The 72,089-nt window shown below is 46.5% G+C and overlaps 1 protein-coding gene across 1 annotated transcript; it reads left to right on the top strand.

The window, feature by feature from the left end:
- Positions 1–59,816: 59,816 nt before the first annotated feature.
- Positions 59,817–61,725, top strand: LOC144767338 (uncharacterized). The gene is made up of 4 exons (XM_078650821.1): positions 59,817–59,946; positions 60,031–60,625; positions 60,794–61,219; positions 61,552–61,725. Exons 1-4 carry the CDS (start codon positions 59,817–59,819, stop codon positions 61,664–61,666), a joined length of 1,266 nt encoding a protein of 421 aa, XP_078506947.1. The 3' UTR covers positions 61,667–61,725.
- Positions 61,726–72,089: the final 10,364 nt, after the last annotated feature.

Raw genomic sequence — 72,089 nt, 5'->3', positions numbered from 1 at the left:
GACCGCCCGCACTGTGTGGGCCAATTATAATTGCATATTGTGTACAATAACGGCCGTTGCCCGCCGCCGAATTTTATAAATTAATTTCGGAGACTGCCTGGCCGAGGGAGAGTGGAATGGACAGGGCGTTATGGAGTGAATCAGTGACTCACTAATCGTCACTGTTGGTAGCAGCTTCCGCCAGGACTCACTGAGGAATGAAATTATAATCATGGTGCCAGGCGGGGGCTCTTTCCAACTCCGTCCGCCGCGTGCTAGCTGCTGTTATTCCCACCCACCCACCCCCCTGAGAATTCAATATTTTACTGCGGCTGACGGAGAGGAGTCGTGACATAGGAGCTGTCAGGACAGTCTGTTACTGGGCGGCCTCGCCCGGAACTCGCAAGAGTGACAGGACAGTGCCCAGGCCTGGGCGAGCGACTATCACTGGAGGCAGGCCAGGGGGGCAAACTCTAATTGCCACGTCCCCCGCGGTGGCTGGCGGCCCGAGCCTGCTTGTAATTTAAGGTGCGCCAAAAAGTTCAAGGGCAGAATTGGTTGAGTGTTATGGGAGCCAGGCAACCAATCTGCTACCTCTGAAGTAGATTATCGTCAGCATGCACTTGACATGTACACCTGCCTCACCTGAATGACGGTAAGAGTGGCAATGTTTTCATAAACAGAAGATATTGTGACGTGGATACTCACTACTGATTTGTGCTAACCTCGAGCTTTGCGAGAGAAAAGTTGGTGTTTTTCCTGAATAGAGGTGGTCTCGAGTACAGTGACTGTTACCTAGATTTATTTAAAGCAATATTTGTATTATAGTTTATTAGCTTGTTGTGTGAGCCAAATACAAGATCCAAGCAAGGTAAGTGCAGGATAAAGAATTAATTCACTTCGCAGGGTAGAGAGCACAACATGGCTCTTCTGCTTTTGCATTCACACTCCTGAAGCACGGTAGCAATAAAAATCGCAACCTGCACTAGTGTCACTGAGCAATATAATTAGAAGAGTAATTGTTGCTAAATACGTGCGCAATAAACTATTTTAAACCGTGCACGTTATATTTTTATCGCCCAGGCAACAGCTATAGCCCGGCACCAGTCCACAGAACTCACTGTCTTTCGAGTGCAGCTCTCTTTTATTCTCTCTCTGTCTTTGATAGTCTCGCTGACGGCTCTTACCTGTTTATATGCTGCTACAGTGCATGTATAAAGTTTACTTCATGCTTACGACTACTCTTCAACGCGGTTACTAATGGGGAATGTCATTCAGGAATGGCCATGACATTTTCTATATTGTTACCATTCCTCTTTTTGACTGTAATGCTCCTTCCAGGCTTTTGTGTTTAGGATTATTGGGACATCATCCTGAGCTGGGAAACTGATAAATAAGTGCCCCTTCTCCCAAAATGTATGGTGTGTTAATAAAACAAATACAACTGCACACCCCTTTTGTTTCCTGTGTCAAACATTAACCGTTTCTCTTTTGGTGTGTGTCATCGTCTGCCATATATTTGGATTTTCCCGTAAGGGGACTTAAGCCCACATGCATCATTGTCAATTGCATTCGCAAACGGTGCGAATCGCAATTTTCGCCGTTTGCGAATGCAATTTACGAAATTGGGATGCATCATGTTTTTCGCAATTTTAGGAATCGCAATCATGTTGCGATTTCTAAAATTGCGATTGCATTTAAGAAATCGCAATTTTAGATTTCTTAAATGCAATGCATGAACATTTTCAATTTGCGAATTCGCAAATAGGGAGAGGTAAATTACCATGAAGTTGACCTTCATGGTAATTTGCGAAAAGTTACAAAAATGCACAAAAGTGCATTTTTTTGAAAGTTTCATTTTACACACACACATGCCCTTGGGGCATGTGTGTGTGAAAAATGCACTTAAAGTTATATTTCAGGGGTGCAGGGGGGGTCCTTTGGACCCCCCCTGCACTCTTGAAATTGCATTCTTAATTTGCGATTCGCAAATTGCTAATCACAAATTGAGAATGACTTCCCATTGATTCCTATGGGCCTCCAGGCCCATAGGAATCAATGGGAAGGGATTCCTTAATTGCGATTCGCAAATTGTGAATCGCAATTAAGGAAATTTAAGAAATCGCAAAACAAAATTGCGATTTCTTAATGCATAGCCTTTTGCGATTTCTTAATTGCGATTCCTTAATTTTCGCAATTAAGAAATCGCAAATGGCAACAATGATGCATGTGGCCGATACTGTTTTACACACAACAGCACCCTGGCTGGCTGTAACCTATATGTACCCCTCGTCTTCATTGCTTAATTTTACTCGGGAGAAAGTGTCACTCCTAGTCGTTGAAATGTCACTCATATTTACACAGAAATTATGAAAATGTCACACATAGCAATCTCAAACCTTGGCAGCTATGGGGAGGGGGGTGCTACTGATCAAACAGGCAGGTCTTGAGCATCCTCCTGAAGGTCAGCAGGTCTTGGGTCTGTCATAGGCTCAGTGGGAGGGTGTTCCATGTCTTGGTGGCGCGGTGGGAGAAGGATCTCGGTGGTTGTTCTTCAGATGCACGGGACAGTGGCGAGTGAGAGGTCGGCGGAGCGTAGCTGGCGGTAGGGGATGTAGAATGAGAGCCGTCTGTTGAGGTAGGCTGGGCCGGTCTTGTGGAGTGCCTTGTGTGCGTGGATGAGGAGCTTGAAGGATATCCTCCACTATGAGAAATCTGTGCACACTCTTTGCTCGGCTCTTGCTGTTAGTTTGTTGATTTGCCCACCTCTACCCCTCTGTCAGGGGCATGTCCCTCGGGCAATTGAACATCAATCTTTCCCTGCTGCCCCGTGCCCCTTTGCCCCTGTTTCCATATCTCAGTCTAGGTAAAACCTCAGTCATTGCAATAGTTTCCAGCCGCATAGGTTGGGTTATAGCAGTATCTGCTGCAGAGGTTGTGCGTCTGCTGCAGGGATTGTGTGTGTGCACTAACCTTGGGTCTGTCGGGTAGGAGGCCTTTCAAGCAGTGGAACATACATGTCTGTGTTTTTGATGTACCTCTGCAAGTTGGATGTATGTGTATCTGAACAGGGTAGAGTTGTCTTCGCAGGCTGTGTCTGTATGTATGTACGTGTGTGTGTGAGTGTGTATGAGGCACATCTACAGTGTGTCTTTTTCAAGTGTGTTTGTCTTAGCAGATGTTGGCGGGACTGTCAGTCACTCTTCTTGGCCTTTCCTCTCTGTAACGACATCTTTAGGATCATTTGCTGTAACAGGGTCTGCTCTGTGCAGAATAGTCAGGTACTACTCGGCACAAAGCAGATGTCTGAGCAAAGTCGCGTGTGAAGTTCTACTTCTTCCAGACAGTTTGGAAGAATTTGGCAAATTTGAGCACGACTTCCAAATATGTGAGTGCCCACAAGCACCCAGGGCTACTTGTATGTCAATGCTACAAGGGGTTGCTGCACTCTCATCAACGGTGTGTTGATGAGGATTATGCTATGATGTGAAGCCTACATGAAGGATTCCAAGAGACTTTTGAAGTCATTCTGCTCTAGTTGTCACTTCAGCAGGAAGGGGAGAACAAGATGAGCGAGCAGAAAAAGCAAGAAGAGGCCAGAGAAGAGAAATAAGAGTGATACAGAGAGAAAACACACGAAGGGTGGAGAAAAGTAATTAATAGATATCAGCCATAATATGAAAGAAAGAAATTTGTAGGGGAGGGAGCGAGAGTTCTAAAAGATGGCCAGGAAAAGAAATGAGCATTAATTATAACTTGCCAAAAGTTTAATTCTATTTTCTGAGCTAAAAATGTGTTTTAAGTGTGATGTGAATGTGAGTCTTGAAGACTTATAGGTGTAAGGTGCTGTTTAGTGGTACCAATATTTGAGCCAACGTTAGAGGTATGGATCTGAACTAAATGGAGGGATCAATGTATTTTCCTGTGGGTTACCAATTTCAGCTCTAGTGAGACAGTTAAGAGGTCCCAGGTTCCAACTGCCCTCCTTGATAAGTGGGTTTATGCACATACGGCAGAGATCTGTGTTACCTATGTAGCATACACATTAATCCCAGTAAGTGCTGTTGGGAATGTCCCTTTCTAGTGTTCTTTCAATCAACAATTTTTCTGCTTTTTTCCCTCCTGGTTTTCCGCTGATCTATGTGCTGGCCTAAAGACTTTGATCTCTTTTTACACTGCCATTGAGTGCCAATATGCTGTGCTTGTCATATACATACTGGTGATTAGTGTAGAGATGATTGGCTAAATTGAGTTTGCTGTCAGTCCATTGTCTAGAAGTCAGACATATACCTAGGGCATGTAACTCAACACCTTCTTCATGGGCCTGCAGAACTGGTTGTGCCACCCACGGAGGTAGTTGTTTAAATGTGCACAGATTTGCCATGACAGGGCCTGTATGTGCAGGTTACTGTTACTCGATTTGGTATTTCAGAAGCTTCTTGCCAATGTTTTGCATTTCTCTTGCTATATCTGAGTACTTCTGGGGACAGGGGTCGGTGTCGGGAAGAGGTAGGGCATGTACGTGTCTTCGCCACATACACTGGTAGTGAATGGAACCGAGTGGTGTGTTTGGTACGGTAGGTCCTGCTTCTCGTATTGGATTGGCATGAGGGACCAGTGGAAAGGCTATTGAGCTGGATTTCCTGCATGCCGAAGACTGGCAGTATAGTGTTCGATATAGATGATTTCTTAAAGCAGCGATCCCTGTCCTTGCTTGGTGGGTTGCCCCCCCGCTGCAGCTGCACCAGCCCTTGTGCCTGACCCTAGTTCCTGGTTCAGACATTCCTGCTGCCCATTCCTAGGTACTGTTTTTTCCCTCCCCCCCCCCTACCCGCAGTCTGCTTTCCAGCTGCTGCGGCCCCGCCCCAGCGCCCATTCGCTTAAACCTGCCTCCCACATCCCAGCTACTCCGCCCCCCCTGCTCCCTTTAATCTGGACACATTGCGCGGTGAGGAGAGCGACCCCCGACCTTGCCTGGTAGGTCGCTACCCCCCACCCCAGCTGCAGCTTCACCAGCCCTTGTGCCTGACCCTCGCTCCTGCCTCAGACATTCCTGCTGTCCAAGAATCTGCATGGGCTTCTCTAAGAATTCAGACGCCCCTGCAGATGTCTCAAGAAGAACAGGAGAAACAGCAAATCCTCCGAGGACTGCATCACCTACAAGATTACCATGACAGGATACCACCAACACTTCCAGATCCACAAAATGGACGTTCATCCAGAACAAGATCCTTGCCAACTCCAGCAGCTCAAAGGAACTCTTCAGCATCATCCAGGAATTCACCAAACCCCCCAACAAAACCACAGATATCACCCCCTCCTAGGACCTCTGCAACAAGCTCGGCTCCTACTTCCATCAGAAAATCAAGGGCCTCTACGACAACTTCAGTGACCAGACACCCTACTCCAAAACCACTCCCGCTTCCAGCAATGCCAGCCAGACCACCATCTCCTCCTGGACCCCAGTCACCACCAAAGACACCGCATCGACCATGAAAGCATCCACTCGGGAGTCCCCACTGACTCCTGTCCACGCACATTTTCCACAGAACCGCCACCACCATCGCTAAGGAACTATGACGCACAATCAACGCCACTTACATCTTTCCGGATGACTGGAAACGCGCAGAAGTTAGACCCCTTCTCAAGAAGACCTCAGCAGATCCATCAGACCTCAAGAACAGCAACCCATCTACCTCCTCCCCTTTGCAGCAAAGGTCACAGAAAAGATCGTCAACCTCCAACTAACAAAATTCATAGAAGAAAACTCCATCCTAGACCCTTCCCAATCCGGATTCCACAGCAACCACATCACTGAGACCGCTCTACTCACCACCACAGAAGACATCGGCACCCTGCTCGACCAAGGACATACTGCAGCCCTGATCGTACTCGACCTCTTTGAAGCCTTCAATACCATCTCCCCCCGCACACTCACCGCCAGACTCCGCAAAGATGGCATACAGGGAACCACTCTCGACAGGCTCTGCTCCTTACTCACAGGCAGACGCCAAAGAATCAGACTTCCACCCTTCTTCTCCCAACCCATGGAAATCAACTGCGGAGTACCCCAAGGATCATCGCTCAGCCCCACCCTTTAACATCTTCATAGCCACGCTCGCTGCCATCATCAGATAACACCGAGCTCATCCTCTCCCTCACCAAGGACCCAATAAACACCAGACTCAACTTCCAGTAAGGAATAAAGGATGTTGCATCCTGGATGAGCAGCAGCTGCCTGAAGCTCAACTCAGAGAAGACAGAGGTCCTCGACCCCTCCCCCTCTGCATGGGACAACACCTGGTGTTGGGCCATGCAGCCCCCCTACCCCCACAGACCATGCCCCAAACCTCTGCATCAAACTCGACTCTTCCCTCTCTGCGACCTGCCAGGCCAACGCTAACGCATCCACCTGCTTCGATAACCTCTGCATCCTCTGAAAGACCTTCAAATGGATCCCCACCGAATCAAGCAAGATTGTCACCCATGGACTCATAACCAGCAGACTGGACTAAGGAAACGCCATCTACGCCGGAATCAACAAGTCTCTGCTCCTCAAACTCCAAACCATACAGAACACCGCACCCAGACTCGTCCTCGGCATCCCTCGACACAAACACATCACGCAGCACCTTCGTAACCACCACTGGCTCCCACATCAAGAAAAGAGTAACTTTCAAGATACTCACCCACGCCTACAAATGCCGCCACAACACTGTCCCCGATATATCAATGACATAATCTACTTCCGCGTACCCAAAAGGAACCTCCGATCCGCCGACCTTGCCCTCACCGAAACCCCGCGCATCCACAGAGCAAGAACGGGGTGAAGAACCTTCTCCTACATCACGGCCAAGACTTAGAACGAGCTGCCGATCAACCTCAGACGCGCCCCAACCCTGCACATCTTCAGGCAGACCCTCAAGATCTGCCTCTTTGACTGACCGGAGCTGCTCCCTTCCTCCCCCAGAGCCTTGAGATCCTCAAGCGTGGGAAGCGCGCTTTAAACTTCCTGGCCTGACCTCGTCAGTGCAGGATCGCTCTACCCGCCGCGCGGCCCCTTCGACCCGCCGCCCTGACTGTGACCCGCTGCACGTTAGTATAGCCTCTGCTCTGCCGCCATTTTAGTGCTGCCCCCTGTTGCCGTTGTGTCCCACCTGCATTTGTGCCTTGTACTGTCGCTGCCATTTTTCCCATCTAGTGCTGCCCCCTGTTGCTGTTGTGTCCCACCTGCATTTGTGCCTTGTACTGTCGCTGCTTGCCCCACTTGGATTGTTTCTGCTGTTGCTGCCGTTTTTCCTCACCTGATTGTTGCCCCATTGTTTGCTTGCTCTGCCCCCTGTTGCCTGCTGCCCTGCCCCCTGTCGCCCTAGCGCTTTGGACCCGCTGTCCATCCCGCTCCCTGCCGCTGCTCCCCCGCGGCCCCGCCCCCACTCCTGCTGCTAGCCTCGACCCTCTCCCTTTCGCCACCCCGCTCCCACCTCCCAGCTGCTCCTCCCTCGCTCTGCCCCCCCCCACTCTCCATATATGGCAGAGTGCCTGTGTACGCGCAGCGTTGATGCGCAGCGGGCGCGCCGATTGTGCGCCAAAGGCGCGCCAAAGGCAAGCCCGTCTGCGCCTGGACCGCGCCCAGCGCCAGACCCCCTGGCCCCCGCAGATGCCAGCCCACCCGCCGGACCTACGGCGCCGCCTCCCTCAACACCGGCCGAATCCCCGGCTGCCACCGAGCCACCCCTGGACGCACCCACGGACCCTTCACCTGCCAATCCTGCAAGTTCTCCTGCATCCGGACCTGCACCGCACCCGCCAAGCCGACCCCCAGCAGCAACCACCTGAAGTGCATCCTGCTCAACACTCGCTCCGTCCACAGGCACGCCGTGGAACTCTGGAACCTCCTCGACACCACAGCTCCAGACGTCGCCTTCCTCACGGAAACCTGGATGACCGCCTCCTCAGCTCCCGACATCGCCATCGCCATCCCGGACAGATACAAGATCACCCGGAGGGACCGCGTCAACCAGACTGGAGGAGGCATCGCCATCGTCCACAAGAACACCATCCGCATCACGACCAACTCCGACGACACCCTCAAAGCCGCCGAACACCTGCACTTCCAGATCCACACCGACCCCAAGACCACCCTCAGAGGCACCCTCATCTACAGACCCCCAGGACCATGCACACAATTCAGCGAAGACATCGCCGACTTCATCAGCCCGCACGCCCTCCCCTCCACAGACTACATCCTCCTCGGTGACCTCAACTTCCACCTGGAGAACAACAACGACAGCAACACCACCACCCTGCTGAACTACCTCGCCAACCTCGGACTCAAGCAACTGGTGACCACCCCCACCCACTACGCCGGCCACACGCTTGACCCCGTCTTCTCCTCCAGCAAGGACATCACCTTCAGCCACGCCACCGGACTGCACTGGACAGACCACAGCTGCGTCCACTTCAGCTTCAAAAGGACCACGACCCACCACCACCCGCAACAGGTTCCCCACAGGAGCTGGAACAAGATCACAGCCGACCAGCTCGCCACATCCCTGAGCCAGAACCCTCCCGCCAGCTCAGCGAACCCCAACCAATCCCAATCCCTCTGTGACTCGCTCAACGAGTTCTTTATAGACAAAGTTGTAAAAATTAAACACAACATCCCCTCACCTTCCCCCACCTTTGTGGATCCCTCCCCCCCCCTCCACTGTTAAACTGACCAACTTCCCACTCCTAACCATTGACACCCTTCGTCCTCTGCTCCAACGGGTCAAATCAGGCTCACCCCAGGACTTTGCCCCTGCCCGCATACTCAGGGAAGTCTATTTAGCCTGCCCCACTCCCCCTTTGACCCTCCTCAACGATTCACTTATTCATGGTCATGTTCCCATCTCACACAAATCGGCGAATGTCATCCCAATCTTAAAAAAATTGGACGCCGATCCCTCCTCCGCTTCTAATTATCGCCCCATTTCACTTCTTCCCTACCTTGCAAAGGTTCTCTAAACCCACATCACTTCCACTCTGAGCCCTCACATTGAGGCAAACCATTGCCTCTCCCCTTGCCAAGCTGGCTTCCGTCCTCTGCATTCTACCGAAAAAGTGGTCATCTCAGTCATGGACAAACTGCGTGAAGGCATCGACATCAACCTTCCGCAAGCCCTGATTCTCCTTGACTTATCCGCCGCTTTTGACACGGTGGACCATACCATCCTCCTTAACCGTGTCAAGGCGGCGGGTGTAGAGGGCCTAGCCTTTTCTTGGCTGGAGTCCTTTCTTGCTGGGAGAACACAAGGAGTCCACTTTGCTGGTTTTGCGGCGGCCTCTCGTAAGGTAGAATGCGGGGTCCCCCAGGGTTCATCACTTTCCCCTCTTTTGTTTAACCTTTACATCTTCCCCCTCATTTTTATGTTACAGCAACTGGAGGTCACCGTGTTTAATTACGCGGACGACCTCCAGTTAATCTTCAACCTGTCCCACTCACCTTCATCTGCCCTGAACGTCCAAACCATCATGACCCTCATTCAAGATTGGATGAACTGCAGCCACCTCAAACTCAATCCGGACAAGACCGAGCTGGTCCTGACCGGAGGTGGCTGCAGTCCCTGGTCTTCTTCCTTCTGGCCCCCCTCCCTTGGTGCCCCTCCACTCCCGGTTCCCAAAGTGAAAACTCTGGGAATCTTTCTTAATCCCCAGCTCACTGTTCTCCCACAAGTTAACTCCGTGGTCTCCTCATCTTTCTTTTCTCTCAGAGTAATTAGGAAAGTTTCCCGTTTCTTTTCCCCCTCAGCTTTAAAAATCATCATGCTGGCCATGGTACTGTCCCGTATAGACTACGGTAACATAGTCTATAATGGAGCCCCTGCATACATGATCCATCGATTACAACTGGTGCAGAATCAGGCGGCCCGCCTGATCCACGGCCTTCCCAGATATCATCGGGTCACCCCATTACTCAAAACTCTGCATTGGCTCCCCGTAAGAGAGCGTGCCCTGTTTAAACTCGGCTGTCTTACTTATCAAGCCAGAGCGGGCACTGCTCCCGAGTTCATTTGCTCCCTCATCAAACCATACTGCCCAGACAGAGAACTTCGCTCGGCCCATTTGGCCCTCCTTACCATCCCCCGCTTCAAAAAGCAGAGGGCGGGCGGAGCGAGATTCGCTGTCCTGGCTCCAACCTTTTGGAACTCCCTCCCGATTGCTCTACGCACCTCACTCTCCTACCCCCTGTTCCGGAAAAACCTCAAAACTTTTTTGTTCACTCAAGCCTACCCTTAATCTCTCTGCTGCTGCCATCCACTGATCACCACTAGCGCCATGAAACCGCTGGGTATGCGAGCGCTGTACAAATGTTTTTAAATTCAAATTCAAATTCAAGCCGCCAACGACCTCATGAGGTGGATCAGCAACAGCGCAGACGACCTCGCTCCACTGAAGCCCCCCCCACCAGACCCGGCTCCAAGAAAGCATCCTGGTTCACCGACGAACTCAAGAGCTCTAAGAGGAACTGCTGAGCCCTCGAGAAACCTGGCGCAAAGACCCTACTACAGACAACATGACCACCCTCAAGCTTGCCACTCGAAAGCATCACCAGCTGATCCACGCCACCAAGAGAACCGCATTCAAGGAACGACTGGACAACAACGCCCACAACAGCAAGGAACTCTTCAACATCGTCAAAGAGCTCTCGAACCATAGCGCCGGAAACAACGACATCACTCCCTTGCAAGACCTCTGCAACTCGCTCACCTCGTACTTCCACAACAAGATCGCTGACATACACAACAGTTTCAGCACCCAGCCAACGCGCCCTATGACCGCACCAACGCCCCCCACCACCACCTTCCACGCCTGGACCCCGGTCAACACAGAAGACACCATCCGCACGATGAACTCCATCCACTCCAGCTCCCCAACCGACCCCTGCCCTCACCAAATCTTCAACAAGGCCGACTCCATCATCGCACCCCACCTACGGGACATCATCAACGCCTCCTTCGCTACCGCCACCTTCCCAGAGAGCTGGAAGCCCGCCGAACTCAGCGCCCTACTGAAGAAACCATCAGCGGACCCCACCGACCTCAAAAACTACCGACCCATCTCGCTCCTTCCTTTTCCTGCCAAAGTCATCGAGAAGACCGTCAACAGACAGTTGGCCGCCTTCCTCGAGACGAATGGATCCCTCGACCACTCGCAGTCCGGCTTCCGGGCCAACCACAGCACCGAGACCGCCCTCATCGCAGCCACCGACGACATCCGAACCCTGCTCGACAACGGGGAAACAGCGGCCCTCATCCTCCTGGACCTCTCAGCGGCGTTCGACACGGTCTGCCACCGCACCCTAGTGCAGCGCCTCAACAACATCGGAATCCAAGAGAATGCACTGGAATGGATCATCTCCTTCCTCGCCGGGAGAACACAGAGAGTCCGCCTCCCCCCGTTCAGATCCGAGGCCACAGACGTCATCTGCGGCGTACCACAAGGATCATCACTCAGCCCCACGCTGTTCAACATCTACATGAGCCCCCTTGCGGCCATCGCACGCCAACACAACCTCAACATCATCTGCTACGCCGACGACACCCAGCTGATCCTCGCCCTCACCAACGACCCCGCCACCGCCAGGACCAACCTACACGAAGGGATGAAAGACGTCGCCGAGTGGATGATGACCAGCCACCTGAAACTGAACTCAGATAAGACGGAAGTCCTCATCCTGGGATCTTCGCCCTCCGCCTGGGACGACTCCTGGTGGCACCCTGCCCTGGGCAACGCACCCAAACCAACAGACCACGCACGCAACCTGGGCTTCATCCTGGACTCCTCCCTCTCCATGACCAGACAAGTCAACGCTGTCTCCTCGTCATGCTTCAACATCCTACGCATGCTACGGAAGATCATCCAGTGGATCCCCACCGAAACCAGGAAGATGGTCACCCAGGCCCTCGTCTCCAGCCGGCTGGACTATGGCAACTCCCTCTACGCCGGAACCACAGCCAAACTCCAGAAAAGACTCCAGCGCATTCAGAACGCCTCAGCACGCCTCATCCTGGACATTCCCCGACACAGCCACATCTCCGCACACCTTAGAAACCTGCACTGGCTCCCCGTCAGCAAAAGAATCACGTTATGACTCCTCACCCACGCACACAAAGCCCTCCACAACCAAGGCCTCAACGACCGCCTGACCTTCTACACTCCCACCCGCCAGCTACGATCGACCAGCCACGCCCTCGCAGCCGTCCCCCGCATCCGAAGAGCCACAACGGGAGGAGGATCCTTCTCCTACCTGGCTGCCAAGACGTGGAACTCCCTCCCCATCCACCTCCGCCTGACCCAAGACCACCCCTCCTTTAGGAAGCAACTGAAGACCTGGCTGTTCGAGCAGTAGCGGACCCCCCTTCCCCAAGCGCCTTGAGACCCTCCGGGTGAGTAGCGCGCTATACAAATGCTTTGATTGATTGATTGATTGACTGATTGATTGATAGAAGTATCTTGGGCCACGCCGGTGACGGTCAGGTGACTCGTCAGTGGTGGTGGCGCTAGTGTCACAACTACTCGTTGAAATGTCACTCATAATTACCCTGAAAATATGAAAATGTCACACATAGCAATCTGAAACCTTGGCAGCTATGCCTAATTTCGGCCTAAATTCAGAGTTGGTTGAGGATATAAAACTTTATTAAATATAACGAATAACCCAAAAACACAGGAAGATTTAAAAAAATCTGTTCTTTTAATTTTCGCTTTGACATATGACTTATGCCACACTATATGATCTGGTGAATAAAATTGTATGGTATTTTTCTCTAGTTACTTTGCTATGTACCGTGAATGGCATTTGAAAAACCCGATAAATAAAGCCTTTCAAAAAATAAAATGAAAACATAAATAAGCTGCCCAGTTTAATTGCACCACTAACACATATTCTCATATATTGAATGAAATATAAACTGTCACTTCCAGTTGGCAACTTTCTGTAAATACTCTTTAGTCCTCTGCATCATTCTTTTGAAGATGCTCATGTGCAGTGAAGCTGTAAATACTTTTTTACATCAGCAACCAAGGGTGAGACCTTGTGTGTGGACTGTGTGTATATTAAAAACATCCACCTATGTGACATCTAAAAACCCAGAACCTGCCACAAAATGCTTGTTTGTGTATATTCACTTGAGCCTGGTTGTGATGGTTCTTTAAGTGCCCAGCAGAGGGCGGGCTTCGCCTGCCGATGAAATTCTCTGAGCACATTGTATGAAAGGAAGAAGGGTTTCCTGTTCCAGGTCAGCTGTGGCAGAGACAGCGCCAGCATTGGATGCTGATATTACTTCCTGCTTCTCTATATGTGTCCAGCCTGCTGCAGAGGAGGGAGGATGCTGTGTCTGTGCAGTTATCTTCGTCCTCTCACAGACACCCCGCTTCCCAGACCCCAAATCTGCACCTGCCCCACCCCAGCCCTAGGAGGAGGAGAGAGCCTGGAAATGTCTGCACAGGTTTCTGCTCAGGTAGGAGATTGTCAGCACCTTGTGCTATGTTTGTAGAAATGGACTGATTAGTCTTGGAGTAAATCTCTGCCAGGAGCCAGGCTCTTCTATCCAGGGACCACTGGGGGACTTTCCGCCTGGCCCTGAAGGTTTTTATGGTCATCATTTGTGTTAAAGATGGGATCTGTGCACACTGCCCTGTATCATATTATACTGTGAAGAATCTGTACTACTGCACTGCATCTTGCTGCACTATCAATCAATCAATCATTTGTAAAGCGCACTACATACCCGCGAGGGTCTCAAGGCGCTGGGGGAGGGGGGCGCTACTGATCGAACAGGCAGGTCTTGAGTATACAAAAAATTAAACTTTACAGAGGGTCAAGAAGGGGAAAAATTATTTAGAGACCTGGTGGTATCCTATCCCCCAGTCCAACTATCTCAACACATACAAGGATACTACTGGTCTATTGACAAGTGGCTAGAAATGAAAAAGCAAAAGTGCAACGTATGTCAAAAAAGTTGAAGTGTTGTTTCGCAAAAGGAAAGAAAAGAAAACCCATCAGCCCACCTAATGGCGGAGCATCATCATCTGGGATTTTGTGTGACAAAACTGGTATCTACTAGGTATCTCACTTGTTGTTATTGTGAGAGAAAACCTAGTGCTAGATCCACCAGTGATGAAAAGCCAAAAAGTGTGATATGGTGGTGCTGTAAGATATATTTGCAGTACTAAAGTGGTGATATTAAATCATAAATGTGAAACTAAAATTGACTATTATGATGCCAAATACACAATTTATTATGGGCGGTCATCATAATGTCAAGATTATGAGAAATATTAACTATCATCTGGTTGAAAAAGTGGTCGACATGTTTCAGCCATATGTGGTGGAAATTTATACCTATGGCTTTCTTCAGGACCAAATAGATAACACTACTGCAAAGTACGTGAAAGTATTAACAAAAACTCAATCAATCCTACCATGTAATGAATTCCAGGTGGAAGGAGAGTAATCTCTAGGAGTAGATTTCTTTCCCAAAATTGCTTGGGGAATGGCCTCACCTCTCCTGGCGAGGTGGGAGAAGGATCTCCCGCCGGTGGTTGTTCTTCAGATGCACGGGACGGTGGCGAGTGAGAGGTCGGTGGAGTGTAGCTGGAGGTTGGGGCTGTAGAAGGAGAGCCGTCTGTTGAGGTAGGCTGGGCCGGTCTTGTGGAGTGCCTTGTGTGCGTGGATGAGGAGCTTGAAGGATATCCTACACTATGAGAAATCTGTGCACACTCTTTGCTCGGCTCTTGCTGTTAGTTTGTTGATTTGCCCACCTCTACCCCTCTGTCAGGGGCATGTCCCTCGGGCAATTGAACATCAAGCTTTCCCTGCTGCCCCGTGCCCCTTTGCCCCTGTTTCCATATCTCAGTCTAGGTAAAACCTCAGTCATTGCAATAGTTTCCAGCCGCATAGGTTGAGTTATAGCAGTATCTGCTGCAGAGGTTGTGTGTCTGCTGCAGGGAATGTGGGTGTGTGCACTAACCTTGGGTCTGCCAGGTAGGAGGCCTTTCAAGCAGTGGAACGTACATGTCTGTGTTTTTGATGTACCTCTGCAAGTTGGATGTATGTGTATCTGAACAGGGTAGAGTTGTCTTCGCAGGCTGTGTCTGTATGTATGTATGTACGTGTGTGTGTGTGTGAGTGTGTATGAGGCACATCTACAGTGTGTCTTTTTCAAGTGTGTTTGTCTTAGCAGATGGTGGCGGGACTGTCAGTCACTCTTCTTGGCCTCTCCTCTGTACAGGAATCTTTAGGATCACTTGCTGTAACAGGGTCTGCTCTGTGCCGAATAGTTAGGTGCTACTCGGCACACGGCAGATGTCTGAGCAAAGTCACGTGTGAAGTTCGTCTTCTTCCAGACAGTTTGGAAGAATTTGGCAAGTTTGAGCACGACTTCCAAATATGTGAGTGCCACAAGCACACAGGGCTACTTGTATGACAATGCTACAAGGGGTTGGTTCACGCTCTCATCAACGGTGTGTTGATGAGGATTGTGCTATGATATGAAGCCTTCATGAAGGATTCCAAGAGACTCTTGAAGTCATACTGCTCTAGTTGTCACTTCAGCAGGAAGGGGAGAACAAGATGAGCGAGCAGAAAAAGCAAGAAGAGGCCAGAGAAGAGAAATGAGAGTGATACAGAGAGAAAACACACGAAGGGTGGAGAAAAGTCATTAATAGATATCGGCCAAAATATGTTATGTTATATGTTATAAAGGGATTTATATCGCGCACTGCTACTCAAGAGTGTCCTGGCGTGTGGGGAAACAGTAACATGGGAGGCGGCAAGGGCTAGATGGATTGTTTAAACAGATGAGTTTTTAGGCGTTTTTTGAAGATGGCAAGTTCCTTAGTGTGCCGAAGGTCATCTGGTAGAGCATTCCACAGAGTGGCAGCCTTAACCGCAAAGGACTGCCCCCCAAGACATGCTCTCTGAAATCTGGGAATCACCAGCCGTCTTTGCAGAGCCGAGCGAAGGGGCCGGCTGGGTAAACAGAAGGCAAACCTGGCACTTATATAAGCAGGGCCCGAGCTGTGTAGTGCCTTGTGAGTCATGGTAAGAGCTTTAAACTGCACACGCTGAGCAACGGGCAGCCAGTGTAGGTTGCTTAGCTGCTTGCGAACGCTTAGGCACCTCGGGATGTTGAATAAAAGCCTAACTGTAGCATTCTGAATAACCTGCAGCTTTCCCAGGAGATACCCTGGGATGCCGAGGTAGAGGGCATTGGCATAGTCTAGGCGAGACAAGATGAGCGCCCTGGCCACCGTCTCCCTGGCAGAGCGGGGTAGCAGCAGAAAAAACCTTCTCAGGGCTTTGAGTGTGCCAAAGCAAACCCCTGACAGTCTCTTGATCTGCTCATGAAAGCCTAGATCGCCCCCAAACCAAATTCCCAAATTCTTGGCAACTCCACAGTCTCCCAAAGGGCATGGAAACCCAGGAGGCCAGAGAGACTCTCTAAAAGCAGGGGGGGAAATGGCCATAGAGGAGCACCTCAGATTTCTCTTCATTGCACTTCAGGCTAGCCTGTGCTAACCATGAAAATACTGATGACAAACACTGATGAGCCACCTCAGTATGAAGATCATCACCCTTCCACGTGAAGAGAAGCTGGGTGTCATCGGCGTAAGCCATAATTTTGGCGCCCAACTTCTCCGCCAAGTAGATCAGGGGTGTAAGGTAAACATTGAACACAGGTGTCCACTCTACTATCCGATGAGCAGAAGGGGGGCATTCACACCTTTTGGGAGCGGTTGTCCAAGAAGGACTTGACCCATTCACAAGCCATGCCTGTAATGCCGATGTCAGACAAGATGGAAAGGAGCTGGAGCTGGGGTACCGTATCGAAGGCGGCAGAGAGGTCGAGTAAAATCAGAGCCCCCCTGCCGCCCGCCTCCAGGCACTCCCTGATGGATGCCGCAATCTCCACTAGAGCTGTCTCGGTGCTAAATGATGTCCTAAACCCGGATTGCGCCGGGTGAAGAGCTCCAGAGGATTCCACAAATCTCTCGGGTGTTTAAAGGCCACTTTTTCACACACCTTAGCTAAGGCTGGAAGAAGGGAGATGGGTCGATAGTTGGCGAGAAGTGTGGAATCAGCTGACGGTTTCTTAAGGAGAGGGAGGAGTTTGGCATGTTTCCATTGCAGGGGCACTCTTCCAGATTGCAGTGAGTTATTAACCAGCACCATGACCTCCGGAGAGACTATCTCCGCCACCCCACTCAGAACCCTAGCCGGGCAGGGGTCTGCAGGAGAACCAGATTTTAATGATTTTAGGATGGCAAAGACGTCTCATCTGCAGAGATAAAATGTGAGAAGAGCTGGTTGGGTGCGGAGGAGCAAGGGGCGAGTGTTATGGATGGTGAGTATTGCGCTAAGGGGGTGGTCCGTAGGCTATCTTGTATTTTCTGTATCTTAGCAATAAAAAAAGTAGATAGATCGTCGCACCATTTGGATGAGATAGGAGGGGTGGCGAGTTCAGCAGCAGGTGACAGGAAGCTGTGAACAATGGAAAAAATGTCCTTGCTGTTATTCTTGGCTTTAGAAATTCTATCAGCAAAAAAATTGCCTTTGGCTTCTTTAATGGCAGCGTAATACTCCCTCTGGGCGGCACGGAGTGCCATCTTAGCACGGGGGCAGTACTCCTGGCGCCATCCCTGCTCTTATTTTTTACATCCTAGTTTCAGTGATTTAATTGAATCGATGAACCATGGCTGAGAGGGAGAGCTCCGTGGAAGGCATCTCGAGGAGGACCGAGGGAGAGAGTTGATGGCCTGGCTAATCCAGTTCGAAAACCCTTCCACCGCTCCATCAAGATTAGAAGCATTGTCCGGGCGCTTGAGGGACAGTGCTCTGTACAGGGCCGGGATGTTAATCTTCTTAGGATACTGTCCAGAAGCCATGCCAGCCGGCAAATGAGAACTGCCAATGTTCCATGAAAAGCTAACCAAAAAGTGATCCGCCCAGGTGACGGGCCTGGGCGCTGACACATTAAGCTCGAAGTTGGAGCATACTGGATCTAATAAGTGGCATATCCAAACTACATAAATTAAAGGGGGACCCAAGGGCAATTTTAATGACCTGCTCTGAATACACGCCCAACAGACATATACCACAAAGAAGTATCAGAGGGTCAAAAGTGCGACAGGCAAGTATTAAGGACAGTGAAGGTACAATGCTCCCTATCACCATATAACTGGAAAGAGAATGGTATTAGACGTGCCAGGTCAAGATAGGTGTCTGGTCTCTGGCACCCATCAGTCACCACTCGGAACCGCCCTTCATCATTTGGGGCTCCGAGGACCAACACTGTACTTGATCTTGTTTTTCTAACAGAAAGAAATTAGCCTTACTGTTAGTCAGTATAAGTTGGTACTAGGGTCAGAAACCGGTGTGTTGGTAAAGTAACTGACGGGGTAAAAAAAGGCGAAAGTGCAGTGCAAAGGGATACCAATAAAGTAAAGAGAGTGAATAAAATTGGTTTAAGGAGCAACAAAGATAATTTTAATGGGGTATAGCTCCTAACACCAATGTTAAAAATAGCCAAGACAGGGAAAAATTATAAGCTGTCTAGTGATGGAACGTGGTCGACATGTTTCAGCAAATGCGGCCAGTAGCCTTGCTTTCTTCAGGACCGAAGATATATCGCTACTGCAAACAGAAAAAACCCAAAATGTGACAAAAGTGTTTAAAAGTGAGAGAAAAATAGTACTGGAACAACATTAATATTTAAATGTCACCTGGACCTCTAGGTGTGCTTGTTCCAAGTCTTCTCACATAGTCAACGTTGGACTGAAATACAAATGCATGGCATGAGCATATCCCTCGACACCTGTCCAAAATAAGCCTTCTTTACCACCTGTTGTAATTATCAACATGGGTGTGGTTCATATCTTAAGAATACGAACAAAAACACTGTATGAACTAGTGTACAACGTTTATTGTGGAAATTGAAACTTTACAAGTTTCACACATTACTTCTTACCTGGTTAGTGAGAAGTACAAACCTCACCCCACCTGGCTGCGGCTCAGGACATTGGTGAAGCACCGCTCTGTAGAGGTGAATACATTCAAAATCTAGAATCACCCACCAAGAAGTGCCAATTACAGATCCATTACAGCTGTAAACTACTGCCCTCAGTATGTAACTAAGGCGTGCACACATTCTAGCAAGGCAAGAGGGGCGGTATCTCAGATGTTATATCCGCTTTAAATGACTAGATAATGGGTACATGGTTATATATCAAACGCTATCATTATTATAAATCCTGGTTATAAATCAAACGCTGTCATTATGATGTTGAAAGCGCAAATGTCCTTCCGAAGGGCTCATGGTCTGAGATCGTTATGCTTAAATGCAAGGAGCTTGTCGAACTTAGAGTTCTAAAAACGTTATGCTTAAATGCAAGGAGCCTGTCGAACTAAGAGTTCTAAAAAGCCCCACTCACAAAGCTCTTTCTTTTCTAGTCGTTACGCATCGCATGCCTCGCGGTGAAGTAACGATGCGCGCTAGATTTAAAACTAACAGGATTGCTCTAAAGAGGATTGTGTGCTATGATCGCATTATTTTAACACACAGGCACCAACAACGCTTACCTATCCGTCGGTACTCCTACGCGGCATCTGTGCCGTCTGGGGAGGTACCGGCGGATTGTTTAGCCTTGGTTTTATAAGACTTACTCCGATTGGTTAGGATAATCACGTGACGCGCCAGAGATGTACGTCACGCGTCTGTAATGTTCCAGGCAATATGAATGGCTACGCCTCCGGACGGGTTATCCAATGCCGCGCTAGCACAATGTTGTCATGGTGAAATGTAAACAACATGTGCTAGACGCTCGGCAGAGTTGCCGATCCGATTTGAGCGATGGAAATTTGTTTCAAATGCCCAGATAAACAATGATATGTTATATGTCCTTCGACTGAAGTCAAAAGCTAGCATACAAATCCTGGTGGAATCTATACACTGGATCTAACGAAGGAGACTTATAACAAAGCCGAAATGTAAAGAAATTATTTTTTTGTGATACATGTCATTAGACGGAGCCCAAAGATTAGCATTCAAACCAATACTTAAAGCATAGTTAATGGAGAGTTGTCGGCTAAGTCTATGTGCTAGATAAGGTTTAGTGAAAGATTCTCATGATCACATATATCTTTATCAGGAGAAGTGAGTATCAGAACGCGGACCAGGGAATGTCATCATTTAGCCCTGCTCGGTCGGTGCCAAGTTTCAACACCCATTTCTGTTCCTTCTTATGGAGAAAATCGCTCACATTGGTGACATGAGAAGGAATGAACGGTTTTTCCAAGACTGTCCATTTGAATGACGTAGGTGAGTGATTTTGAATGATAAAGTGGGTGGTGAGTTTGGTGGCCTGTCTCCTACAGTTGATGGTACTTCTGTGTTCAGATAGCCTCACCTTGATCTTACGGGTGGTCATGCCCACATATCTAAGCCCACATGGACAGGTGATAAGATAGATGAGTTTGTCACTGTTACAGTTCGTGAACTTCACCTGTCTCCAGGGCCTAGATGTCCCGATATCAATCTCTGTGGTTTTGGACGTTTGGGCACATGATTGACATGCGCCACAGGGGTGGTGGCCAGACACTGGGGGTAAATCCCAAAGGGTACCCACCGCTCTCGGAGTCTCATCAAGGGGTCTGGTATGTACCATTCTGTCCCGCAAGTTGGGTCCTCTTTTGAAAGAGAACAGAGGTTGTTGGATGGAGTGGGGTCCTGAGTTCAAGATTGACCACCGTTTCTTTACTGCTTTTTTGATATTCTGAGATAATGTACCAAAAGTGTGTACAAAGGTTAGCCTATCAAGAGGTGTTTTTGGAGTGGTAGGTTCCAACAATGCTGCTCGGTTGTTGTTGCTGGCCCGTTTCATGGCACGGTGTACCAGACGAGGAGGATATTTCCTTTCAACTAGCTGATTACTGAGTGCAGTGGAGTGTGTCCTGAAAGCTGTGTTAGTGGAACAGTTCCTCTGGACCCGCAGAAACTGCCCAAATGGCAAGTTGTCCCGTAGAGACTTAGGATGGTGACTGTCGTACAACAAAAGGGAGTTTCTGGACATGGGCTTTCTATACAATTCAGACTGCAGTCCCGTGGTGGTGGCCTTAATCATCAGATCAAGAAAGGCCAAACTGTTATCGCCAATCTCGATAGTAAAGCGTAAAAAAGCATTTCTGCTGTTCAGCCATCCCAAGAAATTCTGGCAACTATCTCTGGAGCCCCGCCATACCACCAATATATCGTCGATATATCGTTTCCAAGTTCTTATCTGTTCAAGGTATGGGTTGGACTCATTCAGGACAAACCGTTGTTCGAAGTAGTGTACATAGAGGTTTGCCAAGCTGGGGGCATAAACGCTCCCCATGCTGGTTCCAGACACTTGTAGGTATATGTTGTCTTCGAACTTGAAGAAATTTTTCTTCATGGCTAAGGTAGCACAGGCCATGATAAAATGTACCGGAGTGATGGTGTCTCTCTCGGTGGTGTCAAGTAGGGAATGAATGACTTCCAGGGTTTCGTCCTGAGGTATGGAGGTGTATAGAGCCTCTACATCAAACGAGACCAACAGGTCAGAGGTGATGTCAAAGTCCAGGTCCGGCAGTAGACGTAAGACGTCGGTGGTATCTTTAAGGTAGGTGGGCATTGTTTGGACCATTGGGCGTAGAAAGTGGTCAACAAACGTGGACAGGGTTCTAAAATGGACCCAATGCCAGAAATGATAGGTCTACCTGGTGGCGGGCGTTTCTCCTTGTGCACTTTTGGTAAAATGTAGAAGTAGGGGGTCACCGGATGTTCAGTGTTGAGGAATCTGGCCTCTGACTCAGTTACCCATCCTTCATTAAGTGCCTCTTCCGTCATGTTTCGAATAGTTCTTTGTAGGTCTGCCGTAGGATCCTGATCTAAAAGGCGATAAGATCTTGCATCGCTCAGTTGCCGAAGACATTCGGCTCTGTACGTCTCGGTGTCGAGGATGACGATGGCCCCGCCCTTATCGGCTGGTTTAATGGTTATCGACGATGACGATGGGTGCCAGAGACCAGACACCTATCTTGACCTGGCACGTCTAATACCATTCTCTTTCCAGTTATATGGTGATAGGAGCATTGTACCTTCACTGTCCTCAATACTTGCCTGTCGCACTTTTGACCCTCTGATACTTCTTTGTGGTATATGTCTAATAAGTGGCAGCCAGGACCTGCTGGGTCATATGGGTCAAATTACATAGATCCGACAGGTCCCTCGTCCCTCGGGCCAGAGGGTTCTCCAGATGAATATTAAGGTCTCCTAACAATAGAAACCTGGAGAACCGGAGCACTCACGAGGCAATAACCTCGTTGAGAGATTTAAGAAAGGTGCTCGGCGGGCCCGGGGGGCGGTAGGCCAGTAAACCACCCAAAGTAAAGTGCAGAGTTATCTTCAATGAGAACTCCAGCGCTTCGCCCTCCATAATCTCCCCCGTGAGTTCTTTGTTGAGCGTCCACGTTTCTCTGAACACTAATACAACACCACCCCCTCTACCTGACTGAAGGTCAACCCGTACTATCTTATACCCCCGAGGGATAGCTAATTCAATCACTGGGGAGCAAGAATCATTCAACCAGGTCTCAGTGATAAAAAGGAGATCCAATTGTTCGTCCACAATCAGCTCATGCGCGTCTGCGGCGTGTTCCGTCATCAACCGTGCATTGATGAGAGCTGCACGAATATTAGATTTCCATACTGTGGTGGGGGGGGCGATCAGGCTGGTTCATGAGAAAGTGAAAGTGGCATGAGGGGCAGGTCCTCGACCTATCATTAAGGACCTCCCACTCACTGGCAGTGCAACAGGAAACATTGTCTAGCCTTAGTAATGTCTCCCGGTCATAGGAGATCCTTTCTGGCGCACCCCTGGCCGTGTCACGGCCAGCGTTCCTGGCCCTGTGCACTGCCGTGTCTCGGACGGGCGCAGACAGGCTTACCTAGGCGCACATTTGCGCGCTCTTGGCGCGCCCGCTGCGCTCGTCCGCTGCGCGCACGAGGACACATGCACATTTTATGGCATGCACCCCCGAGCAGCTGGAACGCTAACTACGGTCCAACCGCGCTTCAGGATACACCCAAAATGGTGCCCGCCCTCCACACAATCGGCACCAACAGCCACGGTAGACCGGGGCAGGGGAGGCTTCAAAGAAAGGTAGGAGATGCTCTGACAATAATAGATTTTAAAAAAACAAAGCTTTAGCGTGCAAAGTAACAGTGGTTAAAACATATTCAACGCCTGCATCTAAATCATGCAAGAGCAGTCAGCGTGATTCCGGCACCAAATGTCATCAAGGTTTAAAATGCTAATGCTGGAAATGCTGCCCCTGGCTGTCGCAGTACCCCCAGTGGGAAACAGGAGCTGTCACCACCTGATTAGCCCACCATATGAAAGAAAGAAATTTGTAGGGGAGGGAGCGAGAGTTCTAAAAGATGGCCAGGAAAAGAAATGAACATTATTTATAACTTGCCAAAAGTTTAATTCTATTTTCTGAGCTAAAAATGTGTTTTAAGTGTGATGTGAATGTGAGTCTTGAAGACTTATAGGTGTAAGGTGCTGTTTAGTGGTACCAATATTTGAGCCAACGTTAGAGCTATTAGTCTGAACTAAATGGAGGGATCAATGTATTTTCCTATGGGTTACCACTTTCAGCTCTAGTGAGATAGTTAAGAGGTCCCAGGTTCCAACCTCCCTCCTTGATAAGTGGGTTTATACACATACGGCACAGATCTGTGTTACCTATGTAGCATACATCTTAATCCCAGTAAGTGCTGTTGGGAATGTCCCTTTCTAGTGTTCTTTCAATCAACAATTTTTCTGCTTTTTTCCCTCCTGGTTTTCCGCTGATCTATGTGCTACCCTAAAAACTTTAATCTCTTTTTACACTGCCATTGAGTGCCAATCTGCTGTGCTTGTCATATACATACTGGTGATTAGTGTAGAGATGATTGGCTAAATTGAATTTTCTGTAAGTCCATTTCTAGAAGTCAGACATAAACCTAGGGCATGTAACTCAACACCTTCTTCATGGGCCTGCAGAACTGGTTGTGCCACCCACGGAGGGAAGCTTCTTGCCAATGTTTTGCATTTCTCTTACTATATCTGAGTACTCCCTGGGGACAGGGGTCGGTGTCGGGAAGAGGTAGGGCATGTACGTGTCTTTGCCACATACACTGGTAGTGAATGAAACCGAGTGGTGTGTTTGGTACGGTAGGTCCTGCTTCTCGTAATGGATTGGCATGAGGGACCAGTGGAAAGGCTATTGAGCTGGATTTCCTGCATGCCGAAGACTGGCAGTATAGTGTTTGATATAGATGATTTCTTAAAGCAGCGACCCCTGACCTTGCCTGGTAGGTCAGCCCCCGATGCAGCTGCACCAGCCCTTGTGCCTGACCCTAGTTCCTGCCGCAGACATTTCTGCTGCCCATTCCTGGGCGCTGTTTTTTCCCTTGCCGCCCCCTGCTCGCAGTCTGCTTTCCCGCGGCTGCTGCCCCTGCGGCCCCGCCCCGCGCCCATTCGCTTAAACCTGCCTACCGCCTCCCATCTACTCCGCCCCCTCCTGCTCCCTTTAATCTGGAGACATCGCGCAGTGAGGAGAGCGACCCCCGACCTTGCCTGGTAGGTCGCCACCCCCACCCCAGCTGAGGCTTCACAAGCCCTTGTGCCTGACCCTCGCTCCTGCCTCAGACATTCCTGCTGTCCATTCCTAGGTGCCTTTTTTTTCCTCACCCCCCCTGCCCACAGCCCGCTTTTCCGCCGCTGCTGCCCCTCCGACCCCAACCCCCGAGCCCTTTCACTTAACCCCTGCCTCCAGCCTCTCAGCTACTCCGCCATCCCAGTTACCCTTCAAATGGAGGCAGCTGCACGACCGCACAGTGGATGCTTGCAGCGGGCGTGCCTAAGGAAAGCCCGTCTGCGCCTGTCCGTGCCTGGACCGCGCCCAGCGCCAGAACTCCTGGAACCCGCGAACGCCACAACACCAGACTCCACTACAACGCCAGCATCCTCCACTCACTTAATGCCGCCCAAAACCGCACCTGCTGTGGGACTGAAAAATCTGGACCCGTGCTATAAACATCGTCGTACCATGACGATTTTGGTATCGGCAAACCGGTAATGATTTGAATACTGTGCGTAAGCATTTTCTTCACAATCGAGTGATGAAATCACCCTGAAATCGGAGTTCCCGTCCTGAACCCTCGGGTTCCATTTTGTGAACGGCAGCGATTTTGTGATTGCCCTCACATAGCTAAATGACTAAGGCCGAAGTCGACTCTAAAAAGACACGTACACCTTCGCTGACTCCTTTGTGACCCGGGCAAGCTGACTCCACTGCCCGAAGCCAAACCTGTTCGGCCAGGTCCTTTCCCAGTGGCCGAGCGAGATTAGTATCAAGACACAACATATCATAAACCTTTCATCGCACACAAACCATGCCTAATCTTACACACACCTGTCCCTGTTCCTTGCTTTATGGCTTGCTTTACGAGGAGGAGGTGCCCGATTATATTAGGGGTCCGTCGATGTCTGATGAAAATACTGGGCCTTGCCGGGTAATTGATTATGGGTTGGACAAACTGAAATGTGGGCTTGTCATCATGACTCTGCTTTTTCTTTGTAGTGAAAATATGTGAATGGTCAAACTTTAAAATAAGGAATGTTTGCCTAAAGCATAATATTTTGTATAAAAGGAGAAGACTGGTTTTGTAAGATTGAGCAGTCTCCTGAGAACATACATGCTGTTGTACTTCTAGGATACCTGTTACTGGCTGCAGCCAATAAATACGATCTTTGACTTCACCTAGAAGACTCTGTGTTTCTGTAGTCTGAAACAGGAAGGACTCGAAGTCTTCGGGTGTTGTTCCCTGGCACCGCCAGGTTCTTAAAAACCCGGTACTTCAGATGGCGCCCAACATGGGGCGATTTCAGCGGTACCGGTCCAAGCCAGAGGTTCGTGAGGAGCTTCGTGTGAAAATTCTGGAGGACGGCCAACCACTTCATCGACCCCTGTATGTCGACGTGGTCCGAAAGTCTTTGCTGCGAGGTGTCCCGTGTCCCGATGGCTACGAAGGACTGCTGCCCTGACTATCGCCCTGTTTTGGACCCTTCATGATTGGTAGAGGGAAACGATAGACAAGTCTTCTGGTGACATCATCAATACCTCAGTTAAGTATAAGTGGAGCGTCTCCCAGTCCTTAGTTTGATTCTTAGTTTTTGATATCCTTCTGGATTACTTTGCTTGGAACTTGCAAGCGCCAAAACCGAGGGACTCGTGTATTCACGAGACTATCGTATTAGACAATCCTTTGAAGTTTGAAGCTAGACTAGAGAGCGAAGATGCCTGGTCTTAGCAGACTTGGAAATTTGTTTTGTCTTGGTTGTAATAGGGATTCCTGATTGGAGGACTCGTACCCGGTTCCTCCGATTGGAACTCCGACCTATGAACTATATGTGAAACATGGCGTAGGTCCCATCGCATATAATGGAATATGGATCCAATACACCAGGAAAGATGGTGTTTTAAAATGGCCCCAAAATGGTAGCTTTGACACAGAAATTCTGGATAATTTAGAGGTTAAACTCTTTAAGAAGAAAGCCCACCCGGCAATGTTTGACTCTTTTCGCATATGGCGCAAAGAAGCCAAACAAAGAGAAATTAAATTAGCAAAGAAAAATAAACGAAGTATGTCAATGGTACAAGCTGCTGTTGCATTTAGGGATAATGAGGAAGAGCAGGAGAACGAACAGATGCTTAGGATTAGGAAATTAGCGGTAGATAAGTGCTACCCAGCTTTGCCTCCTAAAGAGCGGGAAGATAAGAAAGATCTTGAGAAAGATCCTTTAATGTCGCATCTCTTGAGTTCGCCACCCCCTTATGCACAAAATGCTACGGCACCACCGCCACCAATTGTGGCTGTGCAACCTCCAGTTGTTGTGCCCCCTGCAAATCCTCCACAGCCAGCGCCTTTTCCGTTGGATCCTATTCCTCTCGTGCAGCCCCCTCAAGGGCCACTGACTTTGCTACCTGCTCCACCTTTACCTACTGCGACTTTTCTAGCTGTGCTTGCTACCTACCCTACTACTGCTCCTACATTGACCTTTTCTCAATCCGCCTTATCTCGCGTCTTGTTAACCTCTCCTTCTGTTCGGCAGAGAATGACAAACACTGTTACTGGTCTTCTTCCTTTTCTCTTTGGGTCACCTAGTGCGACCCCTGATGCGGAATGTACACAGTTGCGTAGCCAACTGCCTGATTCAAGGGAGAAAGAAATACTGGACCGCCTGGCGCGTAAATGGGTCGTTCGTCCTTTAGAGTATGATGTGGAATCTGTTACGGATGTCTTCCATCAATGAGAAGCGCCGAAGCAGAGATATGTTTTTGATAAGATGAGTGCTTTCCTTCGTGAGGAATGGGAAGATGATGATGTGGGACAAGCTCCTTCTGAGTTGATCAATATACAGTCCGAATTTGCGAAGGGAACTATTGTGGGTTCCGACGTTGGGAAAGCGATCGCAACGTTGTTGTCATTCAGGAGTGAGTCTCCTTCTCAGCCCTTGTTTGAGCCTGCTGCTTCTGCTAGGACAAAAACACACCAATATCCGATGCGTGAGGTTCCTCCAGTTTGGAGACCTGCTGACCCAAATGCTAATCCAGCTGTCGAAGCACATTTTCAGCGTGTTTGGGTGCATGTTCCTTGGAAACGAGCTGAAGTTTTAACTATTAAGCAATCTTTGCCTGATCCGCGCAAAAATCCAGCAGGGTACTATAAAGAGTTGACTCAGACTGTGAGTTCGTGTATTATGAATTTGGCGGACATCGACATGTTGTTTGGCAATGTTGTTCCTCAACCTATTTGGAGTAAGATTCGCCACATGGATCATGCCCAAGAATTGGGTGATACATGGGTTCATCTTAGAGATGCCGACAATAGGCAAGTAGGCGGTGCTAAGCCTGAGGATTTGATTACTGAGTTGCCTGGTAGGATTATTACGTATATGAAGACCTTAATGCCCGAATTACGTGTTAATTGGGACAAGTTGCCTGCATGTAAGCAGAAGAAAGATGAGACTGTGTCCGACTTTTTCACACGGTTTGAAGAGACCTTTGTAGATCATAGCGGTCAGGATATGGCTACCGAGGGTGGCCAGAGATTGTTTGTCGACAAATTTGTACATAATTTGCTTCCTGAATTCTGCAGTAAGTTGAAGGACTCTGACAGTGCTTGGGCTGTATCCACGTCGGCACAGATTCTAGCTACGGCCCAGTACTATGAAAATAGGCGCAAAGATGAGTTGGAGAAAGCAGATAAAAAGACTAAGGAATTAAAAACTAAGGTTCTTCTACAGCAAGCTTATCCACCCCGTACTAATAGCGCGATTATCAGCGGCCTCAGCAGTATTCTGGAAACTCGCAAAGAAACGAGTTCTCTCAACAACGTTTACCGTACGGTCCTAATCAGTGTGCGTATTGTAGAGAAGAGGGTAATTTTAAGAGAGTTGTCCGGTTTTATTGCAGCGCACAAATGGGTTTGGTGCAAGAGGCCGTGGTGCTCAACAAACGCCTAGAGGTAGGGGACGCAGTGCGTTCCCGCAAAATGCACGATCTTTTCCGCCTCAGAATTCAATGAATAGTTTTGATCAGCAGAATAACGCATCTGGTAGGACGACTCAGTACTATGCTGACGACTACTATGCAGAAAATGAGAATATGGAAGGTAATGATTGCTAGGACAGCCATGGACAAAGAGAGGGAGTTGTTTCAGTTCCAGTAGATCAGAATGGACCTTATGTCGAGGTGATTACATCAGGTGTGTCAGAACCTTTTCTGTTGGATACTGGTGCTACAAAGAGTTCTATTATGCACTCTAAACTCCCTGGCGCACCTTTGTCTGGCGAAATGAATGTTTCAGTAGGTTTTTCTGGCGCCCCGGTTAGGAGCCCGATTTATAGTCCTATGTCTCTTTCTGTTGGACCTTGTGAATTGGAGGCACCCCTTATTCTTACAACAGGTTGTGGTGAGAACTTGTTGGGATTGGATCTGTTGAAACGATTGTATGCGACATTGTACTGTTCTCCTTCTGGAGTACAACTTACACTGGGAAAGAGAGTGGTTTCTCCAATGTATTTGTCAAAGGATAAAATTCTGACAGAATTGTCTTCTCTTCCGGATTTTCTTTGGGCTACTGGTCCTAATGATGTGGGTCTTTTGGAAATACCGCCATATGTTGTGACATTGAAAGCCAATGTTAGAATGCCGCGCATTCCCCAATACAAGATCTCTAGTGAAGGTGAAAAGGCGTTGTTAGCGATCATTTATGATTTGATTGAAAAAGATGGAATTGAAGAGACAAGAGGCAACGTTTGCAATAGTCCTGTTCTGCTTGTGTTGAAGCGTACTGATCCTTCCCAGCCACCTGTTTACAGGTTTGTGATTGATCTTAGAGAGGTGAATAAGATTGTTGTGCCACAGTTTCCAGTTGTCCCTGATATCACTGCCCTATTGACAATGATTCCAGCTTCTGCCACTTGGTTCTCGGTGATTGAATTAAAGAATGTTTTCTTTAGCATCCCTATTGCCGAGGAGAGCAGGGATATTTGTGGCTTCAGTTTAGGAGGCCGAAGCTTCCGCTTCAAACGCGCTCCTCAAGGCTACTGTGAAAGCCCATCAATATATAGTCAGGCTCTGAAAACACAGCTTGATACGATTGTTTTACCTGATGGCGCTACACTTATTCAGTACGTCGACGATTTGCTTGTTGCCGCAGATACTGAGGAGATTTGTAAAGAAGTCACCTTGTCGTTGTTGCGTCATTTGTCTGATTTGCATCACAAAGTGTCTCTTTCGAAGTTGCAGTATTGTCGACAAGAAGTGACCTACTTAGGTCATCTCTTATCGAAGGAGGGAAGGAAACTGACCCCAGAAAGAATTCAGGCAATTGCAAGATTGAGTGTGCCGAGGACACAGAGAGAAGTGTGTGCTTTCTTGGGCATCACATCATATTGTAGGCAATGGATACCGAATTTTTCTCTATTGGCCAAACCTTTGGTGGCATTAACCTGTAAAGATACACCAAATCCCATTCCATGGTCTGAAGAGTGTCAGAAAAGTTTTTCCGAATTGCGTGATGCGTTGTGTTCAGCTCCTGTGTTGGGTACCCCCGACTACAGTAAGCCCTTTACATTGTATGTCCATGAGAAAGAAGGTTGTGCATTGTCAGTGTTGACACAATCTTTTGGGAACAAGCAGCGTCCATGCGCGTACTTTCCGTCGACTTTAGATCCGGTAGCCAGGGCGTTGCTTATTTTGAGAGCCACAGCCGCAGCAGCTGTTTCTATTCGACAGTCGGCTGGATTAGTGATGAAAAACATGTTGATCGTAATGGTTCTACATGCGGTGGACACTTTGCTAAACAGAACCAAGACACAGCACTTAACTAGTGCTCGATTGTCAGGTTATGAGTTGACACTCCTAGCGAGTCATATTCACATAAAGAGGTGCAATACACTCAATCCAGCTATGTTATTGCCGATTTCAGTAGAGACAGGCGATGTCGAAAAGCACGATTGTTGTCTTAGAACTGAGGAAGAAACGAAAGGGAGGATAGACCTCAAGGACACTCCTCTTCCAAAATGTGATGGTACTTTATGGGTGGATGGTTCATGCTTCAAGTTGCCGAATGGTGATATGACTGCGGCATATGCTGTTACGACTTTACATACGATTGTTGAAACTGCACGTATCCCACACAACTCAGCGCAAGCAGCAGAATTTATTGCACTTACAAGAGCGTGTGTGTTGGCGAAAGGAAAACGAGTAAATGTGTACACTGACAGTCAGTATGCCTTTGGTGTTGCTCATAGTTTTGGACGATTGTGGAAAGAGCGTGGGTTCCTGACTTCGCATGGTGCTAAGATCCAGCATGGACAGTTGGTGAATGAGCTTCTCGAGTCACTGACCTTGCTGTTACAAGTTGCGATTGTGAAATGCAGTGCACACAAAAAGGTTACAGATGATGTTGGTCGCGGAAATGCGTTTGCGGATGAAGTTGCGAAAGAAACCGCAAGGAATGTGATGAGTCGAATGTATGTCGCAGGCCCTGCAAGATGGATTGGTGACGTCGGAATGTGCGAAGACACGATAGAAAGTGTGAAGTCTATCCAAGCTGAAGCTACAGAGAAAGAGTTGAGTGTGTGGAGAGAGAGTACGGGTAAATTGGATGCGAATGGTTGTTGGGTTGAATTGTCTGAGCATCAGCGATGGTTGTTACCCGATACGTATGTGCTTGCAGTGGTGACAATGGCCCGTGGAATGGCCCATATCAGCGTGAAAGGGATTTGTAAGTTATTAACTCCAGTATGGCAAAATGCTGGAATTCCTAAGTGTGCAGAGAATGTGGTCAAGAATTGTATGGTGTGTCTGAAATACAATCCTGGTAGGGGAACCCCAACTCCAGCTGGTCATTTCGCACCTCCAACGTATCCGTTCGAGGTTTTGCAGCTAGATTTCATCCACATGGAAAGGTGCAACAATTTGAAATACGTACTCGTTGTTGTTTGTGCCTTTTCAAGATGGGTAGAAGCATATCCTTTGAAGGACAATACCGCCTTGTCCACAGCTAAAGCCCTTGTCAAGGAATTCTTCCCCAGATTTGGAATGCCGAGAATGGTCTGGAGTGATAATGGGAGTGAATTTGTGGGTCGAGTGATGAGGAAAGTATGTGAAGGGCTAGGCATCCAGCAAAACTTCCCCGCTGCAAATCACCCCCAATCAGCTGGACTAGTAGAGTGCTACAATGGCACCTTGAAGCTTAAATTGGCCAAAATCCAAGCGAGCTCTGGTCTTAAATGGCCTGACGCTCTGCCCTTAGCACTCCTATCAACCAGAATGACTGCGCATTCTCGAGTGTGACTTAGTCCCTATGAAATCGTGTTCGGCCGTCCGGCCAACATATGGGGAGTGCCAAGGCCAACCAAATTCAGCGAGATAGAACACCCTGTACTGCTTGATTATGTGTACGAATTGACGGCTAAATTGCGTGTTTTACACCAACAGGTCCACGACACCCTGCCTCAGGTCTCTGATACTCCAAGACATCCGATCGATCCTGTATCCTACGTGCTGATTAAGAATTTCCAGCGAACAAAGAATGATCAGCCCCGGTGGACCGGCACTCATCTAGTCCTTCTCTCAACAAGATCAGCTGTTCGAGTGGAAGGGAAAAAACACTGGGTCCACGGCGTACACTGCAAGAGGGTTCCTTTGCCTCTACCGTACGACCGGTGGACCCAAGAGGGGATCGCTGACTCTGAGACTGAGACTGTGCCTCGTTTTCTGCCTTTTAGCGATGCACGTGTGAAAGGAACAACTTCTGAACAGGAAAGCGATAATGTTTTGCAAGCAACTGTGCCACCGTCAATTCGATTGAACACTACAGAGCCTGAACTCTTGTTCCGAGACCAGACAGCACCTGGGAGAACACGTTATAATTTGAGGCCGAGAACTATGACTATGGACAAATAATTTTTTTTCTCTTCTATTCTTGAAAGTGCAGCTCTCTCATCTGAGAAACTTGCTTATTTTTTGTTTTTCGAACCGCCATCCGGGTTCAGCTGCTAGGGTCGCGGCTGCCCAAGTCTTTGGGGTGCAGCCGAAGACGTTAGGTCGACGTTTCTGGTTGGTCTAAGGGAGTTGCCCTGGACTGACAGATGCATTCCTTAGCAGAAACACCCTACCGCCACGGGCAGCAATTATAGAGGATGGAGTTTTTCAAAATGGAGAGACCTGCCAAAGAGATGAACTTTAAAGCCAGAATGTGTATAATGATGACAAAGACACGATTTTTGATATTATGTATTTCCATGTTGCTTAGCGTTATGATGTTTTTAATAGGATATGTTTTATTCACTTTTCAAGTGACATTTGCACCCACTACACAGCCCTTACCTCCTTCTACTGTTTCCTCACATTCTTTTCACCCTCTGCCTAAACACGAGTCCGCTAGGAGATCAGAATTTGCCAATAACTCATTCATTCAGCTTTTACACCAACACCAACTAGTGGTGAACACGACTAACTGTTGGGTGTGTGGTCTTATGCCACATACTACCGAGAAGGGTATTCCGTACTTAGTTCTACCATTCAGCTACAATGGTTCTTTGTGGGCGTTTCAGACAATGTTCATATATGCCATCGAACCATATCCCCCACGTTCTGCAAAAAGTAACTCGAGCAACAAAGCGTTAATAGTGGGAATCACAAATATGAGCAGAGACATCGACTCGTATAGAACCATTCCCAGAGATGAGTCGCAAGCATGCACTAGATGGAACATAACAGGATATAGAGTTGCTCTGAGTGAGAACCAGCAAGCGAAGAGATCCTCCCTGATTTGGATTGTACCCCATCAGGGGCACCTATGTCTGCAAGGTAATGGCAAAAATCCCAGAGCTCAGTTAGGGAAAAGTGTCTGCACTGAAACATATGTTTTTACGTCCCGGACTTCTCCTTCGTTCCTAGCAGCTAAGGGTACCTATTTCATCTGCCATGATAGAGCCTATACATGGTTGCCCCCTGACTTCTCGGGCACATGTTTTGATTTGTTCCTGTTGCCTCCCACCTACATGGCCGCAGCAGATTACCATAAGACAAGGATAGTTAGAGGTGTCATAAGTAAAGACAACACTGCCAGACAAGAATTTGGAGATTTTGTAAAGGGGTTTCTGCCGTTTTGGGGGCCTATGGTGAACAGCAGGAACATAAGGCAATTGACAAGGGTGGTTGAATCCACTGTAATTGAAACAGCTGGTGCCCTTGGTAACTTGACTGCTGAGCTCCAATCGGATCGCCTTATGACTCTTCAGAACAGAGTCGCGTTAGACGTCATACTTGCAGACCGAGGTGGGGTATGTAAAGTTATCCAATCAAGTTGCTGCGTTTTCATCCCAGATAACGCTCCGACAGTATACCAGGCCATTTCCAAACTGCATAAAATCTCTGAATCTATTCACGTGGATAAAGGAGATTGGTCATTAATGGGGTGGTTCTGGGGACTGATATCAATCTGGGGATGGAAGATTCTGATAGTCATTGGGATGATCTTAGCCATTCTTTTCCTGTTCTGTCTGTGCGTACAGTGTGCTCCTGCAATATGTGGCCTCTGTGCTACATCGTGCGTAAGGAAACCTGTATCAAGAAACGAGCTAAGTAATAGGATGATGCTACAGCAACATCTCAATGACTTTATGAATATAGACCTGGACTCAGATTACCGTGAGTATAGGTTATTTGCCTATGTAAGGGCAAAAGGAGGGTCTGTGGGACTGAAAAATCTGGACCCGTGCTATAAACATTGTCGTACCATGACGATTTTGGTATCGGCAAACCGGTAATGATTTGAATACTGTGCGTAAGCATTTTCGTCACCCTGAAATCGGAGTTCCCGTCCTGAACCCTCGGGTTATTGGGGGTCCATCAATATCTGATGAAAATACTGGGCCTTGCCGGGTAATTGATTATGGGTTGGACAAACTGAAATGTGGGCTTGTCATCATGACTCTGCTTTTTCTTTGTAGTGAAAATATGTGAATGGTCAAACTGTAAAATAAGGAATGTTTGCCTAAAGCATAATATTTTGTATAAAAGGAGAAGACTGGTTTTGTAAGATTGAGCAGTCTCCTGAGAACATACATGCTGTTGTACTTCTAGGATACCTATTACTGGCTGCAGCCAATAAATACGATGTTTGACTTCACCTAGAAGACTCTGTGTTTCTGTAGTCTGAAACAGGAAGGACTCGAAGTCTTCGGGTGTTGTTCCCTGGCACCGCCGGGTTCTTAAAAACCCGGTACTTCACTGCTTCCAGGCCGCCCCGAAACCGACCCACGGACCCTTCTCCTGCCGCACCTACAGCTACTTGTGTTTAGAAAACAAAAAGATTCACCTGTAAGAGTTTTTTTTTTATGTCTAGAGGTGTAAGGCATACACAGTATTTGTTAAAATACCCCTCACACACCAAAAGGGCCCTTGGTGTTATGCTTCATCATCGCGGACTTCCCGCCCCGCTGCGGAACGGGGCGTGCTGCGACTGGCGACTACGCTGGAGCACTTTGAATTTGTAAGTGCTATGTGAGGTGTATTTGTTGTGAGTGAAGTAGCGTCAGGGGTGAATGAAAAGGTGATATTAAAAAATACCTGGCCTTATGGATTCAAAAAACGTTATTGGTCATAGGCTGGTACTGTTAAAAGGGGTGTGTCGGAGGGACCATGCTAGTAATGTGCTGGTTCTCCTGGGGGTGTCAACATGTTTCGAAGCTGTAAGAGCTTCTTCGTCAGGACGGAGTAAGATCCCTCTGTCACTCACTATGTTGCTATCAATATGTGAAGAGAAATATATACAAGTGATTTCAAATACAATACCTATATGGTACGAGTATATGTTTTAGCTCTGCCAGTATTTCTGAGAATAAGCTAGAAACGTAAGGAGTCAATGTCCCACGAGCCTTCGGATCAAGAGGTAAATGAAACTATCATATGAAGTCGTGCAGTCCCCGCTTCCTCTCTAGACATCCCGCGCACCTGCAGCTACACCAGCGACAGAACCACCAAACCAAGCTTACAGCATTGAATAAAAGTTATCATAAGCAAGTAAGCTTTACCAATTTTTAACGGTGAGGATGATCTGTGTGTATTCTCACAGGGTCCATAATTTTAGCATTTTTATAGCATGTATTGGAAGTACATTCACATTTAGGTTTCTTCCATTCTGTTTGTTTTAATTGGGTTTTGGTCTACTTCTCAAGAGCTCACAAATTTCTTCTCTGGAAAGAAAGCAACCTATGATGATAAGTGGGTTTGCTGGCGAGTACCAGTCAGCATCCCCCTTGGTGTTGCAACCGTGAGGTGCTTTCTTTCCTTCCCACACTTTTTTTAGTTTATGGGTGGGTCTTTGATGGTAGTTTATTCTTACACCGCAGCATAGCGACCAGTAGGTCCTTGAGGGAGTCATGGATGAGGTTATAATACCCACCTCGTGCTGCAATTATAATTTTTGTTGTATCTATCCAGGGACAGCCCTTTGATTGATCTCCTCTTTGGAGCCAGACTAGTGAGCGGAAGGTTTATCTTCCAGTGCACTTGTGAAAGAACTTAACAAGGTGTGGCTGCAGGACTCCGACTTCAAGATTTTGGACATTTCCTCCCTTTGAGGCTAGCTCACAACACAGACCCCATGATATTTGGATGGATGCACCTAGTGACATCTGTGTCCCCTTCCAAAATGGGAATTGCTGCTATATTGAGTCAAACAGGGACCCATTACCCAAGTCAACACACTCACTATAATGGGTACTGCTGAGACACGTCTGTCACCTGACAGTTCTTTACTGAATGCCCCCTCAGTGTGAGCCTTGTGGCAAGTTATCCCTTTTAGCTTGAAAGAATATTCCTTTCCTTTTGTACTGACTTGAAATCCAGTTCCTTCTTTGACTGTGTCATACCCCTGGGAATGTTTTACTGTTTCTATGAATTAAGTAGGACTGTGTATTCTGTACAACGTAAACGTCAGAATATGGGAATTCGGTTCACATGCATCATCAGGAATTGTTGGCCTGGTTCCTAACTAGCTCGCAGTGCCCCATCTGAACCCCCTAAACTTACTAGGATACCAGATGGTTAAGAGTTTTTTGACCCTGACTGCCTGCACTCACTCCAAAGAGGCCTCGAGTAAATGATGTGAAGAACGGGCAGGTTTTTTCACATTCAAAGTATTCAGGCAAGCCTGGCAGTAGGCAGAATACTGGCTACTGATGTAGAAACTCCAAGTATGAAGTTATCTGTAAGCAACCCAAACCTGAGCTCCTTCAAATGCATCTCTTTAAACGCTCTTAAAACTTTAAAATCAGTCAGGCTCCTTGATTGACCCATGCCCCCCTAAACTGCTAGCTGCAGGGGCTGATATAATTAATCCACTGGTCAATAAGATTCTTAATTCATCTCTAGTAACAGCCACGGTTCCTAGAGTTTGGAGACCGGCAATGATTCTACCCCTTTTAAAAATACAACAGCAGATCCTGCCGCCCCATCTAACTACTGACCCATTTCCCTGCTGGCGGCTTTTTCCAAGATACTATAGAAGCAGGTACATGGACAACTCTAGAAATATGTGGAGATTAATGGGCTTCTCCACCCGAGTCAATCAGGCTTCAGGGCCCAGCACAGCACGGAAACGGCTCTAGTAGAGTTATATGAATTATTGGATCTGTCGGCAGCGCTCCAAACAGTCCTGCTGCTCTTCTTTTACATCGTCGTCAGGAGATAGGAGTGAAAGAATTAGCCTAGAGATGGTTAAAATCATTTTTAGAAAACAGAAGACAACAAATGTGGATTTCCCCTGTTCTGCAAGTCGTCAAAAGGTGGATACAGGGGTCCCTCAGGGATCGGCGTTGAGCCCTACACTTTTTTATATTTATCTCACCCCGCTGATCCAGCTAGCATAAAAATTAGAAGAAAAGGTGATTTCCTACATGGGTGACACACAGTTGCTCTTCTCCTGGAATAAGGGAACAGATTTGGAGAGCTCTCATGTTAAAACTTGTTTTACCGCAGTCTTTTATTCACTAGCAAAATGTGCAAAATGTGCAATTGAACCACAGTCTTTCATTCACTTGCGAAAATGCAATTGAAATGTAAAGAGCATAAAACTGAAATTTTCTTCTTTGGGAGGGGGAGGGGCAGACGATGCACCCCCGCTGGATCCCCAACAGATCTGGTAAAAGATTTGGGGATTTGGTTTGATAATACGCTGTCATTTAGTCCCCAAATTGACAGGTTGGTTGAAACATGCTTTGGGATCATGAGATCTGTGAAGAAATTTCTGTCTCTCTTATCGTTCCATTCCTAGAAATTAGTCATTCAGGCATTGATCACGTCCCGTATTGACTATGGCAATGCAGTTTATGTAGACCTTCCGGAATATCTCCAGGACGAACTTCAGGTGATCCAGAATGCAGCAGTTCGACTCCTGCTCAATCTCCCAAGACAGTCGCGCATTAGGCTGCATCTTCGGGATCTCCACTGGCTGCACATTAGGGAGAGAGTGAAATGCAAGTCTATGGCACTGGTTCATGCAGCCCTGTATGGCAAAGGACCTACCTACTTAAGTATAAGATTTAGCATCTACAACCCGCTAAGACAGCTACTAACTACCAGTACATTTCTGACAAGGACCCCTAGGATCCACAGACAGAGAGCAGGAGGTAGATCACTCACTTAATTGGGTGTGGCAGCTTGGAATCAGCTCCCTCTGGAATTACCCGCTATAACGATCCAGGGCTGTTTAAAAAGAAGCTTAAATGCTAGTTCCTCTAGGTAAACTGAGCTTGTTTTCTCTCAGGCCTTCAGCTTGTGCCACACTGGGACACTCCCTGGAGTAGCTGCACACTATATAAGTCTTGTGAAAACAGATCTACCCTTTTGTTGTTTACTTTTGCAAGCCCAAGGTAGACACAAGAAAGTTACAAATTGACTTTTTAAAAATGTATTGAAACAATTGTAATCTTGGATAAAAATAGTGTGCTGCAATTATTTAGCAAAAAACCCAAAGCGCTGTAACCAGCATTACAAGAATGGTGATAAAAATAAACAGTTTGTAGTGATTTCCCTTTTGTGCCCACTTTGGCTCTCCCTTAGTTTTGCGTTTTAGACTTTTTAGGCTGCCCCTGGTCGCTCTGCATAGCCACATAAAACACATTTGCGTTTGCGATATTATTTTGAGAATATGCTGTACATGTTTGTTATTCAGGGACTCTTCGTGGGATTACATCTACACATTTTGTTCAAGGTCATCTAGAATACATAACTTGGTATACTGTTTTCTTTGCTGGTTTAGCAACAGCGCCTAATATTTAGCCATAACATGGTGGCATATCCAGCACAATAGTTTTATCCTAAAAATGGTGTTCCGTACCGTTGGATGCAGAGAGGAGAATTCCGGCAAACAGGACTGTTCTGGAATGACAGCAGTGCCTTACATGCAACCTTGTGTTAACTAAGTTTACACTCATTATACCGACCACCTTACTACATCGACCACGTAATGGGGCTTGGACCAATTCCAGAGATCGCAAATATATCCCTATGCTCACAAAATAAGGGTAGAACTAGACAGATATATAATTTGCAATGGTTAGGATGTTTGTCCTATGCAGTCTGGTAGTAATTCAAATTACTTTGTTTAGTTGCATCTGCCTAATGATCGCAGCACATTTGCTTCATAATAGACTACGATAGTTTTAATAAATGTATTGTAAACTTTCTTTGTGTCTTTCTTATGTTCACTATTGGCATGCATGAATGAGTAAGTGAGTAACAAAAGGGGGATCCGTTTCCACAGTGCCCTTGGGGATAGAGGGTCATGTTTGAAGTTACTGAAATCACCTATTACTCTGGGAAGATTAGGCATTCAGGTGAGGCACTGAGAGCTAGCAGGATTGGGCAGACAGGTACTGACGTTGTAAAGAGGCTCAGTCCTTACACTCTGACGTTGTATCATCCTAACACATAGTTCTGCTTTACCAGCGCAATCAGTGCAACAGCTTCAACCATTATAACATTACTGTGTGGTTATATGATTATATTATTCTACTCCTACCTAATTCTATCTATCCTATTGGGAGCATAGTGGGAGTACCCTTTGCCAGATACCTTGGGATAGCCTAAACTCCCATACCTGACTGTCATGTATCACAAAGCCAGCCTGTGTAGAATGGTTAGCATCCATCTTTTTGAGACACTTGTCATTAAGTGTAACATAGAATGCATATGATACAATCTTTTTCAAAGAATAGCTGTGATTTGACAATGCAGTCATGCCATTGTCCACAACAGCCAATGCATTTTCAAATTAATCCTGTCAATTTGTCTTAAGCGTTCAGCAGCGTCTTGCTGAGAAGTTTTCCACAGTTCATTGTAAGTGGCATATATGAATCTGTTAGAATGTGTTGACCTAGGACCCAAGAAGAAATCTTGTAAATCCATGTCATCTGAATGGAACTATTATATTTTCCTTAACTGCAGATAATGTGGAATGTTGTGCCCATTGCTGTGTTGAAGCAGGTGTGGGGTATCAAAAAGAAGAACAGGGAGGCTTGGCAATCAGGAACAGTTTAAATTAATTAAACAATAATGGCCAGGAATAGCAGCCACTTCTCCTACAGCTTCTTGCTGGAATTCTCTTTGCATTCGGTCCATGGCATGCTTTATTCTGTATGCCCGGTGCAATAAGGTGAAGCTTGTCCCCCTTTGGGCAGGAAATTCTGGTACAGTGGGTCATAAATATTGTGTTTAGATACTTTATCCCACTCTTCTAGAAGGGACCATAAATACCAACTGGATGTCACATTCTGAGATGGTCCTGGTGTGTTGTGTGTGTTATCTAGGATAACGCTTACTGCTATGCATTGTTTGGGCTTTATCTGATGAGTGCAACTGACTGGCTGCTCTGGCATCTTCCTTGGCCGGAGTGCATGCTCTCAGCTGTGCATTTATTTGAGTTTGAGTGTATGCATCTGACTTGTTTCTTTAGGTATTAGATCCTGGGACCACGTGTGATTTTTCTGTAGCAATCTTCCTGGTGTGTTTGAAGATTGTTCCATGTCTGGTGTTTCCATCCAGGTAAGTGCTAGGGATGAACAAAGGACAACTGTGTTGTGTTGATTTGATAAAGGGTCACTCTGTAACCGTAACAAGTGTTTTATGGTGATTTAGGTAGTGCAGCCAACAGTTGTTCTCTGGTGTGCTGGACTCCTAAGAGCGGGCCCTTTCTATGAATTAATCCGAATCTAACACCCACACACCCTAATTGAGTTATCTACTACCCTGGCTGTTTGTGTCCGTGTCTTGAGCATGGACGGTTCCTGTTTCTGGCTTGTGGTGTGAGTGTTTCCCTTGGCATTGTGTGTCCTAATCAGGTGCATTCCCCCTATTTTCAGGGTAGCCTTCTTCATGCAGGCTCATGTTAGTTGCATGGTGCTGCACAGCAAGAGCAAGATTGCAACCACTGGTAACGAGGCCTTGCATAGGCCTGCGATCCACTTTGGTACCCAGGTAAACACACCTGTAAACCATGCTATGTTTGGGGCACCTTCTTTAATCATGATCTGCTGTACGTTGTACAGTAGTTGGAAGGTGATTGACACAGAGCTTAATTTGAGCCGGTTATTTCCGTTGCTCAGCACCGGCACTTAATTGGTTTCCGGTGCTCGGCACCGGCACCTAATTGTCAGCACCATTCTTAGAACTGTCTAGCACATGGTGGTATTGCTCATCAAATTTAGAGATGAACAGAACAACAGTTGTTTGGGAATACAATATACATTAAAATAATGCTAATACTTGCATTCCCGCAATTCCTTTAGCTTTGGGGAGCTGGAATAATCTGAGCTGTGGCATTTACATATGAGAGAGATGGTTAGTAGTTGCTTAGGCAGTGATGACAAGGGTGATGGGTGGTCCAAGCTGCAGGGCCTTCAGGTTAGAGCCCTGGCACTTAATATTTTACAAATTAAGCACTGGATTGACAGTGTGTCATTGTCCAGGTCTTTCATGGGGATGAAGTTGCAGCACACTGTACCTATCTTGGCGCATACACCCCCTTGCATTGTGGTATTAAGTCCAAGACATTCCGGTGCTACATCACAATGAGGCAGATGGTACACATTTCTTCTTTGCGTTTAGGCAAGTTTAAGTGGTGTTCATCATTTTCAGCTGTTCCCACCTGATGATCTGCAGCCACCGACACACCACTATTCCGATATCCACGACTATGTCCTGGATCACAACCTCAGCATCTTATTCCTCACCGAAACATGTCTCATTCAATCTACATATGTTGAGCCTGTCTGGGCTCCCCCTCTAGGATATCTCATTCAAAGATGCGATAGACCCTGTGGCAGAGGAGTTGGTATCACAATCATTCACAGAACCTATATAAAGTGCATTCTGTCCCTTGGACATATTTAGGATGGTGAAAACATGCCATTTAAACTGCATTTTAGCAAAACTTTTACATGTTCAGGCTTTCTGATTTATAGATCACCAGGCACCTTTAAACAGTACAGGGAATCTCTAATAGAGCACCCTATATTGTACTCAATTAATTAATCAATCAAATAACTTTATTTGCACTTGGTGAAGGCATAAAAGTACAAAGAAATATCACAATACAAATTGATCGAAAAGCATTTAGAATCCGAAGTTAATTAATTATTTTTAAAATAAAAATATTTACAAGAATCCTCGCCACTTAAACTCACAACAATTCATTATGGATGTATAAAAGTAATAAGAACACATTATTACGACAAGCAATTTAAAATGATGCCACATGTATGTAAACACTTCCTAATCCTGTGTCGAATTCTAGTTAACATGTTTGAAACCATACAACAATTCATTATCAGTAATTGGGCAATTGACGACAGGCTAATGAAAATGATCAAATAAAACAACCCCCCTCACTAATGAACTTCTCCTAGTCCGAATGACTGAGTATAGCAAATTTGCAGTCATAAAACAGATGAAAGGGCTTTCCAGGGAATTAATTACTGTAAGGGCTGAAGAGTAAGAAAATAGACTCAGTTTTGTTAACATTGCGAGAATGATTTATTTTCTTTCCTTTTTTATAAAAAACAACAGAAGAATAAAATATGAGACATTGTTTGAGTAGACAAGCCATCCCAAGGACATGGCAATAGATTATTTAGTTAATGTTCTTAAAATTCAATCTCATCCTTGTTAAAAGATATTGATGCATGTTGTTAGAGACAAAGGAGTGATATAAATCATGTTGTGTGGGCACCCTGGGCAGTGTCTGGTAGAATATAAACATGACTTTACTTTGCCATCTTTCTAACTCACAATTATTAACAAAAGCCTCTCTTAAATGAGTTTTGGAGAAAGATAAGCATTTAGAGAGTGATGTGTACTGAAAAGCTAGGCCCAAATATGTGAAAGACTACTTAACAAATGCTAGTCAAGGAATACTAATGTCTCGGTCTGGGTTGATTATATCTTTAATTATCGCTTGATTCAACATAACCAAGTCCCTTTTCCAAATACACAACCATAAGAGGAGTGGGGCCAGTTTTTTAATGAACTTATCCTCCACTTTCTGCAGAGCACCCAATTCAGCTGTGCCCCATATTTCTGCTCCGTTAGAAGCTATGGATTTTGCCAATTAAACTTCTACCATTTCTTTAATTGTTTTTCTACCCAGTTCAGAGGCAAATTTCCACAGAGCAGCTATGCTTCTAGGCAACAAAATTAATTCTGTTTTCTACCATAGCAGACCGATTAAGTTTAGAATTGAAAAAGAGGGCTAGAAAAACAAGCATGTGCAATGCAAAAGGTTTTGCATTCAGTCAAGTCTGAGCTATTGGCACTGTAAAATGACAATGCCTTTTATTTATGTTTTGGATTTTAAAACTGAAATAAAAGGCATTGTCATTTACAATACAAATAGCTAAAGCTCTACCAAATGCAAGACCCATTGCATTGCAATATAGGGCCTTTTCAACAGCTTGTTAGATTGTGAATATCGGAGGATGAGACCGGCCTTCAACATCTTCAAAGTAGCGATAAATAGTGCAGTGAAGAAGATGTGTAAGTATTGTAAATTACCCAGACATGAATTGTGAAGTGAGAGTTGCATATGATCCGAGTTATAAACACTAACAAGGCGCTCTAGCACCTTTCGCTCTGTGATTACACTTCTGTGGCTCAGGAGGAAGAGTAGGGGGCTATTTCTTGCCCTCTCCATGATTTGAGTGTGCAGTGTGGTATTGCGTAATGTCATTACTATCTTTGTCCCAATGCAAAGCTTGCGCATTGCAGATGTCGAGACATTTAGAGGTGGATCAGGAAAGCTGATCAAGAGGCTTTGGCAGGCGGATTACGCAGAGTGCCTGTGCCCGTGCACGTGCTTGCCATTTGCTCCCCGAGCCGCCTCGCATCATCGCATCAGACCCGCCACAGCAATGCCGAGAGCTTCACACTTCAAAGGAATGCTCTCCCCCGCCTCTCTGCGCAATGCCTCGCTCCCATTTGCTCCCCGTCTCTCCGTGCTTACTGCAATGTGTCCCCCCCATAGCGCTGTTTTTGACGCTTCTGACTTCAAAGGCTAACGCTCCCCCGCCCCCCCCCCCATCCTTTCCGAGTGCATCAAGTTAGGCAGCAAAATGCCCGGGCACCCACGCCGCCTCAGATCACTTTCACGGTGCTCAGTCGCCCGCTGGGATGCTTACTGGCGGATGTGGGCTCTAATCTCCTACAGCACAGACATCGCCTAGGGGCATCAGGGAGCGTATGTAATTTTTTTTTTTTAACGGTTGCAAGTACAAATAGTACAAACACAACATTTCCCTTCCGTCGCTGTTTCTTTTTAATTTTGTCTTTTCCGCTCGACGTTAGGAGCCCTCCTCCCACCCTCCAAGCACAAACACAGCTTTGGGGTTCTCTGCACACATGTACATGCTGATGTGGCACTGCTACAGCTGTATTACACCACCTTCTCCTCACCCTCCACTCTTGGTAAAGCTGCGCCTCGTGTGTAACAAGTGGTGTGTGTGCATCACAGGCAGAACGAACCCAAGGGACAGCGACTTTAATTAAAGACCTCCCGTAAACAATCTCATCCGTAGCCAAGCTTCTCCAGTCTTGGTGTCTGTGCGTATCGCTGTTAGTCACTGTGTCTGTTTAAATTTGTCTGTCAGTGCGCACTGGCTTTTACTTGTATTGTCTGCTGTGTGCTCAATGTACATCTCTGTGTCTCTGGGTCCATTTGCAGCGGCATTTCTCTGTCACTCACACTTACACATAGCTGTTTGCCCATGTGTTGTGCGTGCCTCCATGTGCCTCTTTATTTCCTTTTCACGTCTAGAAAATTGTCTGTTTATTGTGTCTGCTTTCGTGAGTCGCACCTTCACACTGATTACCTGTCTTCATCTGTGTGTGTGTTAATCTCTTTGAGGATCTAGCTTGTGCCGGCAGTGTGACTGTCAACCCATGGGCTCATCTGTTCATTCATGTGTGCATCTTGGCGCAATCAACAAATCCAGACTGCTCTGCCGCAGCCTCAGGCTCACAGAATGAGCCGTGTTTACAGAATGTTGATTATTGTAACCACCCGCTGAATTACACACAGCAGGAATTAACACATCTCTGCAAAGACGCGCAACATCCTGTGATTTTGGGCAAATCGCTTAATCTCCCTGTGTCTAATAAACATGTATGTACCTCATTTAACGTTGCCTGTGCTTGTGTTAAGAGCTCTGATACCCTTGGGTCAAGTTTGCGCTATATAAAACTCTTTAAAAAAAAAAAAGAAATTCCATGAGACCTGTCCTGGTGTGTGCATTATCATACAGTTAAAGTATAGAAGATACATGCACTTGTCCATCTTCCCGTCTTGATTTCCGTACACCTTCTTCATTGCGCTTCATACCCCTTTTATATCTATTCTTCAGTCTCTCTATTCCCCTGACCTCTCTGTATGCCCTTCTGTTTGCACCCCGTCTATGTACCCACAAATATTACGCCTTTTCTCCCATATCACTAGTCCAATCTGAAGGAACTACAAATACTAGAATCCAGGTGTCCACCTGCACACAGGCAGGTAACAGCCCGAGGTGTTGAGAGAGGGCTGAGGTGTGGCTGTCCCCAGTCTGCTGACAGCGGACCCTGGTGTGGCTGGTTTTCAACAACCTTTATTGAAAACGGTAGCGTTCTAATTAGGCTTTTATGTCCAACTTGAAAGCGTTTTAGTAAAGAAAAAAATCGTATGTCCTAATCCTCTGTTCCATAGTAACACCTTCAGCATGTAGGGAGCATTTCGATGAACTAACATGTACACGCAGTGTAGACGGCATAAGTGTACCATTTGCGTGTCTATGTAAGTAAGTGAGCAAGCTGATATTTTAAATTTCACAAAATCAGTACTCGCATGCATCTGGTTCCTGGCAGTCACATGGGCTGCTTGTCAGCTGTTGCAGGGTAGTAGGGGGTGCGGGTCAGTCGGAGCCCAGCTCAGCGGCTGATCACTATGGCCGGAACAGGCTTTTGTTGCTGATAAAGATGTGGGTGGGGCTGGAGGAGAGCAGATGCAGCTTTGAAGCTGCAAATAAAATTAAAGTGCAGTGCTTGGAAAATCGGCGGCGCCATTGTCCCAGGTGGGCACGTCATGTTACCTGCATTAAGAAAAACTCATTACAGAAAATAGAGCACCATGTAACAACCAAGTAAAGGTGCTAGTAGCCATGGGAGTATACAAATGGCGACATGCCCATACTAAGGAGGGACTAATAAGCCTCATAATGAATCAGACGCCAGCATTTACGAAGGACAAAGACACAAGCCAATCAAAAATAAGGGCGGGGTTGGGAGCGAAGCTTCTCTCCGAACCGTATGGAACTACCACAGATCACCGCAGAGCAGCGCCTGCACGCTGGAGCAGGATCGACCTAATAAAGGACTCTAGCCGTTCCAGAGAACACCCATCTAGATAGAAAGAAAAATACTTTTTCCTTCCCAGTCCCACTATCATAACAAAGGTTTTTGATTTGTTAACAAGCAGACCCAGCTCAGTTATGAAAGTTGAATAAGAGCCAATCAAGAGCTGTAGGGCCAGGGTATCCTGGCCATCAAAACTTTATCATCTGCATAGAAGAGAGCAAGCAGCGATAAGCCACCTGCTGATTGAGCATCTCTGCACTGTGGGGTCAAAACTTCATTACATTTATTGATGTACAAGGAAAAAAGAAAGAGGGCAAGGACACACCCTTGTGGCACACCCTGTTTACCAAACCTGACTGCTGCCCCTGCCTCTCTATACGTCTCCCTAATAAAAAGAATTATGGAGTTGTCCACGCCCATCCACTCCAAAAGAACCCACAATTTTGAGTAGTTTACACAGTTGAAGGCCGCAGATAAGTCCATAAAAGCCATATAAAACTGGCCCTTTTTAGCACAAACATATTTTGCTGCAAGTAAGGGTGAATTTTGTCTGTGGTCCATCGTACAACTCCCCTTTCTGAACCTGTATTGTGTCTCAGCTAAAATATTATTAACAAATGCCCACTCCTCCAGTCTATTTGGGAGCAATCTCCCCATTAGTTTGGCAGCGCTATCCAGCTGGGAGATTGGGCAGTAATTTGCCCGATTCAAGGGATCCCCCTTCTTATATATGGGGATAATTACGGATTGTTTCCAATATACCGGGGGTATCACTTTGGAAACATTATTAAAAACTTGGGTCAAGAGTGGGGCCCATGAATTTTTATGTACAAAGAGATATCCAGAGGAACCCTATCTGACCCTGCTGCCTTTAGGGCAGGCGATTGAGAGAGTGCAAGCTCAATTTCCTCTAATGAGAATTCCATCCCCAGATGGGCAGTCATCAAGTCCTAAGGTTTTTTTGTAGCGCTATCCATCTCTACATAAAAAATCCTCTGGAAGTGAGACACCCAGGTCGATTGATCTATATCGATATCAAGAGAGGGGCCGCCCTGATCCTACAGAAAAGAGGCAATTACCACCCTCCAAAATGCCTTGCAAATTCTTTACCCTTCGAAGCCTCACTGCCATGCTTCATTCCGTAACTCCTTTTTTCTCACCGCCTTAGCTGTCTTATATTCAGCTCGTAGCTTCCTTATCAAATCTTTGTTTCTGGAACTTCTTTTAAGAGCAGTGTGAAGATCTTTGGAGTCCTTTGAGCAACTTGTCTCAAACCCCCTTATCGTCAATGGAGTGTTTCTTGTAGTTGGATGTAAAAGATTAGAATTTATTGATGTTAAAACTTTACTAAATGCTATTACTACTTGAATGCTATCAGTGTTGGTGTCTAAGCAGGATTCAGTGTCTGGTAACACCTCCTTTACAACCTTTGGGAGGAAGGAAATAGTTTTAATTTTCTCCCATGTAAGAGTAGATCCGTTTTTCCTACTCCGCATCGGTTTTAGTGCAAATATAGAGCTTGACTTAGCAGAAAGAGGCCAAACCAAACAAAAAAAGAAGGAAAGTATGATCACTGAACTCTGTCAACTCGGCTATGGAGGACTTAATACATCTCTTCAAATTTGTCTGAATAATTGTAAAATCAGATGTCGAGGTAACTCCAGTATGTTGAAAAGTGGGGAGGGGTTGACCAGTCATGGGGTGACACAGGTTTATTACAACTAGGTCCTAAGTTAATGAAAAACTGTTTGAAATGTTTGCGTAGTTATGATGCATAAAATCGACTAGCAATGAATCATTAGTGTCTGTTACCCCACAAATACATTGGCCCGAATTGGGCTACAGTACACATGAAAATCCCCAGCTCAAATAGAAAAAATGTAACGGGTGTGGTATGTTAACAGAGATTCCAATATTCCCGCCAACTCATCTGTCACCTGTGTAGGATTCTTAAAATTTTTATTATAAAAATTAATCTGTAACACATCAATTTTCCCAGAAGCTTCAGCCACGATAACATGAAAAAGGGGCGAGTAATTGATAAAAGTCTCCTTACCTAGGGTGATCGTGTTTGCTATAATTCTGAGTTCGCCCTCCTTAGATCTACCTGCTGCTGATGGAACTGCTGGCATATCAAAGGAGCTGTAGCCATTTACTTAGACAGACTGCTCTGCCCAATTTTCCTGAAAGCAGATATCAGAATTCGTAAACTCTTTATGCTAATTTTGATTATCTTTTTTGTTTTCATAATCCGCTATGGTCCTAGAGAGAAACTTTATATCACTTAGCGACTCCTGCGACCGAATCGCTGTTGGTACTGGTGAGAAGGATGATGTAGGGTCAATTGGTAAGGATGTAATACTGCTTAGTGAACTTAAAACAACCAACTGAACTCTCTCCACGGGTACCAAACAAGAAACCATTTGATAATCATTTTAAAGAACAGACAGAGGAGGCAAATGATTTAGTGGAGAGATCAGTCAATCACATGCCTCCATATCTTCCAACAATGAGTACCTATTTGATAGAGCAAGGGCATCAAAAGCCACCGGGGCAGGCTTATGGCCAGTTCTCACTAAAGAAAGGTCCTGAGTGAGTACGGTGGAAATACATACTGGTGCGGACCTATAAAAAAAGCCCATAAATCTGAGAATGGAGTGACGGGCCAACAGGTAAACTCCCTAATGGGTCTCTCACTAGCCATTCATTATCAAAGTTTAAAATAACCAGTCATTATTAGTTGTTTTTACATCAGACCCAATTCACTGCATTCTTCTGGCCATTATCAAATGATTTTGGATGAGATGACCTTTATTAGAGTTTTGAGTCATCTAGTGTCGAGCCTTGGCCATCAGCTGAAGTGAAGATTTTATAAGATTTAATAAAGGCACGTTGACTAAAATTTGAATATAGTGACAGGCTGCAGGAGGGACGTCCATGAATTGCTGATTTGGTCTGCTGTGGGCCCGAGTAGACAGGGATTTACCTTAACCTGTGGTCTTGATAAGTCACGTGATTGCCCCTTACCCATAGAATCTTGCATGTGCACCTGCGGTGGGCAACACCTAGGGACCAAATCTACATGGTCTGGACCTACAGGATCCCTGTTTTCAACACAAGGATGACCAATAGAAGTTAAGGGCAATTTAACTAACTCATGACCAAGGATCATGTTTTCACAATAAAAACACAAATTATGGCTTTCACAGTTATAGTTTTTAAAAGTTTTACAGACATCAGAGGGGGTGACCTTATGTGCGATCTAAAGAATCTAAACGGGCATAGATCGGTTGCAAAAGTTGTTTAAAGTTATCATGAAGATCATACCAATATGAGGGAAATGTAGTTTCTGAATGTTGGTGGCCATTCATAGATGTGGAACTCGCTGGCATAGCGACCTTTCTGATCTTCTTGGCAGGTCAGTTGGAGGGCAGTATCTCATAACCTCTTTTTCATTTACCATTTACAGATGTAGCGTCAGTAGGTTTCCCACTAAATGCAGAGGCAGGCTGTGAATGTTCAGAGGTTGGTGCAGAGACTGCCGGCAATTCTGGAAGAGAAGCCCCATATAGTTTTGTTACACCCCCCTTATTTGGAGAAACAACTAGATTAGATGACTGCCCTGCCCCTGACCCCTACAAAAGTCTTTTTTCTGTAACTGCGATTTATTTTTCTAATGCCAATATTGCCTTGGCCAGAAAAGTATCTAAAGAGGTAACAGTAACCTCCTCTGTTGCTCTCAGCTTTTTCTTGCCCGTGGTGGGCATGTAACGGGGGAGTATAGAAGTAAGAGTGAGGGCCCAGCCTCCTCTGGGCTCTGACGGGCGTGGTTGAGCCTGCCCTTAGCCCGGGCGAGTCTCGTGCAGAGGTACCACGCTGCTGCCTTTAAGCATCTCCAGGTGCCAGAAGAGTGATGCTTTGTGCGGTGGAGCCTGGGGGCTGTAGTCAGTGCCCCGGCTCTACTCCGATGCGTCCCACACAGTGGGACCTCGCTGCTGCCTTTAAGCACCTCAAAGGGTGCGGGAAGAGTGATGCATGTACTGTGGAGCGTGGGGACTGTAGTCAGTGCCCCGGCCCTTCTCCGATACTTCCCCAGGGAATCTCTAACAGAGTGCTCTAACTTGCACTCACTTCAATTGTCCAACTTGAGCATAATTGGAGACTTGAATCTTCATCTTGATCTAATCAACAATAAAGAAATGCAGGACTTTACTAATTACCTGGCCACTTTACAATTAGCTCAGTTAGTAAAACATTCAGCTGTGAGGATGGCCATCTGCCGGACCCTGTTTTTTCCTACCTGGCCACCCTTCAAACTGCTCCCCCGATTCCAGTGGCCTGGTCAAACCATTATTTGGTGGCAATGACCATTGATACACCTAGCATTGAAAAAAACATTACTGGTAACCCCACAATGAGAAAGTAGTGGCGTAAACTGGAACCATTCACCTTTTCAAGGTTCATCGAAAGGAGTGTGCCCTTTATTAGACTCCAATATAGAACGGGCGGAGACTTCCACCAAAGCATGGCTCAGTTCTGCCTTGGATCATTTTATTCCTGCCAAGCTCTATAAAAGTAGGAAGCAGCCCCCCAGTTGTTTGGTTCAATGAAGCATTGCTCATAAAAGAAACAATTCAAAAAACTAGATTGCGCTTGGCACAAATCCTATGATGCTGCAGTATGAATGCAATACTTGAGAGCGATTAAATGCTACCAGACACTGAATAAAACAGCCTGTGTCGAATTATTTACAGACAAATCAAAAACAGAAGCAAGCTTTCAAAGGAAATCTTCTCTATTGTGAACTCCTGGATTAGCGGAAGCTTCTAACAGCCACTGCAGCAAGATTGGTCAGTTATCTTTATCTTTACTTTAACAGGGGTGAGAAAACAGTCAAACTTTTCTCTCTTGACACAGGGACCTACCACTCTCAATGGGCTCCCTTGGACCAATTGGCTCTACTTGACACAGATTCTATTTCCACCTTTATGCTTCAAGTGAAATCTGGATCTCCGGATGACCCATTTAAACCTGATTATATTTTAGAATTTCAAGAGAGCGTCACACCCATATTTCTAGAATTGTCCGTCTTCTAAAAAAGCCTTTGCTAAATGCCACTTAGCCAAAAACTATCAACCCATTTCTCTTCTGTCGTTTCAGTCCAAGGATGGGGAGAAACATATGAACAACCTCCTAACCAAAATATTTGAACAATATAAAATATTAGATTATTCCCAAAATAGATTTAGATCATACAGCACCGAAAGTGTTCTTTTAACAGTTACTGAATCCCTTTGCAGTACTGCAGATGCTGGCAAATCCCAGGCTCTGATACTCCTAGATTTAAGTGCGGCCTTCGACACTGTCTCTCATGCAATAATATTAACTCGCTTCACTGACCTGGGGGTACAGGGCAAAGTTCTGGCCTGGTTTACCTTCTTTTTAAAGGAGTGGTCTTTTAAAGTTATACCCCCCTTTTGCCTCATCACAAAGAGGACTGACTCCTGACATCCCTGTGGGTTCGGAGCTCAGTTCTACCCTTATTAATATTCACATCAGACCTCTGGCGGAGGTAGTGAAACATTTAGGAATATCTCAATAGTGTTGTATGCTGATGACACTCAGCTAATTATTTCCCTGTCGGCAGAGTCGACTGGCTTTTGTGGCAAATCTAAAAAATGTGTATCGGCGTTGGCCAAATGGATACACGACAACTGTTTAAGGACTTAACTAATAAAAAACAGAGATCCAAGGAGTACCCAGTCTCAGCCTCGCTGCCGGGATGCGATTTTACATGCCCTCCAGAACACTACACTCCACCAATCTAAACCTGGATGTAGTATGGTGAGACGCAGTCTAGTGGTTGCGGGGTGGAGACAGAGGGAGGAGCAGGAACGGGAGGAGCCGGGGATAGGAACCAAGGGCAGTCAGAGTAGGGACAGGGACGAGAGTATTTGTGTGAGAATAAAGCTCCCGTAGTAACACACCATAGTGTCTGTGTTTATTGTAGCAGGATGCTACAGCTGGCGACGAGGGTGGGATGTGCTTGAACCCCACAGACCCTCACGAGAGAGCCCTGTCCCCAGCGTGTCTCGAGGAGCAGGCGACGCTGACCAGAAGGACGAAATTGCGACCTGCCACGTGAGGCCAGTAGCAGGTGACCCTGTCCCCCCCCCAGCAGTTGGGAGGGACTCAAGAGGGAGCCGAGGCACCAAGCGTCGCAACGCCCGAGGCAGAAGTGACCCCTTCGTGCTAAAACGCGACTTGCGCAAGAGAGCGCGGTGTCCAGCCAGCGCTGCAGGAGCAGAAGCCAGGAGCCTACCCTGACTCTGCCAGACCCCAAGAGAGAAGAGAAAGTGCCCTCGCGTGGAGGACGGCGCCCCACGGAGACCGCCTGCCAAGCGGTGCTGGCCGAGCGCTGTTCGCGCCAAAACGGAAGAAAAGCTCACCCCCGATGCGTGAGACATCGCCTACCTGACGCGCGGTAAACAGGGAGCTCGCCTGGATCGCGTCTGATTGCTCCAGTGCCTGAGGAGCGTCTGAAGAGGTGCGGAGGGCGAGCTGCATGAAGAGGCTGGCTGCCAGTGAGTGCCAAGTGGAGAATGAGAGCCTGAATGAAACCCTGTAAGACACGAGACTTCCCTAGCGGCGGCCATCTTAGGGTCAGGCAACTGGGAAGGACATCCCTGTGCAATTTTGAAGCGGCCATCTTTAAGTCAGGCGAGCAGTGGGAATAAGCATTGGTAAAGGACAAACAAACAAACATTGGCAAAGACCAAACAATCATTGGCAAGGGCAAGAGACATACAAATAAGCATTGGCAATTGCATACAAACAAACATTGGCGGAAGTGAATCAACAAGCATTGGTACATGCAAATAAACAAACATACAACAAGCATTGGCAATTGCATACAAACAAACATTGGCAGAAGTGAATCAACAAGCATTGGTACATGCAAACAAACATTGATACATGCTGATTAACAAGCATTGGTACATGCAAGGACAAGTATTAGCTAAGAGTAAACAAGCACTGGTGCATGCAAATAAACAAGCAGTAACACATGCAACTAGACAAACATCGATACGTGCAAATCAACAAGCACTGGTACGCGCAAAGGAACAAGCACTGATCCATGCAAAGAGACACAAGCACTGATACACGCAGATCAACAAGCATTGGATAGATCGCAACAAAGAAAGAAAACAAGTACTGCTGAAAACCAAACAAGCACTGGCGAACATAACAGAATCAAGCATTAGCAAAGACCAAGCGAGCACTGGCGAAGGCCAACAAGCATTGCTAACGTCCCAGCACATGACCAGACCGCAGGCTTCGACTGAATACAGGTCAACTACGAAGACGAGAAGACAAAGGAACAGCCCGTGCTCTGCGAACATGATCCATCAAAATCCTCCTCTTATGGCGGGGGAAGAAATCGCACAACAGTTCAATCCCTGCTTTGAAGCACCACCCCCAGGGATGCAGACGGACACCTGGAGTCTGTGTCTCCAACGGAACCAATGGCTGGCCACATTGAGTGATTTCCTGGATGCCAATGGAGAACAAAGAGAGAGGAAATGCCTAATGCTGCTCCTCCATTTGGTGGGTCCAGAGGGCCGATGCCCAATCGAAACATTTTCCGAAGAAGACACAGACATCTATAAAAGACTCCAAGAGAAGCTATGTGCCCGTCTATCCGCACAAACGGAAGTGGATCGAGAGCGCATCGCTTTCAACACAGCTCGGCAGGAACCAGGTGAACCACTGCCAACCTTCATCACTCGGTTAAAAAACCTGGTACAAGGCTGCCACTTCAACACCTTCACGAATGAGGACGCAGTCCGACTCCGGATAATTGAAGGCTGCGCAAACCCCGACACGAAACTCAAGATCTTGCGAGGAAAGTGGTCACTGGAAGAAATCATCAGGAAGGCTGAAGTTGGACTGCACGTCAAGGTAAGAGACAAATCAAAGGCCCCGAATCTGAAAGCAAATTATCAAGACGCCCGGACAGATAACCCTCAGAAAATAAACAGAACTGAAGGGAGCGAGAGGGAAGACAGACAACGGGAAAGACACAGTGACAAAGAAAATAACACGGATTGCTCAGAGTCAGATTTCTCAGCATCCGACTACTCAAGGTCAACCCAGGACTGCTCGGAGTCAGATGACCCAGAGTCAACCATCCAAAAGACAATTCCAAAAAATTATTCACCCCCCAGGAGTTCCTCAAAGAGTCATTCAGATGAGGAAGAAAGAGCATCAAGTGGGACAGATCGCACTCCTGGACAAGGAGGCATCCCACACAGCAAGTGGGAGAGAAAGACTAACCATAGAAGAAAGGGTCGCACTGGTCAACACCGAAAGTCGGCGCAGGGACATCAGTCGACAAGCAGTGAAGACGAGTCCAAGGAAACATCTGGCCGGAGAACACATAAACCCCAAGTCAGAGGTGTTGGAACATCAAGCAATTGGGAAGGAGAACCAGATAATACAAGACGGACTGGTCCCTCACAACAACAACAACCAGCAAGAAAAGATCCATGCCTTCATGGGCCCCAAAGCATCCATGGGCCCCGCGAAAATGACGAAACAGAGCGTAGATGGGTAACATCAGACGAGAAGGACGAAGAGGCGAAAGCTTGGGATCAAGCACAAGGAACAAGCACGGAATCTTCAAACAATCTCCCAAATGAGACAGCGTTGAAGATATTCCAACAAAGACACATGGAGAAGCTTTTCAAACACAATTCCGAAGGGGAAAGCAGCTCGTCACGGACTACCCGGTTCCGAAGACCACCTAGTAGGACAGTCCCAAATGAACACTCACAGAGGGAACTGACGGAGCACCCCTCTGATTCAGAAAGCACGTCGGTCCGATCTTTTGAGTCGGCAGAGTCATGGTCCCGACAACGACCACGCGCAACATTCTTAAAGAAACATTCTCAGAGGGAAGTGAGGGAGAATTCCTCTGATTCAGACAACATGTCGGTCCGATCTTTTGAGTCGGCAGAGTCATGGTCCCGACAACGACCACGTGCAACATTCTTAAAGAAACATTCTCAGAGGGAAGTGAGGGAGAACTCCTCTGATTCAGACAGCATTTCGGTCCGATCCTTTGAGTCGACAGAGTCGTGGTCCCGACACCGGCCATGGCGCCAAGCACCTGAACACATCAGCAAACCAAGGGACACTCCTCACGTCGAGAGCGACGTGTCCCACACCAATGTCAATGCACACTCGATCACTCCACCAGACAACATGTCGCATCGAGCACAGGTGCATCGTGACACTAATACCACACCGTCACCCCGGGTAGGGGCAGCAAGGTTGACTCGAAGGCCCTGGTCCTGGTCCTATAAAACGGAGGTCGGCATCGTGGCCAACAGCACCCAAATAAAAATGGACCAACCAGTCAATCCGCAAAAGAAGCCAGACACGTCAGGAGAACTAAGTCATCATCGGAGGAGAACAAGACACACCAACATTCAGCCGACCCCAGGGTCTGCCTGTTCCAGGCGTGCGCAGGCGTGGGAGAAACAACCCGAGACAGCAAATCAATCTCCAAGTCATACCAAACTGACCTCCACCGTTCATACCTCACCGGCCGGCATCCCAGACTCGAAACAGGAAGACAGTGTTGTTTTTGACCTGACAAAGCAAAAGGCAGTAAAGATAAAGGCGGTGAATGAATTACTGAACCAAGCCAAGACAGTCTCATCAAATAGCACCATACTGTCTGGCATACATGATCCTGAACTGGAGGACAGTGTTGCCTTCAACCGGACAAGACAAACGGAAGCAGAAGTGGATGCGGGTGCTCGGAAGAGGACCAGAACACTATCCACCCATGAAAGAGATCGAGCACCTAAACCAACAGTAGTTACACCACGGGAAAGAGACATGCCGACTGCGGAATGTGAGAGCAGACAGCTCACACGCAACGTGATCAAGAATGCCTTGATTAAGACAACAGAAAGATTGACCAAAGTCAAGCCCACCTCGGATTCGACACTACTGAGGCTCGAAGAGCAGGCTGTTCGCCAACCTGTGTGGCGGATTGAAGAACTGCGAACACTAAGGACATTAAGCTCATTTTGTTAAGAAAGGGGGAGATGTAGTATGGTGAGGCGCAGTCTAGTGGTTGCGGGGTGGAGACAGAGGGAGGAGCAGGAACGGGAGGAGCCGGGGATAGGAACCAGGGGCAGTCAGAGTAGGGACAGGGACGAGAGTAGTTGTGTGAGAATAAAGATCCCGTAGTAACACACCATAGTGTCTGTGTTTATTGTAGCAGGATGCTACACTGGCCCACATCCCATGTCACAGCAGAGCCAGACCGGGAGGTTTCTCCTTCCATGTCTTAGCTCCGACCCGATGGAATTCTATGCCTCCTAACCTTAGAAAGGTTCAATACCACTTACTGAACCAGAAACAGTGGAATACCCGGCTCTTCTCCATCTGGGTTGACGATTTCGCCTCTCTGCCGCTGTGTTTCAAGGGATCATTTTATGTCCCTTGATGATATTGTCTGACATCTGGACCCTCACCTTCCCCTCAGGGCAGGCAGCCTCCAGGTGTTGTGCTTTCTAAGGCTCTGCTTTCCTCTTGTAAAGGGTCAAAGTGGTAACACCCTTGCAGCAAGTGCCTTTATCAGCCGCAGGATTAAGATACAGCAAAACACACAAGATGATGGACGGAATGTTGCATAATGGCAAAACATTCACCACCGTTCACAGATCTAGGTTTAATCTATTGTTATTTTGCTTACCAAGCCACCCCAGTTCAGACATGGCCATATGCAAATCAGTCTTGACCCTGTGCCTCACGGGAACAGTCCAGCCCGAACTGCCAAGCCAAGTCTTCCCTGGACGGAATCAAGCATCCTAGGACCGGTTTCTGGCTATCAGCCGTCTATAGCCAGGATAACTTGACTCCAGTGGCTTAGTGAGCACGGAACCCACGTCTGGACATACCCTTCCCACATAGGGTGAACAGCAAAACACACAAGGTGATGGACGGAATGTTGCACAATGGCAAAACATTCACCCCCAGTCACAGATCTGGGTTTAATCCATCGTTGTTTTTCTCACCAAGCCACCCCAGTTCAGACATGGAATCAAGCATCCTAGGACCAGTTTCTGGCTATCAGCCGTCTTCAGCCAGGATAGCTTGACTCCAGTGGCTTATTGAGCATACTGTTCCCATGAGGCACAAGGTCAAGACTGATTTGCAGATGGCCATGTCTGAACTGGGGTGGCTTGGTGAGCAAAATAACGATGGATCAAACCCAGATCTGTGACTGGGGGTGAATGTTTTGCCATTTTGCAACATTCCGTCCATCATCTTGCGTGTTTTGCAGGATTAAGATACAGTGCACACCAATTCCCAGCCCATTAAAAGCCTGAAATAGACCCGAAATGGAGCATCTATCTACATGTTCGTCTCCTCTGTAGCTACCTGTGCACTTCCTCCGTTTTTATGTCCCGGCGAGCTTCTCTAAAGACGCTTTTGATCCTTCTACTGCCAACTATGGCGTTTGTCTATCATATGTGTTTATCGAGTCACACCCCTGCTTTAGCTGTCAATGAACCCTGCAGAGCGAGCACACAGACATAAGGGAGTATTGAAGGAGATGAACAGTGATATGGTAAAGCTGATTTTAAGAAATTCCCAACGGTGTAATGCTGCACTCACCTGAAAGCAATGGACATCTTGTCCCACTCTGCCAATGCTCCATCCTCTGACAGAGAAGCATGCTGGCACCAAACGGAAGACATTAAGTCCGATACCCTGGTAAGGTAGAAAAAGACAAAAAGCAGACACGTATTGGCAGCAGAGATATTGCATGTATATTACTGGTTGTGATGGAATCTCTATAATAAATGCTTCAATATTCCAACAAATGCTTGAACCATCCCTAGGAATGTGGCAAAGATAACTTAACAAACAGAAAAGTAAAGACAGGAGTTAGAACTTCAGCTGCTCCAGTGTGAACTGGAGAGTACTGTCAAGAAGAGTGTGAATGGAGCTACATTTGTTATATACTTCCTGGAGCTTTGCCATTATTATATACTTCCTGGAGCGTTACCTTCATTATATACTTCCTGAAGAGTTTTCTTTGTCATGTAGTCTTGAAAGGGTTGCTGCTGTTATACAATTTCTAAAACTGAAGTGACAGCAACACATTCTGATCCATCTCTTCTTACACAATCCCTTCTTATTTAAATGAAATCAGCATGTGCATCTTGTAAAGCTGTACCTCTAGTAAGTGGGCACTCCTTGTGTGCTCTTTCTGTACTAAGTTACTGTGTGAACACCAGAAAATCACCTCCTTTTCTGAAATAAGTAAAATGTGACATGTTCTATAGAACATTTAGTTAAATATCTGTGTATGGTGAAATGTCTCTTGGTAACTTTCATAAATGGTAATGACCAGATGTCTTTTACAACTAGTTAAATATTGTGTATTCACATTCTCTTACATTTCCATTTAGTGATTTTAAATCTCTTTACATCCAACAGGAAACCAGCCTTGAATGCACAAATGATCGTGAATAATGTCAATAATCGTTCAAATCTGAAAAAAAATGGTTAGAAATAATGAGCTCCAATATTTAGAAAAAGATCTGCAGAGAGACTGAGGAACCTGAAGATAAACTGATATATCCTGGAAGAGGCTGTCCAGAGCAGTTCAGTGGATGCAAGAGTCTGAGCTGTGCACCTCCACGCAACAGGACTAAGAAATGACCTCTCGAAAATTAAGGCAACAACAATGACAAACCAATTCCTGTATAAACAAGCATCCCCACCAGCTTTGAACTAGGTGTTCGGTATGAGGTAGATACAGCATTGCTCTGCTTCCTGTAATGATGGCAGACCACCATTCAGAACGCTAGGTGTATTGTAAACTCTTTCTGGCCAAACCACTGGAACAAGAGAAAACCACAAGGGAGTGGAGCCTGACAACTGAACGGTAAAGGAAAGAGAGGTTCTCTGATCTACAACAGACTGTCCCAATTTGCTTCGACCAGAAGGAAGATTGATCTTCACTCATAAATATGCAAAACCATTCCGCAATCTAAAGACATTTGATAAATAAAGAAATAAATAAACCACCTACAAAGAAGCTTTACTTGCAACAATAATAATATATATAGTTAGAGAGTCTTGTATTTCATTGTGAAATCTGAAACAACCATCCAAAATACCACACACATACATGGAATGTGAAAATAACACAAGTGCTCTATCAGCCATGTTAGCTCCTCAGGAAACGCAGTCATGGGATGCAGACAAATATAAACCTGACCCAGAGACACTAACCAAGAAAGAAAAATCATTCAAAAGCAGCAAGAGCTTTAGTTTGTCATCGTTACTAAAGAACCATCAGCAAACTCACAAAGGAAAAGCAACGTGCAATTGCAATGAATGTGTGAAGAACTTTAATCAGTTAACACTCCTAAAAGATAATCAGCGAACTCACACAGGGGAAAAACCATACCATTGCAGTGAATGTGTGAAGAGCTTCAGTCGGTTATCACACCTCAACATACATCAGCGAACGCACACTGGGGGAAAACCATACCATTGCAATGAATGTGGAAGTAGTTTTAGTGATTCCTCAAATCTCAGGATTCATCAGCGAACACACACAGGGGAAAAATCATACCATTGCAGTGAATGTGTGAAGAGCTTCAGTCGGTTATCACACCTCAACATACATCAGCGAACGCACACTGGGGAAAAACCATACCATTGCAATGAATGTGGAAGTAGTTTTAGTGATTCCTCAAATCTCAGGATTCATCAGCGAACACACACAGGGGAAAAACCATACCATTGCAATGAATGTGGGAAGGCATTCAGTCAGTTATCAAATCTTCAAAGACATCAGCAAACACACTCAGGAGAAAAACCATACCATTGTACTGAATGTGTGAAGAACTTCTGTCGGTTATCACACCTACAAAGCCATCAGCGAACACACACTGGGGAAAAACCATACCATTGCAATGAATGTGTGAAGAGCTTCAGTTATTTATCACAACTCCAAGTTCATCAGCGAACACACACTGGGGAAAAACCATACCATTGCAATGAATATGTGAAGAGCTTCTGTCGGTTATCACACCTACAAAGCAATCAGCAAACACATACTGGGGAAAAACCATACCATTGCTGTGAATGTCTGAAGATATTCAGTCAGTTATCAATTCTTCAAAGTCATCAGCAAACACACACAGGGGAAAAACCATACCATTGCACTGAATGTGTGAAGAGCTTCTGGCGGTTATCACACCTACAAAGCCATCAGCGAACACATACTGGGGAAAAACCATACCATTGCACTGAATGTGTGAAGAGCTTCTGTCGGTTATCACACCTACAAAGACATCAGCGAACACATACTGGGGAAAAACCATACCATTGCAGTGAATGTGGAAGTAGTTTTAGTGATTCCTCAAATCTCAGGATTCATCAGCGAACACATACTGGGGAAAAACCATACCATTGCACTGAATGTGTGAAGAGCTTCAGTCGGTTATCAGAACTCCAAACACATCAGCGAACACACACTGGGGAAAAACCATACCATTGCAATAAATGTGTAAAGAGATTCATTGATGTATCAAATCTTCGAAGACATCAACGAACACACAGGAAAAAAAACATAGCATTGCAGTAAATGTGTGAAGAGCTTCAGTCAGTTATTGGCCTACAAAAACATAAACGAACACACACTGGGGAAAAAACATACCATTGCAATGAATGTGGAAGTAGTTTTAGTGATTCCTCAAATCTCAGAAGTCATCAGCGAACACAGACCGGGGAAAAGCCATTACAGCGCCGTGAATGTATGAAGAGCATTAGTCTGTTATCAATTCTGCAGAGACATCAGCGAACACACACAGGGTATAAACCATCTGATTGCAATGAATGTGGAAATAGTTTAGTCGTTCCTCAAAATTTAAGAATAATCAGCGAACACTCACTGGGGAAAAAACTTTCAAGTGTAGTGAGTGTGTTAAGTGCTTTAGTCAATTATCAGAAATACAAAGACATCAACAAACACACACAGGTGATAAACCCCTACCACTTCAGTGAATGTGGAAGTATTTTTAGTTTTTACTCAGCATTAAGGAACCCTCAGCATACACACACAGGTGAAAACTCTACCACTGCAGTGAATGAGGAAGTAGTTTTAGTGCCCCTTCAACATTAGGAAATCTCCAGTGAACCCAGTTAGGGGAAATGCCATTCAAGTGCACCACACAAACACAAACAGGAGAGAAACCATACCATTGTAGTGGATGTGGAAGTGTTTGACGGAAGGGTTTTCAGCTAACTACAGGGATTAGTGATAACACCTATAAACACAACACACATGAATAAGTTTACCAAGCACAGACTGGAGAATATTTCTGATTTTGGTGTTTGGACATTTTGTGCAATAACTGGTTCAATGACAGGTGCAAGAGAACAACGCCCAAGGGCACAAGAAGTCAAAGTAGGAAATTGTGACATGTAACTCTGAGAGTTAATGCTTGCAGCGCACAACATTTACCTCCGAAGCACTGAGTTGGGATACATGATGCTAATTTCACTCATCACATGCATCTGTTAATGCACCCACCATAGTGGCACTTCCCCAGAGATGTCCAAAATCAAGCTGGACCCTTGAGAAATTTGCTGGCTCACCACTGACTGTAAGTGATTCATGGCCAGATTCATTTGATATGAATATATTTTAGACCTTTCATATTTACAGAGAATCAACCAACCAACTCCTAACTGGTCAAAGGACAGAATCCGTGCATGATGACGAAAGTAATGATCCCAGAGAGAGCTGACGAAAAGTTTAGTTCTTAATACGTTTCTAAAAGCTTGACAGTTAAGTAAAGAATCTTGAACAGTAAAGAATTCCAGCTCTTACAGTCCAGAACTATCGACTCCCTACTTTACATTTCTTGAACCTTGTCTCTGGAACAAAAAATGGATTTAGAAGTAAAGGAACACAAAAGATATAGATTTTTGACACAAATGATATTAAGGTTTGTTTTTACAAGTAAAAAGAAACTCTTGTTTTATAAACTGCAAGTGAATGAATGGACATAAAAAGTATGTGGTGCCTCGTGCGCAAGCAGTGAAACTTTGTGATGCAGTTGGGACGTCCTCCGACCACAAATAAGATAGACCGTAGCGTTCTGAATCATCTGTAATGTGCTTCTGTGTTGCTGGAGCTGCCAAATAAACAGTGTTCTCATGGCCCAGCCTTGCTTAGAGGAAGGAGTTCACTGATATAATATGCACATCAGAAGAAAGGATACATCTTCAGTAGCCAAAGATAGTAGAAATAAGTGCTTTCCACTGAGTTCATTTTAACAAATGGTAGTGTCTAGGATGCTCTTCCTGCTGCCGACCATCATCATCATCACCACACAGCCACTCAGGAACAGGAACGAGACTGCTCTTCAGCACACCCATCCTTATACATAACACACTACAGGGGTTTGCTCCAGGGCCAAACACACTTTACTTTCACGTTATCAGCAACACGTTCTAAACTGAACAAGTGGTTTGTATGGCCATTAGTGGAATAAGAAATTTGAAACCCAATACTTTAGAAATCTGCATTAATGATACATAACCAAACATTCAAAAAGCACCTATGTATGGACATCCAAAAAGCCTTTAAAATCCACACTACAGACGTGTGTACCAGGATCAAACTCAGTTTACTTTGAAATTAACATGAACGAAATTATGATACAGCAAGAACAATCATGAGGCTATGAAATGTACACAATGATAACTAGATTTTACATATTAATATGAAATGTATGTAATAAAACAACAAATGTATTTGAATTCATGGTATTAGCCTGCTGATTGTATAGGAGATCTTAAATGTGATTTATTCCCTAAATTATAAAAGCACCTAAAGTTTGCTGAGTGACTGCCATGTTTATTACGGGTGCCCAGCAGACTTTTTTGTTTTACTCCTAAAGTGAGAGTTTGCTTTTGCTTTTTGTAAAATCAATAAATTCTGTACTTGATACACTGAGAGCTTTTACAAGGGAGTCTGGGTAATTTTTTCCTAGTTTTTTTCTGTTTCAGACAGCCATAATGTTCCTGAGGAGAAGCAAGTAGGTCAGAATGTCTACCATAAGTAGGACAAATGGTCTAATGTACGTACACCAACGGCCCCAGCTATGTCGGTCATTGTTGTGAGGGTTCCTGAGGTTCTGACCTCAATTCAAACAGAGGGGAATAACCAACTTCCAAAATTCTCCAATTTATTTTTATAATTCATTCTTCCTTAGACAACTTTGTTGGAAGTTTGCAACATTGTGTCCGATGTTGTGCAAAACCAGTGTGCCGTCCGCCAAGGCTCTACTGTTGCATTAAATGTTGTATAAAAGCAGACATGGCTTAGTAGTTCGGACTGGACTGTTCCCATGAGGCACAGGGTCAGAGCTGATTGGCATATAGCCAGTGTCTAACCCAGGGTGGTGTGGAGTGCAAAAAAACGATGGATTTAGGCCTAGATCCTTGTACTGGGGTGAATGTATGACATTGTTCTTTATTCTGTCCATCAACTGTGTTTTTTGCGTATAAAAGCAGTGTGCCCTCCTCCGTGGCTGTGCTGTTGAATCATATTATGTGTAGAAGTAGTGTACAGCCTTCTTCGTCTGCATAAAGACGTATGTAAACTATAAGGTTGCTGCCGACTGCGGCATCATAGTGACCACCTTCTACCTGAGATCCTATTGGTTTGCTGCTGGCTGCGGTGTTATAGTGTCCACCTTCTACCTGAGATCCTATCTGTTTACTGCCGACTGCAGAGCCACCTGGGATCCTATCTATTTTCTGCTGGCTGCTGTCACTATTGTAGCAAATATATTAAGCTACCTAGCGTCTTCTTGTAAGTCGTACAGAATGGTGAACACACGTAGATCGACCATTGTATACACCACACTTTGTTGATGGGAAAACTGTGGAGGAGCATCTAGTAATTTGCCTATTAAAAAATTAGACCTCCTTTGCCGAAATATCAAATGTTATGATATGGTAACATTCCCTAAATACACTCAGTTGACTATCTTTAAATTTGTGGATAGTGGTTTGCCTCCCTTTTATATGTATTGTGCCTCACTAATTAGTTCTGTGATGCAGTGGTTCACAACCTGTGATCCTAGGGACCTACACAGTGGGTCTGCAAACGTTTTTACAAAATTAAATATTATTAAAATTAATGAATACAAATTAATAAAGTAGGTTTGAATGAAGAAGCAAAACTGAAAATTGTGAACCTTTTTCAATATTTGATTGTGAATTAAACAAAAGATTTCAATATTTGAGATCGTGTTTCATGTATTCATGTGTCTATATTTTTGAGTATTGTCAAAAAATAGCTTAAGCCGAAGGTCCCGGCATCCAATAATTACTGGATTACAGTAATGAATTCATGGGGGGCTTCAGAATTGAAAAGATTAAGAACCGCTGCTCGAATGTATTGTGTCTTTAACATTTGAATCTTAAAACAGGCTATTTAGGAAAATGAAAGAAACAGTCTGCGAGAGCCAGTGACCCTGCATGTACTTCAACCAGCCCAGCCAGTATGACCCTACCGTCTTGTTTCAAACAGTAATACATCTACTGTTAGAGCCTTAAAAGAGGTTATAAAGTATTTTTCGGGAGTGCATTTTGTTTTATTTACATGCTTCACAATGTAAGGTTCAGTTTTCAGAGAACATTTAATCTATAACATTCTGAAAGCACATATATTTCATTCCAACAATCTTCAATCACAAAACTACAAATACATATATTACCTAAACATTGTTTACATGATTATATGGTTATTACAGACAATATTAGTTTTCCAAATAGATAACTAGACACACAACTGTTGTAAACTCCCAACACGTTATCCTGTCTGTGTTTGGTCGGTATGCGGCATGTCATTATCTTTCGGGGAACTCATGACTGTTTCAATGTATCCAAACAATAACTTTGCTACCACACAAGGCGACACAAGTATGCTACCAGCTCTATGATATCTGCCTTACAAGGTCTGACAGTGAATGTGAAAAATATATATGTTGTCTTGTTTTACATATTTTTATCATGCTGGTTCATAGCAGTTACGTCTCGGATTAATGGGAAGTCCCCCAATGTAGAGTAAAATTCAGTGGTTAACACTCATGAATTCTATGTCAGGACCGGAGGCTTCTGATTATGCTTCTCAATCTTTACTAGAAGCTCACAGCAGCCAATGAAAATGCTTGCTTTTCATTCCAATAAAACGTTAAACTGCATATCCCATCATGCTTTACACATAACCACGCCCCCTTAGTCCATAAGAGGCCTTAGCCTGCCGCCATCTTCCTCTTTCTTTGCTGCTCACAGAGCTAAGTACACCTTGTTTACTCCCTCTGTGATACTTCTGCCCATGTTATGTGTAGTTGTTGTTGATTGACACTGTACATATTGCTTATATGACACTGTACATATTGCTTATTGCTTGCACTGTGTTTATTGGGCATGCGGAGGTTGTTACCTCTTTAGGGGGAGTAGCGGTGCTTGGCGGAGCACCTTCGTGCCCGTCGTTTTGTTCGATTCCTCAGGTGGCTTGAGCGCGCTTCTTAGGCGCGAGGGTAGCTCGGTCGTTGACCGGAGGCAGACGGAGGCCTGGGTGCTTGTTTATTGAGCCTGTGGAGCCCGGTGATCCCCCGTATTGTTGCGCGCTTAGCGCATGCGCAGACGGCTTCCCTAATCGCCGCTGACGCGTCTGCAGGCCGGGTGGCTCTCGGCAGCGACGTGCGCCCCAAAGCGCGCTGAATTGGGCTATTTTTCAGTAGGATTCAGTCGCGCTTGGGCTGCACGTCGCGGCGCGAACCCGTTTTCGTATTTCAATCGTGTTTTCAACGTCGGAGTGTTAGGAAGGATCCCTCTGCCTTAACGATCGCCTGGTGAGGTGGTAAAATACAAAATAAGGCCAATTAGAGCGCGCACACGCTCAAGGTATTGCAGTGGCCTGGGTCTCTGGCCCGCTTGACTACAGCTTTGCTGAGGGGGTTGAAGGTAGTAGAAGTTTGTGTGCTTGGTGGGCTGACCCCCCCCCCCCGACCCTCCTTGTACCTGGTGTGTATAAACTCAACCTTGAAAGGATTACAAGTGCATCAGAATGTCTGAAGAGCAGTTTCATGAAGGGTACTATGAGGAGGAGGAATTTGGGAACAGGCAGTCGGCTGCCTTGGAGGACAACCTTGTCAGTGCTTTGGACGCTTCGGTCCAGTCCTCTGTTAACAGGGCAATGGAAACTACTGTTCCTCAGACGGTGCACCAGGCACTGGCCACAGCCCTTCGTCCTATCCGACGACAACTAGAGGGTTTTGCCAAAAGACATGGCTTTACCAAACCCCAGAAGAAGAAAGGTGATGCATCCACCTCGGGTCCTTAAGGGGACTCTGCCACTTGGCCTCACATGCAGGCTCTAGCTACCCTGCCGGACACGGCGGACCATTCTTACGCAGGGGCCAAGGCCACAGCTAAACGCAGGGTCCATGACACAGACACGGACACGGATACTGGCACGAACACCGACACAGACACCGACACCTCAGAGGATCGCAACCCTCCAAAGAAGGCAAAGGCGGCGCAACCCAAGAGCCTCGCGCCGGATGATACGCCTTTCACCTTTGATCCACTGGAAATTGTACATCCCAGATCGCAAGATTGGATGCCGCCTGCAGCGGTCACAGCTTATATTCACGACAATTTGCGTAAGTCCTTCCCTAGGGAAGTGAGAAACCGTCTGCGCTCAGAGTGCCCTAGACCTGAAATCCCAAATCAGGTGGCGTAAACTCCGGAGATTGACCCTAACCTTCTCACCTTTCTGAAGAAGTTCACCAAGGACCCGAAGAGGGGACTTGATAGGGCATGGAAGGGGTGTCAGGACAAAATGTTGGATGCCATCGGCCCCTTGGCAAAGATCCTAGAAATGGCCTTTGTGGCCAAGGAGACCTCTGTCATCATGAATCCAGACGTGCTAGCTGGATGGGCCCAGAGAGCCATATGTTTTTTGGGCAACGCAAACTGCGCCGTCTCTGCAGAGAGAAGAAAATCTTTGCTTATGAAGATGGATTCGAATCTAACGGAGCTCGCTGACGCGGAACCGGGACCCCTTGCAGAAGGTCTTCTTTTTGGGGACAAGTTCGTCAAGGACGTCTCCAAATATGTCGGTACCTTTACGGCATTGGACAAGGCCTAGTCGGGCATCAAGCGCGCCCTCAGCCAGGGTGTTTTTCACAGGGCCGGACGAGGCGGGGGTCGCTCGTCAGGCCGAGGAGGTCCTCCTGGCCCCCACAGAGGCGACTTCGGAAGGGGCAGGAATGATTTTGACTCAACACGAGGAGGAACATTCTACCCCTCCCGTAGGAGGTTCAACAAAAACAGATATCAAACCGGAGATGGCCGAGGGAAGTTCAAGCACCAGCAGAGCTCAGGTGAGACTTTCAGATACTTCCCTTCTTCCTCTGGGGGGTCGGACTCAGCACTGCCTGGGGCGGTGGGAGGACCTTACACAGGACGCTTGGGTCTTGCAGACAGTTCAGGGTTTTCACCTGGAGTTTTACTCACGTCCTATTCAGGCAAACGTACCCCCAATTCTCCATTTTTCCCAACTAGAGGCCAGTTTTATAGACGAAGAGATAGCGGCCTTGCTGCAGAAGCGCGCGATTGCACCAAGTATGCGCTGCCCTCACGGTTTCTGCAGCAACATATTTGTAATCCAGAAAAAAGGGGGTGGAAACAGACTGGTGTTAAATCTCAGGGACTTCAATCAATTCCTGACGTACAACCATTTCAAGATGGAAGGCATCCATCTTTTAACGGATCTACTGCAGGTGGGAGATTGGATGGTCCGGCTGGACCTGAAAGACACGTATCTGTCTATTCCGATTTTTCCCCCGCACCGCAGGTTTCTTCAGTTCCAATGGAGAGGCCGATGGTACGAATATTTGGTTCTGCCTTTCGGGCTCTCCTCGGCTCCTTGGTGTTTCACCAAGGTGATGAAGCCGGTAGTGGCGTACCTTCGGGAACGAGGTATTCGTCTCATTATATACCTCGACGACATTCTGATAGTGGACCAGTGTCGACAGAATCTCTTACGACACCTCCAACTGACCACGACTATCTTACAAGATCTGGGTTTTGTTATAAACACCAAGAAGTCGGTCATGGTTCCTTCACAGGTTATAGATTTTCTAGGTTTCACGGTAAATTCGGTGATGGCCCAATTGTGCCTTCCGAAGGACAAACTCCGGGATCTGAAGAAGGAGATCCGGAAACTGCTGAGCAGTCAGTCTGTCTCCTTGAGAGCGTTGGCGAGAATGGTAGGAATTCTGGCGTCTTCAGTCCAAGCGATTTTCCCGGGCCCGCTGCACTACAGGGCCCTGCAACAGTTGAAGATCAGACACCTGCAGAAGGGTCTCTCGTATTCGGACAGCATTCCCCTCACGCAAGAGGTGAGGTCGGAGTTGCAGTGGTGGTTGGGACATGTCGACGCTTGGAATGGTCGAGCGATCTTCGGTTCCCTTCCGGAAGTCACGATAGAGTCCGACGCCAGCCGTTGGGGCTGGGGCGCGCGCTGTGGAGACATCTCCACGGGAGGACGATGGTCCCCGGAGGAACTTTCTCTCCATATCAATTGTCTGGAACTACTGGCGGGGTCGTTCGCGGTGAGAACATTGTCCCCGCAGCAGACGTCCTGTTGTATCCTCCTGCGTCTGGACAATATTTCGGCAGTGAGGTACATCAACACATTGGGAGGCACGAGGTCGTCCATGCTTGTGCAAATAGCCAAAGACTTTTGGCATTATTGCCTCCGCAACCAGATCTCGGTCATTGCGGAATATCTCCCGGGCCAGTCCAATCAGGTAGCGGACTGGAACTCGAGGTACCTCCGGGACTTCAGCGATTGGAAGTTGCTCCCGAGGATGTTTGTGTGGCTGGAGAGCATTTGGGGTCCGTTCGAGACGGACTTGTTTGCATCGAGGCTGACCTACCAGATCCCTCGATTCTTCAGTTGGAGACCGGATCCGTTGGCTCAGGCGACGGACGCCTTTCTCCAGGACTGGTCAGTGGGGGTTCATTATGCGTTTCCCCCCTTCCTGCTGATCCCAAGGGCAATGTCACAAGTGATCAGACAGAACGCGGAAGTGGTCATGGTGACACCTTGGTGGACGTCCCAATCTTGGTTCCCCAAGCTGATGCAGTGGAGCTGCGACTTACCCAGACTCCTCCCGGAGTCGACAATGCTGTTGCTGGGCCCTCATCAGGAGAAACATCCATTGATCATGGAGGGCAGGCTCCGGGCTGATGTCCTGGAGGCTTTCAGGCAACAGTGGCAAGTGCCAGGGATTTCGAGCAGGGCTGCAGATTTCATCAAGCAAGCCTGGGCTCCTTCCACGAGGAAGCGGTACTCCTCGGCCTGGAAAGGCTGGGTGGGTTGGTGCGTGGAACGACATTTGGATCCCGTGGGGGCCGGCTTACCCCATGTGCTAAACTTCCTGACGGATAAGGCGTCACAGGGTCTGGCCTATCGGTCGGTCAACAATTTCAGGTCGGCCATCTCAGCGGGCCATGTTCAGCTGGATGGGAGACCAATTGGTATGCACCCGGTCGTGTGCAAATTGTTGAAGGGTATTAGGGTTGAGAATCCCCCTAAACCTAAGTATTCTGGCTTGTGGGATGTTAAGCGAGTTTTAGACATGTTTGACAAATGGCCTGCTAACAAGGACCTTTCCAGGAAACAGCTTTCAGCCAAACTGGCCATGTTGCTTTGCCTTTCAGCGTGCAGGAGATCGTCGGACGTTCGAGCACTGGACATAACAGGTAGAGTATTTACTCCGGAAGGAGTTTCTTTTCAGATTTTTAGGCGTACTAAAACATTGTCTACACATGTATCTTATAATGCATTTCAGGAGAATGAGAAATTATGTGTCGTTCAATGTCTAAAGACTTATGAGGAATGTACGGCGGCAGTTAGGCCTCAGGGCTGTTCGCAGCTTTTGATAGCCTTACAAAAGCCGTTCAAAGCTGTGGCTGCGGCCACCATTGCCAGATGGCTTCGCTTTGTGATGGAAGAAGCTGGCATTGACATCACCATGTTTGGTGCGCACTCTGTCAGGGGTGCTATGGCATCGAAATCGTTCATGTTGGGATCCAACATCCATGATATCATGCAATGTGCTGATTGGTCGTCGGAATCGACCTTCAAAACGTATTATTATAAGCCGGTGGGGGATATTACCTCTGTTGTTTTCAATAAGCGTTAAACGTGCATAATCAGAAGCCTCCGGTCCTGACATAGAATCACAAATTTGCTAGCATTCGCGACAAGAATTTGCAATTCTATTAAGGACACGGAGGCGAGGATTATCCCACCCGGCATTGTATATGACATTATAAAATGCTTGCCTACCCAGATGGTTACGGTGGTTACGGTCTCTTATCCTTTCTTTCAGGTTCTGATAAAAAAGGTGACTGAGCCTCGAAGAATGCCAAGATGGTTCGCCTGAGGTTGTTTCATCTTCCCGTTGGAAGAGTTCTGGAGTTTACAAAGTTCGGTTGGAGCTGTTCGCCGCAAGAAAGAGGAAGATGGCGGCAGGCTAAGGCCTCTTATGGACTAAGGGGGCGTGGTTATGTGTAAAGCATGATGGGATATGCAGTTTAACGTTTTATTGGAATGAAAAGCAAGCATTTTCATTGGCTGCTGTGAGCTTCTAGTAAAGATTGAGAAGCATAATCCTCGCCTCCGTGTCCTTAATAGAATTGCAAATTCTTGTCGCGAATGCTAGCAAATTTGTGATTGAGCACTGAATTAGAGAGATCTTCATCCCGGGTTATGGCAAGAGCTCCTGCCAGACGACTGCAGCCTCCGGTCCTATGCTGAGAGCCAATCAGAGAGGAGCAGAGTTAAGCCCAGCTGATGTGTGTTTTCCTTCCTAGGGAACACTCTTTCTCAACTTCAGTCTTATAGTCACAGCTTCTCCAATGTGAGCAGGTATGCAGTTTGCTGAGTCCCAAGAAACTCTACTGGCAAGTTAGCTATGCCAAACTCTCGTAGTGTAGCACATAGAAGTAGTCTTCCAGTTGCTAAGCTCCTATGAACATTCTACTCTTGTTACAAATGTTCATATTATTCATGCTGCTAGTAACATACATGAGTGCTGTTCTAATTATATTCTGTGTGGTTATTACTCGTGTACTAAGCAACAGGCTTAGACAGTCGAAATAAACACTTTAAAACATATATAGTGTCTTTTCTTAGTACAGTACTTGTGAGTGCTCTGCTAAAGAACAAAATTGGGTTCGAATTACCACTGCCTCCCTGAACTCTTCACAGAACTGTTAGTAACCAAGAAAGCACAGACACCACACCGGCACGTATGCCCAATGAGGTTGTATGGGGGTTCAATAACTTGAAATTCTGTTTAAGTTTAAGCAATGGAGCACTGAA

This window comes from Lissotriton helveticus, chromosome 1_1 (assembly GCF_964261635.1).
Source record: "Lissotriton helveticus chromosome 1_1, aLisHel1.1, whole genome shotgun sequence".
Taxonomy (NCBI): domain Eukaryota; kingdom Metazoa; phylum Chordata; class Amphibia; order Caudata; family Salamandridae; genus Lissotriton; species Lissotriton helveticus.
The sequence above is the reverse complement of the archived record's forward strand: the minus strand, read 5'-3'. Positions and strand labels throughout refer to the sequence as shown.

Coding starts and splice junctions, on each gene's coding strand:
- LOC144767338 (XM_078650821.1), top strand. CDS start 59,817: ATGTTAGCTCCTCAGGAAACGCAGTCATGGGATGCAGACAAATATAAA. Junction 59,947..60,030: donor GTCATCGTTACTAAAGAACC/ATCAGCAAACTC, acceptor TCCTAAAAGATA/ATCAGCGAACTCACACAGGG. Junction 60,626..60,793: donor CAACTCCAAGTTCATCAGCG/AACACACACTGG, acceptor AAGTCATCAGCA/AACACACACAGGGGAAAAAC.